Source organism: Ranitomeya imitator, chromosome 1 (assembly GCF_032444005.1).
Source record: "Ranitomeya imitator isolate aRanImi1 chromosome 1, aRanImi1.pri, whole genome shotgun sequence".
In the NCBI taxonomy this organism is placed as follows: domain Eukaryota; kingdom Metazoa; phylum Chordata; class Amphibia; order Anura; family Dendrobatidae; genus Ranitomeya; species Ranitomeya imitator.
In genome coordinates, this window is record NC_091282.1 from 721,946,198 (window position 1) to 722,018,286 (window position 72,089).

Sequence of the window (72,089 nt, forward strand, 5' to 3'; positions counted from 1 at the left end):
GAGCTCCATTTGGAATGAGGACTTAAATGGAATGGTCTGCAGGTGTCACATTGCATTTGCAGAGCCCCTAATGTACCTAAACAGTAGAAACCTCCCACAAGTGACACCATTTTGGAAACTAGACCCCCTAAGGAACTCATCTAGATGTGTTGTGATAGCTTTGAACCCCCAAGTGTTTCACTACAGTTTGTAACGCAGAGCCGTGAAAATTAAAAAAAAAAAATCTTTCCCCCCAAAATTATTTTTTAGCCCCCAGTTTTGTATTTTTCCGAGGGTAAGAGGAGAAATTCGACCTCAAAAGTTGTTGTCCAATTTGTCCTGAATACGCTGATACCCCGTATGTTGGGGGAAACCACCGTTTGAGCGCATGGCAGAGCTCGGAAGGGAAGGAGCGCCATTTGGAATGCAGACTTAGATGGAATGGTCTGCAGACGTCACATTGCGTTTGCAGAACCCCTAATGTACCTAAACAGTAGAAACCCCCCACAAGTGACCCCATATTGGAAACTAGACCCCCCAGGGAACTAATCTAGATGTGTTGTGAGAACTTTGAACCCCCAAGTGTTTCACTACAGTTTATAACGCAGAGCCGTGAAAATAAAAAATCTTTTTTTTTCCCACAAAAAATATGTTTTAGCCCCGAGTTTTGTATTTTCCCAAGGGTAACAGGAGAAATTGGACCCCAAAAGTTGTTGTCCTATTTGTCCTGAGTACGTTGATACCCCATATGTTGGGGTAAACCCCTGTTTGGGCACACGGGAGAGCTCGGAAGGGAAGAAGCACTGTTTTACTTTTTCAACGCAGAATTGGCAGGAATTGAGATCGGACGCCATGTCGCGTTTGGAGAGCCCCTGATGTGCCTAAACAGTGGAAACCCCACAATTATAACTGAAACCCTAATCCAAACACATCCCTAACCCTAATCCCAACAGTAACCCTAACCACACCTCTAACCCAGACACACCCCTAACCCTAATCCCAACCCTATTCCCAACCGTAAATGTAATCTAAACCCTAACTGTAACTTTAGCCCCAACCCAAACTGTAGCCCTAGCTCTAACCCTAATCCTAACCCTAGCCCTAACCCTAGCCCTAACCCTAGCCCTAACCCTAGCCCTAGCCCTAGCCCTAACCCTAACCCTAGCCCTAACCCTAGCTTTAACCCTAGCCCTAACCCTAGCCCTAACCCTAACCCTAGCCCTAACCCTAACCCTAGCCCTAACCCTAGCCCTAACCCTAGCCCTAACCCTAACCCTAACCCTAGCCCTAACTCTAACCCTAGCCCTAATGGGAAAATGGAAATAAATACATTTTTTAAATTTTTCCCTAACTAAGGGGGTGATGAAGGGGGGTTTGATTTACTTTTATAGCGGGTTTTTTAGCGGATTTTTATGATTGGCAGCCGTCACACACTGAAAGACGCTTTTTATTGCAAAAAATATTTTTTGCGTTACCACATTTTGAGAGCTATAATTTTTCTATATTTTGGTCCACAGAGTCATGTGAGGTCTTGTTTTTTGCGGGACGAGTTGAAGTTTTTATTGGTAACATTTTCGGGCACGTGACATTTTTTGATCGCTTTTTATTCCGATTTTTGTGAGGCAGAATGACCAAAAACCAGCTATTCATGAATTTCTTTTGGGGGAGGCGTTTATACCGTTCCGCGTTTGGTAAAATTGATAAAGCAGTTTTATTCTTCGGGTCAGTACGATTACAGCGACACCTCATTTATATTTTTTTTATTTTTTGGCGCTTTTATACGATAAAAACTATTTTATAGAAAAAATAATTATTTTGGCATCGCTTTATTCTCAGGACTATAACTTTTTTATTTTTTTGCTGATGATGCTGTATGGCGGCTCGTTTTTTGCGGGACAAGATGACGTTTTCAGCGGTACCATGGTTATTTATATCTGTCTTTTTGATCGCGTGTTATTCCACTTTTTGTTCGGCGGTATGATAATAAAGCGTTGTTTTTTGCCTCGTTTTTTTTTTTTTTCTTACGGTGTTTACTGAAGGGGTTAACTAGTGGGCCAGTTTTATAGGTCGGGCCGTTACGGACGCGGCGATACTAAATATGTGTACTTTTATTGTTTTTTTTTTTATTATTTAGATAAAGAAATGTATTTATGGGAATAATATTTTTTTGTTTTTTCATTATTTTGGAATATTTTTTTTTATTTTTTTTTACACATTTGAAAATTTTTTTTTTTACTTTTTTACTTTGTCCCAGGGGGGGACATCACAGATCAGTGATCTGACAGTTTGCACAGCACTCTGTCAGATCACTGATCTGACATGCAGCGCTGCAGCCTTCACAGTGCCTGCTCTGAGCAGGCTCTGTGAAGCCACCTCCCTCCCTGCAGGACCCGGATCCGCGGCCATCTTGGATCCGGGGCTCGAGCAGGGAGGGAGGGAGGTAAGACCCTCGCAGCAACGCGATCACATCGCGTTGCTGCGGGGGGCTCAGGGAAGCCCGCAGGGAGCCCCCTCCCTGCGCGGTGCTTCCCTGCACCGCCGGCACATCGCGATCATCTTTGATCGCGGTGTGCCAGGGGTTAATGTGCCGGGGGCGGTCCGTGACCGCTCCTGGCACATAGTGCCGGATGTCAGCTGCGATAGGCAGCTGACACCCGGCCGCGATCGGCGGCGCTCCCCCCGTGAGCGCCGCCGATCGCGCTGGACGTACTATCCCGTCCATGGTCATAGGGGCCCACCCCACATGGACGGGATAGTACGTCCGATGTCAGAAAGGGGTTAAAGGGGCCGAATAATATTGCACGCCCCACTTTTCAGTTTTTGATTTTCCACAAAAATGTAAAATAACCAATAAATTTTGTTCAACTTCACAATTGTGTTCCACTTGTTGTTGATTCTTCACCAAAAATTTACATTTGGTATCTTTATGTTTGAAGCATGATATGTGGGAAAAGGTTAAAAAGTTCCAGGGGGCCAAATACTTTTGCAAGGAACTGTATCTTCTCTCAACCGAAAAAATAGGGCCGATTATGCTAATCAACTCTGATGTGATGAAAGTGTGATCCAGTTGAAAAGCGGACTACACTCGGATGTCATCCGAGTGCAGTTCGATGTTTTTCATGCACTCACTTGCATAGCCGAGTTGGATCCGAATATCGGATCAAATTTGGACATGCTGCACTTTTTTCCTTGGACAGACTTGGTCTGAGGAAAAAAAATCGGATGTGTGCATGGCCCCATGGAATAAGATTGGCTGAGTACTATCTGATGTTTTGTCAATGTTCATTTGGATTGATAATACAATTGTCTACACAAGCCCTTACCGTGCAATTTTGTTCTATTTTTTGACATTACAAATTGTAATTGAGCATGCACCTTAATAACCGATGCTGATATATTTACAGGTGTTTTTTTAGGGTGCCAACAAAAACAAACCGAATAAAAGTGTGTGAGATTGAAGCCCATAGAAGGTTGTCTGTTTTGATCTTCCAGGAAAGGTATGACTGGTAAAAATAAAAATCATCGTAGATATATATAGGAACATACATATGCAATCAGAAGGCTCAATGCCACATACTGAATTTACTGCGCAGAATATTCTCTAGATCTGGAAACCATGTGGTGAAAATAGTGACATAGAATGCAGCAGAGTCTCTCCCTGTCTCCTTTTAAATCCCTTCACTCTTATCTTTCTCCCCTCCCTGGGAATGCAATTTGTGACTGGGATGCTTCTAAGTAGGGGGAAAGAATTCTGGTGGCTTGTATAAGAATCCACTCACACCCCCACTGCTGGGACAGCTGCGATAACACAATGAGTCCTGTACTAAAACACCCTACAATATTAACACCACAAGCGCCACACAGACCTGCTAGACACTGTCTTGTTTCCTGGCCATTTGAGGGTTAACTACCCATGTGGTCTTTGCCCCACTGACCATACTGTCAGAATTGCCATATATACTGTTACATAAGCACACATTTCATCCCTGTCACCAGGGTTTGCCACCTAATCTTACAGCAGCATGATGTAGAGAGAGAGACTCCGATTCCAGCGATGTGTCACTGGGATACTGCTGCCAGGTAGTCCAACTCCACCTTCACCACTGATTGGCAGTGTCCTGCCTATGCACAGTGTACATAGAAACCTGCCAATAAAGGGTGTGGGCGGGGTTAAACATAGATCAGCATTCAGAGAACTGCTAGATCTGTAGCAGAGAAAACAGGGATTGTATCAAAACTGCAGCTAGCAGCCCAGTAAATCACACATTGCTGGAATCAGGGACATGCTGTCTCAGTTGGGGTAGCAAAAAAATCTGGTGACAGACTGCTTTTAACCCACATCTTTGCCTGCAGATGATGGGTGTGATAATTGGCTATCATCTGCCTCTAACAGCTGTGGGCAGAGCGGACATTTAAAGTAACATTTAGGTCAGCGTCACACTCAGCGAAGTGAAATACGGTCCGTATTTTACAGGCGGAATACACAGAAATGATCCCAAAACAGTGTTCCGTACTTCATCCGTAGGCAGGGTGTGTCTGCGTATTTTGTGCATGTAAACCTCCGTATGTAATCCGTATGGCATCCGTACAGCGAGATTTTCTCGCCGGCCTGCAAAATGGACATAGAATGGATCCATGGGCTCAAATATTCGTGAAAACATATATACAGTCATATACACTGATATATATATATATCAGTGAGACACATATATATAAATTTATATTTCATACAGCGCTAGATAGCAGAAAAGCTGGTAATTCAATTGCCAGCTTTTGCTATCTCCTTCCCAAATCCAACAGGATATGAGACATGGCTTACATACAGTAAACCATTTCGTATCCCTTTTTTTTTTTGCTCATTCCTCACTACTAATGTTAGTAGTGTGTGTGTGCAAAATTTGGGGGCTCTAGCTGTTAAAATAAAGGGTTAATTCACGGAAAAAACTGGCATGGGCTCCCGCGCAATTTTCTCCGCCAGAGTGGGAAAGCCAGTGACTGAGGGCAGATATTAAAAGCCTAGAGAGGGACCATGGATATTGGCCCCCCAGCTAAAAACATCTGCCCCCAGCCACCCCAGAAAAGGCACATCTGTAAGATGTGCCTATTCTGGCACTTAGCCTCTCTCTCCCCACCTCCGAGTAGCAGTGGGATATGGGGTAATAAAGGGGTAATATCACCTCAATATTGTAAGGTGACATTAAGCCTGGTTAATTATGGAGAGGTGTCAATAAGACATCTATCCATTATTAATCCAATAGTAGTAAATGGTTAATAAACCACACACACATTAGGAACAATGGATTTTATTGAAATAAAGACACAGGGTGTTGTAATAGTTTATTATACTCTTAATCCAAATGACGACCCTCGTTCTGTAAAAGAAAAAAAGTAAAAAAGCAACAATATCCCATACCTTTCAGGCGCTCAGTCATGTCCCACGCTGTAAATCCATCTGAAGGGGTTAAATAATTTTACAAGCAGGAGCCTGTTAATGCAGCTGTGCTCCTGACTGTAAAATCTGGGGAATTAATTACAAGCAGGGGAACGTAGCATCGTAGAGTTGTGGTGCTGCGCCCCCTGCTGGTATAAACTCATATGAACTCTAGCGTGAGAAAATATTCATAAAAATTCCCACGCTAAAGTTCATATGAGTTTATGCCAGCAGGGGGCGCAGCATCGCAAGTCTACGATGCTACATTCCCCTGCTTTCAATTCATTCCCCATTCCCCACCCTGTGTCTTTATTTCAATAAAATACATTTTTCCTAATGTGTGTGTTTTATTAACCATTTACTACTATTGGATTAATAATGGATAGGTGTCTTATTGACATCTCTCCATTATTAACCAGACTTAATGTCACCTTACAATAGCAAGGTGGCGATAACCCTTTATTACCCCATATCCCACCGCTACACGGGAGTGGGAAGACAGTGGCCAAGCGCCAGAATAGGCGCATCTTCCAGATGTGCCTTTTCTGGGGTGGCTGGGGGCAGGTGTTTTTAGTGGGGGGGGGGGGGGCAATACCCATGGTCCCTCTCTAGGCTATTAATATCTGCCCTCAGTCACTGGCTTTCCTACTCTGGCGGAGAAAATTGCGTGGGAGCCCACGCCAGTTTTTTCCGTGAATTAACCCTTTATTTTAACAGCTAGAGCCCCCAAATTTTGCAGACAGACTCTACTAACATTATTAGTGAGTAATATGCAAAAAAAAAGGGATATGAAATGGTTTACTGTATGTCACACTGATGGTCCGTGTGTAATCCGTATTTTTCTCGCCCCCATAGACTTTCATTGGCGGATTTTTTGCGCAATACGCTGACAAATGCAGCATGCTGCGATTTTCTATGCCTGTAAAATACAGCTGAGAAATATACGGCAGATAGGAGCTGCCCCATAGAGAATCATTGATCCGTGTGCAATGCGTAGTTTTTGCGCCTCTCATACGTCTGTAAAACTCTCTAGTGTGACGCCAGCCTTACAACGAGAGGGTAGCGTGAGATTCTATGAGCCTATCGGCGCTCCCATCATGTGATTGTGGGGCACCAATGGGTTGGCACGTTGGCCAGGGGTCTGCTGAAGACCACCTTGCCTGTCATTACGGTACCTCTCTGAAAGCTAGCCAGTGGCTGGTATTCATAGGAGACTGATTTTTTTTATATATACAGCAACTCTATAGGGACTAATAAATACAGTGGAAAATATAAAAAAATGTGTAAAGATTATGAAACAAAATGAAAAAATAAAAAAGTTCAAATCATAGCATAACGGTACAATGAAAATCAAAAAGACAGAATTGTAGTTTTTCAGCCACTACGACAATCAAAACACCATGATCTTCTCTATGTTTATCTATGCCTATGGTTTCCTTCCATATCCAACAACGCTCCGATCTGAGTGCCGGCAGCAGTGCCGGGTATTGCCGTGCGAGACTCATCCGAGTTTCGCGCAAGTATGAGCCCTAACAGGTCAGCTCTCCCACTAACCTTGAAGGTTATAATTTCTTGTATCTTTAGAAAGTATCTTGAAGTGGTAGTTCACTACTTTGGATAATTCCTTTTTAAAAGTATTCCCGACTTCTAAAATAAAAACACCACATACTCACCTCATGCACAGACGTCAGGTCTCTCAGGGATGGCATAACTTTGTTATGCTATGTAAGCCCTGAAGCCAATCAGTGGCCACTAATGGGCTGCTGCTCTCACTTCCCACGCATAAATGGAAGAAGCTAGAACAAAACAGCCCACCAGCAGCCACATATTAGTTGTATGGCTCCTGTGGTATAACGTGTCCCATCAGACCCCGAGTTGACATTACTGGAAAGACCTCCGTGTGGGATGTATGTTATTTTTTATTATACAAGAGGGGCTACTTCATTTAAAAAGGGATTGTACAGGTAGTAGAGAACCCCTTTAACCCCTTCATGACCCAGCCTATTTTGACCTTAAAGACCTTGCCGTTTTTTGCAATTCTGACCAGTGTCCCTTTATGAGGTAATAACTCAGGAACGCTTCAACGGATCCTAGCGGTTCTGATATTGTTTTTTCATGACATATTGGGCTTCATGTTAGTGGTAAATTTAGGTCAATAAATTCTGCGTTTATTTGTGATAAAAACGGAAATTTGGCGAAAATTTTGAAAATTTCGCAATTTTCACATTTTGAATTTTTATTCTGTTAAACCAGAAAGTTATGTGACACAAAATAGTTAATAAATAACATTTCCCACATGTATACTTTACATCAGCACAACTTTGGAAACAAAATTTTTTTTTGCTAGGAAGTTATAAGGGTTAAAATTTGACCAGCGATTTCTCATTTTTACAACGAAATTTACAAAACCATTTTTTTTAAGGACCACCTCACATTTGAAGTCAGTTTGAGGGGTCTATATGGCTGAAAATACCCAAAAGTGACACCATTCTAAAAACTGAACCCCTCAAGGTACTCAAAAACACATTCAATAAGTTTATTAACCCTTCAGGTGCTTCACAGCAGCAGAAGCAACATGGAAGGAAAAAATGAACATTTAACTTTTTAGTCACAAAAATTATCTTTTAGCAACAATTTTTTTATTTTCCCAATGGTAAAAGGAGAAACTGAACCACGAAAGTTGTTGTCCAATTTGTCCTGAGTACGCTGATACCTCATGTGGGGGTAAACCACTGTTTGGGCGCACGGCAGGGCTTGGAAGGGAAGGAGCGCCATTTGACTTTTTGAATGAAAAATTGGCTCCACTCTTTAGCGGACGCCATGTCACGTTTAGGAGAGCCCCCGTGTGCCTAAAAATTGGAGCTCCCCCACAAGTGACCCCATTTTGGAAACTAGACGCCCCAAGGAACTTATCTAGATGCATAGTGAGCACTTTGAACCCCAGGTGCTTCACAAATTGATCCGTAAAAATGAAAAAGTACTTTTTTTCACAAAAAAAATTTTTTAGCCTCAATTTTTTCATTTTCACATGGGCAACAGGATAAAATGGATCCTAAAATTTGTTGGGCAATTTCTCCTGAGTACACCAATACCTCACATGTGGGGGTAAACCACTGTTTGGGCACATGGTAAGGCTCGGAAGGGAAGGAGCGCCATTTGACTTTTTGAATGAAAAATTATCTCCATCGTTAGCGGACACCATGTCGCGTTTGGAGAGCCCCTGTGTGCCTAAACATTGGTGCTCCCCCACAAGTGACCCCATTTTGGAAACTAGACCCCCCAAGGAACTTATCTAGATGCCTAATGAGCACTTTAAACCCTCAGGTGCTTCACAAATTGATCTGTAAAAATGAAAAAGTACTTTTTTTTCACAAAAAAATTATTTTCGCCTCAATTTTTTCATTTTCACATGGGCAATAGGATAAAATGGATCATAAAATTTGTTGGGCAATTTCTCCCGAGTACGCCGATACCTCATATGTGGGGGGTAAACCACTGTTTGGGCACACGGCAGGGCTCGGAAGGGAAGGCGCGCCATTTGACTTTTTGAATTGAAAATTAGCTCCAATTGTTAGCGGACACCATTTCGCGTTTGGAGAGCCCCTGTGTGCCTAAACATTGGAGCTCCCCCACAAGTGACCCCATTTTGGAAACTAGACCCCCCAAGGAACTTATCTAGATGCATAATGAGCACTTTAAACCCCCAGGTGCTTCACAGAAGTTTATAACACAGAGCCATGAAAATAAAAAATAATTTTTCTTTCCTCAAAAATGATTTTTTAGCCTGGAATTTCCTATTTTGCCAAGAGTAATAGGAGAAATTGGACCCCAAATGTTGTTGTCCAGTTTGTCCTGAGTACGCTGATGCCCCATATGTGGGGGTAAACCACTGTTTGGGCGCACGGCAGGGCTCGGAAGGGAAGGCATGCCATTTGGCTTTTTAAATGGAAAATTAGCTCCAATCATTAGCGGACACCATGTCACGTTTGGAGAGCCGCTGTGTGCCTAAAGATTGGAGATCCCCCAGAAATGACCCCATTTTGGAAACTAGACCCCCAAAGGAACTAATCTAGATGTGTGGTGAGGACTTTGAACCCCCAAGTGCTTCACAGAAGTTTATAACGCAGAGCCATGAAAAAAAAAATTATTTTCTCAAAAATGATATTTTAGCCTGCAATTTTTTATTTTCCCAAGGGTAACAGAAGAAATTTGACCCCAAAAGTTGTTGTCCAGTTTCTCCTGAGTACGCTGATACCCCATATGTGGGGGTAAACCACTGTTTGGGCACATGCCGGGGCTCGGAAGTGAAGTAGTGACGTTTTGAAATGCAGACTTTGATGGCATGCTCTGTGGGCGTCACGTTGCGTTTGCAGAGCCCCTCATGTGGCTAAACAGTAGAAACCCCCCACAAGTGACCCCATTTTGGAAACTAGACCCCGAAAGGAACTTATCTAGATGTGTGGTGAGCACTTTGAACCCCCAAGTGCTTCACAGAAATTTATAATGCAGAGCCGTGAAAATAATAAATACGTTTTCTTTCCTCAAAAATAATTATTTAGCCCAGAATTTTTTAATTTTCCCAAGGGTAACAGGAGAAAGTTGACCCCAATATTTGTTGTCCAGTTTCTCCTGAGTACGGTGATACCCCATATGTGGGGGTAAACTACTGTTTGGGCACATGCCGGGGCTCGGAATTGAAGTAGTGACGTTTTGAAATGCAGACTTTGATGGAATGCTCTGCGGGCATCACGTTGCGTTTGCAGAGCCCCTGATGTGGCTAAACAGTAGAAACCCCCCACAAGTGACCCCATTTTGGAAACTAGGCCCCGAAAGCAACTTATCTAGATGTGTGGTGAGCACTTTGAACCCCCAAGTGCTTCATAGAAGTTTATAATGCAGAGCCGTGAAAATAATAAATACGTTTTCTTTCCTCAAAAATAATTATTTTGCCCAGAATTTTTTATTTCCCCAAGGGTTACAGGAGAAATTGGACCCCAAAAGTTGTTGTCCAGTTTCTCCTGAGTACGCTGATACCCCATGTGTGGAGGTAAACCACTGTTTGGGCACACGTCGGGGCTCAGAAGGGAAGTAGTGACTTTTGAAATGCAGACTTTGATGGAATGGTCTGCGGACGTCACGTTGCGTTTGCAGAGCCCCTGGTGTGCCTAAACAGTAGAAACCCCCCACAAGTGACCCCATTTTAGAAACTAGACCCCCCAAGGAACTTATCTAGATATGTGGTGAGCACTTTGAACCCCCAAGTGCTTCACAGACGTTTACAACGCAGAGCCGTGAAAATAAAAAATCATTTTTCTTTCCTCAAAAATGATGTTTTAGCAAGCATTTTTTTATTTTCACAAGGGTAACAGGAGAAATTGGACCCCAGTAATTGTTGCGCAGTTTATCCTGAGTATGCTGGTAGCCCATATGTGGGGGTAAACCACTGTTTGGGCTCACGTCGGGGCTCGGAACTGAGGGAGCACCATTTGACTTTTTGAATACGAGATTGGCTAGAATCAATGGTGGCGCCATGTTGCGTTTGGAGACCCCTGATGTGCCTAAACAGTGGTAACCCCTCAATTCTACCTCCAACACTAACCCCAACACACCCCTAACTCTAATCCCAACTGTAGCCATAACCCTAATCACAACCCTAACCACAACCCTAATTCCAACCCTAACCCTAAGGCTATCCACGTTGCGGATTCGTGTGAGATTTTTCAGCATCATTTTTGAAAAATCCGCGGGTAAAAGGCACTGCGTTTTACCTGTGGATTTTCCGCGGATTTCCAGTGTTTTTTGTGCGGATTTCACCTGCGGATTCCTATTGAGGAACAGGTGTACAACGCTGCGGAATCCGCACAAAGAGTTGACATGCTGCGGAAAATACAACGCAGCGTTTCCGCGCGGTATTTTCCGCACCATGGGCACAGCGGATTTGGTTTTCCATAGGTTTACATGGTACTGTAAACCTGATGGAACACTGCTGCGAATCCGCAGCGGCCAATTCGCTGCGGATCCGCAGCCAAATCCGCACCGTGTGCACATAGCCTAATTCTAAAGGTATGTGCACACGCTGCGGAAAACGCTGCGGATCCGCAGCAGTTTCCCATGAGTTTACAGTTCAATGTAAACCTATGGGAAACAAAAATCGCTGTACACATGCTGCGGAAAAACTGCACGGAAACGCAGCGGTTTACATTCCGCAGCATGTCACTTCTTTGTGCGGATTCCGCAGCGGTTTTACAACTGCTCAAATAGAAAATCGCAGTTGTAAAACCGCAGTGAAATGCGCAGAAAAACCGCGGTAAATCCGCCATAAATCCACAGCGGTTTAGCACTGAGTATTTATCAAATCCGCTGCGGAAAAATCCGCAGAGGACCAGAATACGTGTGCACATACCGAAACCCTAACCCTAGCCCTAACCCTAGCCCTAACCCTAACCCTAGCCCTAGCCCTAACCCTACCCCTAACCCTACCCCTAACCCTAACCCTAACCCTACCCCTAACCCTACCCCTAACCCTAACCCTAGCCCTAACCCTAACCCTAGCCCTAACCCTAACCCTAGCCCTAACCCTAACCCTATTCTAACATTAGTGGAAAAAAAAATTATTTATTTTTTTATTGTCCCTACCTATGGGGGTGACAAGGGGGGGGGGGGTCATTTATTATTTTTTTTATTTTGATCACTGTGATAGATTATATCTCAGTGATCAAAATGCACTTTGGAACGAATCTGCCGGTCGGCAGATTCGGCGGGCGCACTGCGCATGCGCCCGCCATTTTGGAAGATGGCGGCGCCCAGGGAGAAGACGGACGGACCCCGGCAGGATCGGTAAGTATGATGGGGTGGGGGGGAGCACGGGGGGGGGGATCGGAGCGCGGGAGGGGTGGAACGGAGCACGGGGGGGTGGAACGGAGCACGGGGGTGATGTAACGGAGCACGGGGGGGTGGAACGGAGCACGGGGGGGGTGGATCGGAGTGCAGGGGGGGTGATTGGAGCACGGGGAGGGGTGATTGGAGCACGGGGGGAGCGGACAAGAGCACGGGGGGAGCGGAGCACAGGACGGAGGGGAGCCGGAGCAGTGTACCGGACAGATCAGAGGGCTGGGGGGGGCGATCGGTGGGGTGGGGTGGGGGCACATTATTGTTTCCAGCCATGGCCGATGATATTGCATCATCGGCCATGGCTGGATTGTAATATTTCACCAGTTATAATAGGTGAAATATTACAAATCGCTCTGATTGGCAGTTTCACTTTCAACAGCCAATCAGAGCGATCGTAGCCACGGGGGGGTGAAGCCACCCCCCCTGGGCTAAACTACCACTCCCCCTGTCCCTGCAGATCGGGTGAAATTGGAGTTAACCCTTTCACCCGATCTGCAGGGACGCGATCTTTCCATGACGCCACATAGGCGTCATGGGTCGGATTGGCACCGACTTTCATTACGCCTACATGGCGTCAAAGGTCGGGAAGGGGTTAAAAAGGACGTATCACTTGCCAGATGTGTGCAGTTTTTTTCTACCTGGTGTACATGCCACATATCACCTAAATCTTGCATCATTTTTCATTTGTTCAGGTGTCTTTCAATTCCTGTTATGGAATCTCTATCTTGTAAGTAAATCAAGTCTCTTAAGCCAAGTGGGTGTGGTCCACTATCATCTTATGATCCCTCCTACTTAAAAAGACTAGACAACTATACAGGGAAGAGGGGCTTAATTCTCAGGAATGGAGAGGAGCAAGAACAAAAACTAATCTATGCCAGATTCAGGAGAACGGTGGCATTTACAACAGAAAAAAAGGATATTTGTGGCAAGTGACCGGTTCTGGTTTAAACAATATAACAGAAATATTTACCAAGTTCCAAATAGTAAATTAAAATTTTATGCAGTAAGTGAGCAGATAAGAGGAGTCTGAAAAAACTGGATGATTATTCTCCTGGGAGCTGTAATGGTGCCCATTGTGGCAGAGCAAACTTAGAAAGACAAGTCAAGGACTTTATCAATTTTTCCTTATATTAGGTGACACCTTTCACGTTTCCTCTTATAGCATATGTCCCTTATTATTGTCACATTTGTATATACAATAACACCTGATACTATGAGAGGTCCAAAAAGACTTCTGTGACCCATGCAGTGCTCCAGACCTGCTCAAGGGCAAGATGGAGGAGGGATTTAGTCAGAACTCAACATTCCCCTACCTTCGTCTTCTACCTCCGAGAAAAGAATTCTCTTTCCTGCAGGGATTTAGCTGACAATCTGTACCTAGATATAGCCAAACACCCTGCTAGGAATGCTGCCTCAACAAATGCTATTAATAGCAAAAAAATAACTTCAGATAAATGGATCTTTAAGGCCTCGCTACTGATAAAGGGTAGGTGATATCCAGCCACCCAAAGCCATAGCCGTCAGCTGTCCACAGCGTCGGACTGGAGCACCTTGGGCCCACCAGAGAAAATCATTCTTGGGGCCCACTATGTAGCTACATAGAAATAGATACAAGACCACCAATTGTGCAGTAAAAAGCGCTAATATCAGGGTATAATATAAGGTAGTTCACGTCTTAATAATGTAGCAAGGGTTGGGGTAGCCCCCTCACAGAATATAATGTAGTCCCCTCATAAAATATAATGCGGTCCCCTCTCATAGAATATAATGCAGCACCCCACAAAATATAATGCAACCCCCTCAGGTATGACACAGTCCCCACCATAGAATATAATGTAGCACCCCCATAGGGTATAATGCAGCCCCCCTCATATAGTATAATGCAACCCACCACAGAATATAATGTAGTCCCCTGAGAGAATGCAGCTCCACCACAGAATATAATGGCAGTGACTTTGGCAAGAATCACTGATGTGAAAGTCGCCTTTTACAGCAGATCGGGCAGTTTTTCTGCATCTGCCACGTAACGGATCACTTACAGCAGCACTGCATTCGGCCTCATTCATTCCCTATGGGATTTGCGGCACTTGCTGTGATCTGGCAAATGCGGTACCATACCTCCCAACTTTTGAAGGGAAGGAGGTATAAAGTTTTAGGCCACGCCTCTGACCACATCCATTTCACAACTAGTCACACCCATATCCACGTCCCAACCACAGCCATTTAGCACTGCTGATCACACTGTTTTATATACAATAATTAAAAACAAGAAAAAATATGGCCACACATAATAGCCACACATGATGCTCAATACTGTATAATGGCCACCACACATGATGCTCCATACTGTATAATGGCCACACACAGTTCTCCATACTGTATAATGGCCACACATTATGCTCAATACTGTATAATGGCAACCACACATGATGCTCCATACTGTATAATGGCCACACACAGTTCTCCATACTGTATAATGGCCACACATTATGCTCAATACTGTATAATGGCCACACATGATGCTCCATAGTGTATAATGGCCACACATGATGCTCCATACTGTATAATGGCCACACACAGTTCTCCATACTGTATAATGATACCACATGATGCTTAATACTGTATAATGGCCACACATGATGCTCCATAGTGTATAATGGCTATACATGATGCTCCATAATGTATAATGGCCACACAGTGCTCCATACTGTATAATGGACACACATAGCGCTCCATACTGTATAATAGCCACACATAGTGCTCCATACTGTATAACGGCCACACACAGTTCTCCATACTGTATAATGATCCCACATGATGCTCAATACTGTATAATGGCCACAAATGATGTTCCATACTGTATAACGGCCACACATGATGCTCCATACTGTATAACGGCCACACATGATGCTCAATACTGTATAATGTCCATTGGCCACACATGATGCTCCATACTGTATAACAGCCACACATGATGCTCAATACTGTATAATGGCCACACACAGTTCTCCATACTGTATAATGATCCCACATGATGCTCAGTACTGTATAATGACCCCCCCTCCTGTATGCATGGCTCATATCCCCCTCCTGTATGCATGGCTCATATTCCCCCCCCCGAATGCATGGCTCATATTCCCCCCTCCTGTATGCATGGCTTATCTCTCCACCCCCCTGCTCCCGCTCCCATCTTGCATGGCGCGCTGGCTTATGTCCTCCTTCAGACCCCCCATGTGTGTGACAGCACCCCTCCTTCCCCACAGACCCACCATGTGTGACAGCACCCCCTCCTTCCCCACAGACCCCCACGTGACAGCACCCCCTCCTTCCCCACAGACCCCCACGTGACAGCACCCCCTCCTTCCCCACAGACCCCCACGTGACCGCACCCCCTCTTTCCCCACAGATCCCCACGTGACAGTACCCTCTCCTTCCCCACAGACCCCCACGTGACAGCACCCCCTCCTTCCCCAAAGACCCCGACTTGACAGCACCCCCTCCTTCCCCACAGACCCCCATGTGACAGCACCCCCTCCCCTCCCCCACATTCAAAAGTCACGCTGCACTCTGTACAGCCCCCATGTAGGAACGTCTGCTTATCTGTGCCCCCACAACCCTCAGATCATGAGCCCCATGGAGTCCTGTGTACAGAGCCCCCGCCATTGCGCCGCTCCTCAGCCTCTCTCCACAGCACAGGTGGTCTCCGACTCCTGCAATCAGCGCTGCACTGGAGGACGCCCCGCTTCTTCCCGTGACATCATCTCACACGGTCATGAGGTTGGCAAAGTCAATAAGGAAATACCACAGTGTGGAGAACACCGCCATGCTTCATCCCCCCATCCCTCATACTCACCTGACCTGTCCCATACGCCGACATCCCTCTGGCTCTGTCCCAACTCCCAGCGCAGCACCTTCTTCCTGCGTGAGCGGTCATGTGATACCGCTCATTAAGGTCATGAATATGCGAATATTCATGACTTTAATGAGCGGTACCACGTGACCGCTCATTCAGGAGGAGCTGCAGATGCCGAGACCAGGCATCGCTGGAGCTGGGTCAGGTGAGTATCGTCTTCAAGGAGGGTGGGAGGGAGGCCCTGGAGCAGTGGGGGCCCTGTGTCGGTGCCTGGGCCCACCGGAGAATCCTCCGGTTCTCCAGTGGGCCAGTCCGAGCCTGGCTGTCCACTAGGCTATATTACACCACTTTCAACTCACATGCTCTGAATTTCTCATTGCTGAAGGGCTGAATAAGACCATTCAATATCTAGGCCGTATTCACAGGCCGGCTTCACACTTGCGAGTTTTACGGACGTAAGAGCGCAGAAACTACGTCCGTAAAACTCGCAAAAAATACGGCACAATTATTCTCTATGCCCCTGCTCCTATCTGCCGTATTTTACTGATCAGTATTATACGGCTTTCTACGGCCGTACAAAATCGCAGCATGCTGCGTTTGTCACCGTACTGCGCAAGAAATACGCCAATGAAAGTCTATGGAAGCGTGAAAAATACGGATTACACACGGACAAGCAGTGTGACTTGCGAGAAATACGCAGCGCTGTTAGAGAGAAAAGCCGGTAATTCAGTGCGGTGTACAGTAAAATCACACTGACAGCTTACAGTCCAATAGGTAGAATAAATGTGTACACATAGAATAGGTATATATATATATATATATATATATATATATGTCAGTGAGACACATATATGTATATATATTAATATTTTTTCCAGCGCTATACAGCTTGAAAGCCGGTAATTCAATTACCGGCTTTTTCTTTCTCCTTCCTAAACCCGACATGATTTGAGACATGGTTTACATACAGTAAACCATGTCTTCTCTCCATTTTTTTTGCAGATTCCACACTACTAATGTCAGTAGTGTGTATCTGCAAAATTTGGCCGTTCTAGCTCTTAAAATAAAGGGTTAAATGGCGGAAAAAATTGGCGTGGGCTCCCGCGCAATTTTCTCCGCCAGAGTAGTAAAGCCAGTGACTGAGGGCAGATATTAATAGCCTGGAGAGGGTCCACGGTTATTGGCCCCCCCCTGGCTAAAAATATCTGCCCCCAGCCACCCCAGAAAAGGCACATCTGTAAGATGCGCCTATTCTGGCACTTGGCCACTCTCTTCCCATTCCCGTGTAGCGGTGGGATATGGGGTAATGAAGGGTTAATGCCACCTTGCTATTGTAAGGTGACATTAAGCCTAATTAATAATGGAGAGGCGTCAATTATGACACCTATCCATTATTAATCCAATTGTAGTAAAGGGTTAAATAAAACACAAACACATTATTTAAAATTATTTTAATGAAATAAAAACAATGGTTGTTGGAGTATTTTATTCTACGCCCAATCCAGTCACTGAAGACCCTCGTTCTGTAAGTAAAAAAACATAATAAACCAACAATATACTTACCCTCCGCAGATCTGTAACGTCCAACGATGTAAATCCTTCTGAAGGGGTTAAAACATTTTGCAGCAAGGAGTTCCGCTAATGCAGGCTGCTCCTTGCTGCAAAACCCCGGGGAATGAGGCTAAATATAGATCAATGATCTATATTTAGCTTCATTTGCAGTGAGGCGCCCTCTGCTGGATGTTCATAGATCGTGGGAACTTACCTAGAAAGCTCCCAGGCTCCCAGGGGGTAATGAAGGGTTAATGCCACCTTGCTATTGTAAGGTGACATTAAGCCTAATTAATAATGGAGAGGCGTCAATTATGACACCTATCCATTATTAATCCAATTGTAGTAAAGGGTTAAATAAAACACAAACACATTATTTAAAATTATTTTAATGAAATAAAAACAATGGTTGTTGGAGTATTTTATTCTACGCCCAATCCAGTCACTGAAGACCCTCGTTCTGTAAGTAAAAAAACATAATAAACCAACAATATACTTACCCTCCGCAGATCTGTAACGTCCAACGATGTAAATCCTTCTGAAGGGGTTAAAACATTTTGCAGCAAGGAGTTCCGCTAATGCAGGCTGCTCCTTGCTGCAAAACCCCGGGGAATGAGGCTAAATATAGATCAATGATCTATATTTAGCTTCATTTGCGGTGAGGCGCCCTCTGCTGGATGTTCATAGATCGTGGGAACTTACCTAGAAAGCTCCCAGGCTTTCTAGGAAAGTTCCCACGATCTATGAACATCCAGCAGAGGGCGCCTCACCGCAAATGAAGCTAAATATAGATCATTGATCTATATTTAGCCTCATTCCCCGGGGTTTTGCAGCAAGGAGCAGCCTGCATTAGCGGAACTCCTTGCTGCAAAATGTTGTAACCCCTTCAGAAGGATTTACATCGTTGGACGTTACAGATCTGTGGAGGGTAAGTATATTGTTGGTTTATTATGTTTTTTTACTTACAGAACGAGGGTCTTCAGTGACTGGATTGGGCGTAGAATAAAATACTCCAACAACCATTGTTTTTATTTCATTAAAATAATTTTAAATAATGTGTTTGTGTTTTATTTAACCCTTTACTACAATTGGATTAATAATGGATAGGTGTCATAATTGACGCCTCTCCATTATTAATTAGGCTTAATGTCACCTTACAATAGCAAGGTGGCATTAACCCTTCATTACCCCATATCCCACCGCTACACGGGAATGGGAAGAGAGTGGCCAAGTGCCAGAATAGGCGCATCTTACAGATGTGCCTTTTCTGGGGTGGCTGGGGGCAGATATTTTTAGCCAGGGGGGGCCAATAACCGTGGACCCTCTCCAGGCTATTAATATCTGCCCTCAGTCACTGGCTTTACTACTCTGGCGGAGAAAATTGCGCGGGAGCCCACGCCAATTTTTTCCGCCATTTAACCCTTTATTTTAAGAGCTAGAACGGCCAAATTTTGCAGATACACACTACTGACATTAGTAGTGTGGAATCTGCAAAAAAAATGGAGAGAAGACATGGTTTACTGTATGTAAACCATGTCTCAAATCATGTCGGGTTTTAGGAAGGAGAAAGAAAAAGCCGGTAATTGAATTACCGACTTTCAAGCTGTATAGCGCTGGAAAAAATATTAATATATATACATATATGTGTCTACTGACATATATATATATATATATATATATATATATATATATATATATATATATAGACAGTATATATATATTTTTTTTCTTTTTGGGACACATGGATCACTTCTATAGCGGTATGTTGGTTTTGCAAGCCTGCGAGAAAACCACGCAGTACGGATGCCATACGGATTACATACGGAGGATGCCATGCACAAAAAAAACGCTGACACACCCTGCCTACGGAGGAGCTATGGACCACTATTTTCGGGACATTTCAGCGTATTACGGCCGTAATATACGGACCGTATTTTCATACGCTGAGTGTGAAGCCGGCCACATAGGACTACAATGCCACAACCAAACGAAAAGGAATAGTAAAATAGGTCTTTCTACTCAATGTCCATTTTCGTTAAATGACAGCACGCTGATGGCTTAGTGTTTTTTTTTTTATACATCCAATTACATTTTAACCCCTTCATGACCTTGGGATTTTCTGTTTTTCCGTGTTCGTTTTTCACTCCCCTCCTTCCCAGAGCCTTAACTTTTTTATTTTTCCGTCAATTTGGCCATGTGAGGGCTTATTTTTTGCGGGACGAGTTGTACTTTTGAACAACATCATTGGTTTTAGCATGTCGTGTACTAGAAAACGGGAAAAAAATTCCAAGTGCGGTGAAATTGCAAAAAAAGTGCAATCCCACACTTGTTTTTTGTTTGGCTTTTTTGCTAGGTTCACTAAATGCTAAAACTGACCTGACATTATGATTCTCCAGCTCAGTACAAGTTCATAGACACCTAACATGACTAGGTTATTTTTTATCTAAGTGGTGAAAAAAAATTCCAAACTTTGCTAAAAAAAAAAAATAAATTGCGCCATTTTCCGATACTCGTAGCATCTCTATTTTTCATGATCTGGGGTCGGTTGAGGGCTTATTTTTTGCATGCCGAGATGACGTTTTTAATGATTCCATTTTGGTGCAGATATGTTCTTTTGATCGCCCGTTATTGCATTTTAATGCAATGTCGCGGCGACCAAAAAAATGTAATTCTGGCATTTCGAATTTTTTTCTCGCTACGCCGTTTAGCGATCAGGTTAATGCTTTTTTTTTATTGATAGATCGGGCGATTCTGAACACGGCAATACCAAATATGTGTAGATTTGATTTTTTTTAATTGATTTATTTTGATTGGGGTGAAAGGGGGGTGATTTAAACTTTTATATTTTTTTTATTTTTTTCACTTTTTTTTTACTTTTTTTTTTTACTTTTTGCCATGCTTCAATAGCCTCCATGGGAGGCTAGAAGCAGGCACAGCACGATTGGCTCTGCCTATGAATCCCAGCTCCGCACCGCATAACACACTGCAGGGCTGGGATTACCAAGGTGGGTGGTCGCACAGGCGCAGTCTGCAAGCCTGGCTGTGACATCAGATGGCCAGAGCTCACTGCGCCTGCACCAGACACTACTACACAGCGCAGGCGCCGGATTTCATGCAAAAACAGCGCGGAGGGGGCGGCGCACGGAGCCCCTGAAGATTTGAGTGACGGCAGTGTGGCGTTTCAAGCAGGAGGGTTAAGACCTGCCTCCAGGTCTAAAGAAAGGTATTTTGGAGAAGTTATAAAACACTTTATTTTGGGAATACATGCACCAAAACTAAAAGAGCCACCTTATTAGAAAGCAGCATTACTGCTGCACAAGGTGGCTCTTTTAGTTTATAACGGCTGGAGGGGGTGACAGTGGCCCTTTAAACATTATTGTTATTGGGGCACTCAGACCATCAAAATTTCATATGTGGTATTATTACTTTTTAGGGACAAAATGTGGAGGGCACTAGCACAGGGCATTAATGTTTTCTAGGGGTGAATTTTATTATCTAGAGAGCACAAATGAGTCATTATTACTATGTAAGGGGCTCAGTGGTGGCATTATTATGTGTGGCGGCACTATTATTGTACTACACAGCAGGTGCAGTAATAGGGACACATAAGGCAGAAGCGGCTCAGTATTGGGGTATCAGCAGAATGATTAGCTTCTGCAGGTTGGGAATAGATATGGACAGTGCTGGAAATGTGAGACGTATGATGTGTCTTTGTTGTACTCTCTGCAGACAAGTCCTGGCTGGAGAACTTCAGATGGAAAAGATGGGAAAAGTGAACAACTCCATAAGAAAGACCATCAGCTAAGTCACCATCTAAAACTGTCCAGTGATCTCTTATATGGTCTGCAGGACTGATATCTACCACTATATGGTCTCCATATAGTAATATCAGTGTTCGTTTTTGTCTATAGATGTATTTTCAGTCAGAGTGCGGTCATCTGCTGATGTTCCTCTATGCTCACAATTAGGGTGCACCACGTAACTGTAGTCAGGGGTACTTGGTTAGGGGCCCACTCAGATTTTTCGCCCCCCTAAGCTAAAACCCTAGCTATGCCTCTGCTTGTGTCTATCCATTTTCCATTTGATTACATTCCAGAGGTTTTCAATTGTGTTCAGGTCTGGAGATTGGGCTGGCCACGACAGGAATTTGATGTAGTGGTCCTTCATCCACACCTTGATTGACGTAGCTGTGTGGCATGGCGCATTGTCTTGCTGGAAAAAACAGTCTTTTGTAGCATTTTGTATCCTATAAAGACATGTGTGTTCGCCCCCAATGTAATCATGCCTCCCATCCTGGCTGCTTCCTGCAATAATCTTCACTATACTGGCCCCTTCTAGTAATAATGCCCCCCTGTCCTGGACCCTTCACGTAATAATGGCCACCATCCTCTGCCCCATACTATAACAATGTCCCTCACTCAGGTATAATGTCTCCTCGTCCTGGACCACTTATAATAATGTCTTCCATCCTGGGCAATCTTCAATAATTATGTCCCCCATCCTGCTCCCTTCCAGTAATAATGTCCCCCATCCTTGGACTCTTTTGTCCTTTTCTAGAACATTTGAAAAAGTAAGAAACCATTATTCTTACCTTCCCCCCACTTCCAGGAGATGCAGTTTTCTCCTCTACAACCAGCACAGAAGCCGTCAGCTAACTTCAGCATGCTGGTACGAGTAGCGTATGAAGCTGCTGCCATGCAGCTCCCATCATGGGCAAGCCAATGTCTGCTGTCAACCTCTGATTGGTTGGTAGCATGGATTGCAGTTCAAGGAGCCATTTGGTGCAATGTGCTGGCGTTAGCGGGTCCCCCTCCCACATGGATCCAGTTGCGGTCTCTCCTTCTGCAACTGCGATCATTACACCCTAAAATCGTTACACTACTATAAATGATAAAAATATTAGAGTTCTAGGAAAATGTTGCACGAGAGAAAGTTGCTTTCTCTGCAGCTATGGTGTATGTGTGAGGAGAAATGAGAAATGCTAGCCTTGTGTGCTTACCATATAGAATGTCAGATAAAATAGCCAACATACAGCGCCAGACTGAAAGTGCCACCCCTGTGTTAGCCTTTGTGCGTTCTTTTATCAACCATGGCCGCCTAGTGTCAGAATGATTCCCAGATGCCACATAAACTCCCCACTATCATCACCGTCTTCCACTGTAAAAAAAACAAACATGGCCCCCAGTATCATGTTCCCCCAACTATATCTTCTCTGTTAAGCCCCCATAAATTTTTGCTAAAAGTTAACCAAACCAGCCTATTTTGGGCAGGACTGGCCAACCATCTGACGTGTATGCATGCCTTTTGCTGCTCCCTCGAGAGCGAAGTGTTGGGAAATAAGGATCGGGAAGCTGGAAAATAAATGCGCAATCCCTTTGTTTTAAGAGGAGATGGACAGCAGTCAGGGATGTCTGGCAGCATCTTTCTCCCCATTGAAAACATATCAATGCTACGACAAGCCGATTGTGCATGTGTGAAGAGGAGTTGGGAGGGATAGCCGTCTGCCTAAGGAACATTTGGCCAACAGCTATCTCATGTTTATGGTCTGCATTGATGCTGCGGTTCTTCTTTTCTTTCCTCTCCATTATATGTAAAATGTACACAGGAGGCCATAGTGTTCTACATACTCATATTTGTAGATGCACAAGCCCTTTATATTCTTCCTGTTAGCACTATCTTCTTGTCAAAAAAATACCAAAATCATGATGGAACCACTATAGTCAGAAGTCAACAGAACTAATTTAAAAAGGGATTTGGCATTGCGGTCATGGTTGTGTTATTAACAGAACCATGATTCTAATATTAGCAGAGCCTTGACAGGGTTCAAATGGGAGGATCCCCTACTAATAAACAAAACCTAAAATAAGAGCTAAATACAAAAATGTACATACAGATAGGGAATATAGATTTTGAGCCCCAATGTGGCCAGAGACGATGACAATGTGCAGAATATGACGGCTTTTACAAACAAAACATCGGATCGGTCCAGACCAATTTTGGTCTATGGGACCGAGGAAAAAAATTGCTTCATGCCCGAGTTGGATACGATTATTGGATCGCACTCGGCCATTGAGTTTGTGGAAGCCATCGAACTGCACTCTGAAGACATTGCAGTGTAGTTCGATTTCCATGGACTGACAGAATGGAGAAGACATTTTTTTTCCATCTTCTCATCCGAGAAGATCGGATCACACTATGACCACACTCTGATAAGAATTTGATCGGAGTGCGTGTAGGGTAATCGTCCCAATTCTATCGGTTGAGAGAATTTAAACTGGTGCGACCCTGGAGTAAGCGAAAGAAAAAATAAGCCAATAAATATGTTACACATTTCATTTTTTTGCTGTTGTTGCTAAAACTTAGGGTGTTTTAAGAGACATAAGAAGAAATGTTCCTGGAAGTTCTTCTCAATATTATACCCATTTGTTTCAGGTAGTATCCCATACAAGGAAAGAATAAACATTTGCTAAAAACAAGAACCTCAACCTAAAAGAATTGTGCATCTCTCTTGGTCATGTAAGGCTTTCGCCAATCAGGGGAGAAAATATATGATAATGTATGGAGGCAATCTTGACTTTTTGTCAATAATAAAAAATGATCTTGAGGACTCATACATTCCTTGACACGAATATTTACTTCAGCTGCTTACTGCGCTTTCCTTGAATAAATTATTGGATCTGTGATTAGAAAGAAGACATTTTTCTTCTATTCAATTTCCAGTCAACATGTTATTTTGGGGTACATGCCACTCCTATAACTTTTTTTTCCCTAAGGTTTAGCCATATTCTTAGAAAAGAGTAGAAACAGCCCTTCCATGTTATTGGTATCCACTTACATGTATCATAAAAGATCATGCTTCCTTAGGATTGCCAATACATATACATGATCTATATGTAATTTAGTCAATGCCAACCCCTCACAACGAACAACCTCCATGCTTCACCATTATATTACACTATGGAGTATCCACCAAAATAACAAATCCGCCTTGGCACAATTGTGTTCCGTGTAATGTTTTATTTAAAAAAAAACAACAAATAATTAGAAGTCCAGCACGCTAAAACTAATACTGCAGTGATGGTATATATGGATACACACAGCAACGTGACATAAAGAAACAGTGGTGAGAAGCAGAAACGTAACAAATAAGCTGTTGTGTGTTGTCAGTTTTATGTCTGATCTGCCACATGACTTTACTGGAGGCAATAAACTGGAATAAAAGAGCCAAAATAACAAAATCAATGCAAAACATATCTCCCTCCTCCTGTAAGCACTAAGCTGACAAAATGTTGAAAACTTACATGAAGATTTTGCTGTGATTGCATTAATACTTTTTTGATAAAGAAATGTATTTTTTTAAATGTTTCTTGAAAACACTTTGCAGCAATGCAGTTTTCACTGACATAATTTTCCTTATTAAAAGGTAATGAGCTTTATCGTGGATTCTTCTGTCAGGACAACCCCCGCCCATAGGACCAAATTAGGGCATGTAGACCTCACGGATGGGTGTCCAGTAACAAGCAGGCGCAGATTTAGGCTGCCCCTATATGATATGGTTGGTTATTCATTAAAGTGATGGTCTGTTAAGCTTAATTTGTTGGGAGCCCATGCTGCGTGAATCATCTTCTGGTTCTCATATTAAAAGAGTTTCATAGTTTTAAGGTTGAAAGAAAACACAAATTGAGTTCAACATATAGCCTAAAGTTGATCCAGAAGAAAACAAAACCCATAAGGCAGATGCCAATTGACCCATATTATGCTAACCATAAGCTTTTACACTCTACAGTTGAGATAGAGAATACCCCACTGACCATAAGAACTTACATTTTTTAAAAATCTTTATTTACCATTCTACAAGAGAGAGAAAGAACCTCACTAACCATGAAAGCTTACACTCTACTGGTGAGAGAGGGGACCTTACTGTCCATAAGAGCTTACACTCTGCAAGAGAGAGAGAGAGAGAGAGAGAACCCTGATGATCATAAAAGCTTACACTCTGCAAGAGAGAGAGAGAGAGAACCCTGATGATCATAAGAGCTTACACTTTACAGGAGAGAGAGAGGACCGCACTGACCATAGGAATTTACAATCTACAGAAGAGAGAGGACCTTGCTGACTATAAGAGCTTAAACTCTACAGGAGAGAGAGAGGACCTCGCTGATCTTAAGCGCTTACACTCTACAGGTGAAAGAAAGAGAGAACTTCACTGATCATAAAAGTTTACACTATACAGGAGAGAAAGGACCCCGCTAACCATAACGCTTACACTCTACAGGTGAAAGAAAGAGAGAACTTCACTGATCATAAAAGTTTACACTATACAGGAGAGAAAGGACCCTGCTAACCATAAAAGGTTATGCTCTACACAAGAGAAAGAGAACCATGCTGACCATAAGAGCTTACACTCCACAGGAGAGAGAGCACCCCACTGACCATAAGAGTTTACACTCTACAGGAGATTGAGAGGACCCCGCTGATCATAAGAGCTTACACGCTACAGGAGAGAGTACCCCACTAATCATAAGAGATTATGTTCTAGAGGAGAGAGAGCCACACTAACCATAAAAGTTTACACTCTATAGGAGAGAGAGAGGACCCAACTTATCATAAGAGCTTACACTCTACAGGAGAGAAAGGACCCCGCTAACCATAAAAGTTCATGCTCTACAGGAGAGAGAGAGAGCCATGCTAATCATAAGAGCTTACACTTTACAGGAGAGAGAGAAGACCCTGTTCACTATAAGAGCTTACACTCTACAGGAGAGAGAGAGAGAAGACCCTGCTGACCATAAGAGTTTACACTCTACAGGAGAGAGAGAGGACCCTGTTAACCATAAAAGTTTATGCTCTACAGGAGAGAGAGCGAACCATGCTGATCATAAGAACTTACACTTTACAGGAGAGTGAGAGGACCCTGCTGACCATAAGAGCTTACACTCTACAGTAGATTGAGAGGACCCCGCTGATCATAGTGCAGCGCCCCAGGGTCCTGGTCGTTGCTCTGCCACTAAGGGGAGTAATGTTATGTCTGATTGCACTAAAGGAGTTCACCTGACCAGGTATCACAAGCACACATTACACTTCACACTCCGGCCACCAGGGGCAGCAAAAGGCACTATGTATTAGGCCACTCCTCACACTGGTAAAACTGGGGGTCGGATAGGAAATTAGAACAGAACGCAGCCTGGGAGAGCTCCAGGGAGGACCTGACAGGAGTGGGTTCCTGATAGGGGCCTAGCAGAATGAATAGAAAGCAACGGAACCGTGCCTGCACTACCTTGCGGCGGTATTCTAAGAAAGGACAAGAAGAGAAGGATATTGTGGAAAGTGAGAAACAAGATCAAGCACAAAGGAGAGCCATTAGGAGTCGTGCCTCGAGAACGGCAACTTCCTACTGAGGCGCGTAGCCGGTGACCGGAACACCGAGGAAGTAACTGACTCTATGCCTTACTTCCAATATCGCAGGACAGTTAATTATAGGTTGAGAGAAGAGAGAGAGAGAGAAAGAGAAAGAACGAGAACAGAAGTTGTGAGGACAGTTAATTATAGGTTGAGAGAAGAGAGAGAGAGAAAGAGAAAGAACGAGAACAGAAGTTGTGAGGACTATCCCGAATGCTCAGCAGGGAAGAACTACAACACACAGGCGCTAGTGGTAGGCACTGATTTCCACTTGCAAAGGGAACTCTGGATGTGCCTTCGGACCGGCCAGTCTCAGACAGCCAAGTTAACAGTGCTCTGGATTGAGGATCCCGAAGTTTTCAGTAAAAGGTAAAGAGACTGCAACCCTGTGTTCTCGTTATTAACTGCGCCTCACACCATCGCCACCTACACTACTGGGAAGCCCTGGGGACACACTTCGCCTGTGGGAAGGTATACCATCTAGCTGCCATTCCATCACCCCAGCGGACCCCTAAGCAGCGTCGGTCACCCTGACCGAATACCACAGGTGGCGTCACGAACCCTTGACAAACTACCATCACTCCTTTTATTGGACGCCCCTTAGCAGGGTCACGGACCGGGTCCAGCCACCGTGACAACGCCAGAATTGAGACAGAGAGGACCGGTACCGCGTAACCTGTGGCGCTGTGTCTGGGGGCGCTCCAACTTGGCGTCACAAACAGGATGTACTTAAGCCTGAAGAATCAGGTCATGTGTGCCTTGGAACTGTGAATGAATTGTGCTTGAACTGTGATTTATTGCAAAGACTGTGTATTGCTTTTTGCCGCCAAGATTCCCGCCAAAACCGCCGCCATTGCCGCGCCACGAGGAGCGCAGGAGAAGAAGAAGGGCGTGGAGTTGTGGGCGTGAGTGAACTGAGAAGCGCGAAAAGTAATGGCCGCCCAGTCTAAATATTTCTGTACCTTGAGGACGTGTCTGTCAGCAGCCAAGATCTGCCTCCTGATCCTCAATGGGGGGCGGAGACCAAAGAAATGAAACCACCCACGGAGGAGAGAGCGGGAAAAGGACAAGGAGGGAGAAGAAGTGAGCCACGTGGGAGACGCCATGGCCAGCCGCCTGGGATCGGAGTGTGGGGTTGGAGCCGAGGACTCCCCCAGCTACCCAGAAAGATACCGCAGCCAGGCATCACCTGTTGGCCCCGACTTCCTGCAGTCCGGAGTGGACGAGCTCAGCGATCAACTCCGGCGGACGCAGCTGAGCACTGAGGCCGGGTGGAAGGAGACCGTCATCGGGGACCTCACCAGACGTCTGTCGGCAGCCTCATCTGGTCCAGAGCAAGAAAGAAGTTCCAGCGCTCCGAAGCCAGAAAGCAAGGCCCTGCCGGAAAGCGGGATACTGCAAACAGAGATGACAACGCCACAGCGCAAGGATCCGCAGTCAGCATTCCAGATCCCAGCGGAGAAGGAGCAGGCCAGCTCCGGAAGGACCGCATCTGAAGCAGGTATGAAGAACGACCCTGCCCCAGTGACAGAGGATCTACTGGTAGGCCCCGTAGCAGCGCCACCTGCTGCCATGACTAAGACGAACTCTGAACTGACAAATCCTAATACTACTACCACAGTAGGCATTATTGCCGCTACTGAACCTACTACCAAAATTGACATTCGAACCCAAATTATACCTGAAAAACCGATTAGTGACATTGATACCGCATCGGATGAGAAGTCGAACACAGATCTTCCCACGACCGAAACTAGTGCCGATACTCCGCCGACCCCCGAACCTACGGAACCCAGTACTACTACTTCTGTGTGTGGCGTTCTACTTACGGAGTCTGCCACTAGCACTGCCGACCGTGCCCAGACTATTAATGACTTGATTATGCCTGAAAGACAATCCAGAGATGTCAATGCAGTAACGGATGAGAGCACAGAGCCAAATCTTCCCCGGCCACGAAGTGTTCACTACCGGCTGCTGTCTTGTCGCTTACTATGAGAATAAACCTCGAAACCCCGACAACTGTACATAGTTAACTGTTTCCTGCTCTTTTGCTGCTAAACCCGTCTAGGGTTATTTCTTAAGGGGATCCCTTTGTTGACCCGGGATCCCTATTGTTTTACAACAGACAGCCCAGTTAACAGTGCTCTGGATTGAGGATCCCGAAGTCTTCAGTAAATGGTAAAGAGACTGCAACCCTGTGTCCTCGTTATTAACTGCGCCTCACACCATCGCCACCTACACTACTGGGAAGCTCTGGGGACACACTTCGCCTGTGGGAAGGTATACCATCTAGCTGCCATTCCATCACCCCAGCGGACCCCTAAGCAGCGTCGGTCACCCTGACCGAATACCACAGGTGGCGTCACGAACCCTTGACAAACTACCATCACCCCTTTTATTGGACGCCCCTTAGCAGGGTCACGGACCGGGTCCAGCCACCGTGACAACCCCAGAATTGAGACAGAGAGGACCGATACCGAGTAACCTGTGGCCCTGTGTCTGGGGGCGCTCCAACTAGAGCTTACACTCCACAGGAGAGAGGACTGTGTTGACCATAAGAGCTTACACTGTACAGGAAAGAGAGGACCCAGCTGACCATAAGAGCTTACAAACTACAGGAGATAGAAGACCCCACTGACTCTAATAGATTACACTCTACAGGAGAGAGAGCCCCGCTAACCGTAAGAGTTTACACTCTACAGGAAAGAGAGAGGATCCTGCTGACCATAAGAGCTTACACTCTACAGAAGAGATGACCCCACTAACCATAAGGACTTACACTGTACAGGAGAGTTAGGACCCCGTTGATCTTAGGAGCGTACACTCTACAGGACAGAGGACTCCACTGATCATAAGAGCTTACACTATACAGGAGACAGAGAGGAATCCATTGACCATAAGAGCTTACATTCTACAGGAGAAAGGATCTTGATAACCATGAGAGTGTACACTCTACAGGAGAGAAAGAGAGGACCCTGCTGACCATCAGAGCTTATACTCTACAGGAGAGAGTACCCCACTAATCATAAGAGATTATGTTCTACAGGAGAGAGAGCCACACTAACCATAAAATTTTACATTCTATAGGAGAGAGAGAGGACCCAGCTTATCATAAGAGCTTACACTCTACAGGAGAGAAAGGACCCCGCTAACCATAAAAGTTCATGCTCTACAGGAGAGAGAGCCATGCTGATCATAAGAGCTTACACTTTACAGGAGAGAGAGAAGACCCTGTTCACCATAAGAGCTTACACTCTACAGGAGAGAGAGAGAAGACCCTGCTGACCATAAGAGTTTACACTCTACAGGAGAGAGAGAGGACCCCGTTAACCATAAAAGTTTATGCTCTACAGGAGAGAGAGCAAACCATGCTGATCATAAGAGCTTACACTTTACAGGAGAGTGAGAGGACCCTGCTGACCATAAGAGCTTACACTCTACAGGAGAGAGAGGACCCCGCTGACTATAAGAGATTACGCTCTACAAGAGAGACCTGCTAACCATAAGATTTTACACTCTACAGGAGAGATAGCGGATACTGCTGACCATACCATATGAGGATATACTCTATAGGAAAGAGAGGACCCCGCTGGCCAATAAGAGGTTACACAATACAGGAGAGAGAGAACCATGCTGGCCAAAAGAGCTTACACTCTACAGGAGAGAGAGAAGATCCTGCTGACCATAAGAGCTTACATTCTACAGGAGAGAGAGGGAGGACCTTACTTACCATAAGAGCTTACACTCTAAAGGTGAGAGAAAAGAGCTTACACTCTACAGGTGAGAGAAAAGAGAACTTCACTGATAATAAGAGTTTACACTTTACAGCAGAGAGAGAGAGGGCCACGCTGACCATAAGAGCTTCCACTCTACAGGAGAGAGAGAGAGGACCCCGCAGATCATAAGAGCTTACACTGTACAGGAGAGAGAGGACTCCGCTTAACATAACAGCTTACACTCTACAGGAGAGGGAGGACCCCACTGACCATAAGAGCTTACACTCTACAGGAGAGAGAGAAAGAGGACCACGCTGACCATAAGAGCTTACACTCTAGAGGAGAGAGAGGACTCTGTTGACTATAAGAGACTACACTATGAAGGACAGAGAGCTCTGCTAACCATCAGAGTTTACACTCTACAGGAGAGAGAGAGAGAGGACCCCGCAGATCATAAGAGCTTACACACTACAGGAGAGAGAGAGGACTCTGCTTACCATAACAGCTTACACTCTACAGGAGAGAGAGGACCCCGCTGACCATAAGAGCTTACACTCTACAGGAGAGAGAGGACCCTTCTGACTGTAAGAAATTACACTCTAGAGGAGAGAGAGAGAGGACCCCGCTGACTATAAGAGATTACACTATGCAGGACAGAGAGCTCTGCTGACCATAAGAGTTTACACTCTGCAGGAGAGAGAGAGGACCCCGCTGACCATAAGAGTTTATACTCTACAGAAGAGAGGACCTCGCTGACTATAAGAGCTTAAACTCTACAGGAGAGAGAGAGAGGACCTCGCTGATCTTAAGCACTTACACTCTACAAGTGAAAGAAAGAGAACTTCACTGATCATAAAAGTTTACACTCTACAGGAGAGAGAGATAGCCTCACTGACCATTGGAGTTTACACTCTACAGGAGAGAAAGGACGCCGCTAACCATAAAATTTTACGCTCTACAGGAGAGCGAGAACCATGCTGATCATAAGAGCTTACACTTTACAGGAGAGAGAGAAGACCCTGCTGACCATAAGAGCTTACACTCTACAGGAGAGAGAGAGGACCTCACTGACCATAAGAGTTTACACTCTACAGGAGAGAGAGAGGACCCTGCTAACCATAAAAGTTTATGCTCTACAGAAGAGAAAGAGAACCATGCTGACCATAAGAGCTTACACTCTACATCAAAGACAGCACCCCACTAACCATAAGAGTTTACACTTCACAGGAGAGAGGACTGTGTTGACCATAAGAGCTTACATTGTACAGGAAAGAGAGGACCCCGCTGACCATAAGAGCTTACAATCTACAGGAGAGAGAGGACCCCACTGACTATAATAGATTACGCTCTACAGGAGAGAGAGCCCTGCTAGCTGTATGAGTTTACACTCTACAGGAGAGAGAGGACCCAGCTGACCATAAGAGCTTACACTCTACAGAAGAGATGACCCCACTGACCATAAGAGCTTACACTGTACAGGAGAGTTAGGGCCCCGTTGATCTTAGGAGCTTACACTCTACAGGAGAAAGGACTCCACTAATCATAAGAGCTTACACTATACAGGAGACAGAGAGGAATCCACTGACCATAAGAGCTTACATTCTACAGGAGAAAGGATCTTGATAACCATGAGAGTGTACACTCTACAGGAGAGAAAGAGAGGACCCTGCTGACCATCAGAGCTTATACTCTACAGGAGAGAGTACCCCACTAATCATAAGAGATTACCACATTAACCATAAAAATTTACACTCTATAGGAGAGAGAGAGGACCCGGCGTATCATAAGAACTTACACTCTACAGGAGAGAAAGGACCCTGCTGACCATAACAGCTTACACTCTACAGGAGAGAGAGGACCCCGCGTAGCATAAGAGCTTACACTCTACAGGAGAGAGAGCCCTGCAAACTGTAAGAGCTTAGCTTTTTTTCTCTTTTGAGAAACTTGAATCGACTCTCAAACTATTTAAATTCCAGAGAACCCACAAATTTCAGGAAATTTAACTGAAACTCAGTCCTCTGTGGATCAATCTGGTCATCTCCATCACTGCTTAGTAGTGTAATTGGGGAAAGATGCGGTGCAGACAAAGCTAAAGGTACCAACAGTTATATTGTGGCATACTTTGCTATAAAATGTATTCTGCATTAAATGGAACTTTATGCTTATTTATTTGACTTCATTCTAGTTTATTTATGCTACCCAAAATCATGGACAGCAGGAATCGGAGCCTGGCTGCCAGACTGCAGTACTTTGAAACACTTCGGCGTCAGACATAATAACTTGAAAGACCATAGCGAGAGATGAGTCTAGTGTGGTGCCACCCCGAAACAGTTTTCTTGCTGCACCATTCCAGCTGTTTATCCGGTCACACTTAGCTTAGGCTACTTTCACACTAGCGTCGGAATCTCCCCGTCGCAATGCGTCGGGCAGAGATTCCGACGCTACCGTTTGACGCACTGCACAACGGGTGCAGTGGATGCATTTCTCCGGCGCATCCGCTGCCCCATTGTGAGGTGCGGGGAGGTGGGGGCGGAGTTCCGGCCGCGCATGCGCGGTCGGAAAAAGCGGTCCGTCAGGAGCAAAAAACGTTACATGTAATGTTTTTTGCTCCCGGCGGTCCGCCACAACATGGCGCAACCGTCGCACGACGGTTGCGACGTGTGGCAAAGCGTCGCAATGCGTCGCTAATGTTAATCTATGGGGCAAAAACGCATCCTGCAAACAACTTTGCAGGATGCGTTTTTTTGCCATAAACGACGCATTGCGACGTCTGGCAAAAAACGCCAGTGTGAAAGTAGCCTTAGATCCTGGGGGCCGCAGCTTTTCTGCAGCATTTTATAAGTGTTGTCATCATAGCGACCTACGTGAATGTGCAGTAATGTACTGTATGCAACACATTTTATTCCAGTCTGTGTTGCAAACTGAATGCTCACACCTCCCCTTTAATACAAGAAGCCCCTTTAAGAAGTGGAAAACAAAACACTGTATTAATGCACTAAAGTACTGTAGTAATAACTGCAAACAATGTATCGCACATAAACCAGTACATTATTCTCTGCCATCCTCCTTTGTGATGGCAGGAATGTTGTATCAATGAAGCCATGTACCCCCGAAAGAGAAGAGGAGGGGGATTTCCACTCTGAATGCTGGCACGACTTCTTGTCCCAGGGCAAAACTTTAACCTTGCTCTGCCAAAGAACAACTATTTCCATATATGATATCTTCTGAAAGGTTGAAATTCACTTTACACCGTAAGGGAATTCATGTTGAGCGTCGGATCTCATGAAATTCTACGGATGGAGCAGCACTGGGTTGGTAAAATACAGCAGAGCAGAGTTGTTATGTATTTATGGAGGAAAGTACTATATTACTATAATTGATTTCTCCTAGGAAAATACTCATGGCTTCCTCCTAAGAATTCCCAGTGTGAAGGGAGAGATGACTGCGTGTTCGGAGGTTTCCATATCTGCCTGGGTCACACATGCATATTTGCTATCATCTGAGAAATTCGGATCAATCATACTAAGCACACTTATCAGACTTTGATCAGAGTGTGATCCAATTTTTTCGGATGTGGAGAAGATAGAGAAAAAATGTCTAGATATTATTCTTATACATTTTTATAGCGCCATTTATTCCATGGCGCTTTACACGTGAACGGGCCATATTTTCCACTTCTGCACTCAGATGTCATCCGAATGCAGTCCAGTGTTTTCCACAGGCTCATTGACTTGCGGATGACTGCGATCCGAATATTGAATCAAACCTGGACATACAGTGATTTTTTTTTCTTTGAACAGACTCTGTCCTATGAAAAAAATAAGCCATAGGCAAAAATTGGGCCGGGTGTGATTTGATGTTTTGTCGATAATACAGGGTCCTGTATGGCCTCCTCTGGCCGAATGCCATAAAAGTGATGTCCAAGGAAAGCAAAAGGTGCAACATAAAGTTCATTGTCCTGTAGTGGTTACATTTGCCCCCATTCCCATTTGTCCTGCTATCCAGTGGTGGAAACATCTGCAGAATGTAACTGTAGCAGGTATCTCTAAAGTGATGAGCGCAGACCCCCAAGATATTAGTGGGACTAGGAAGACGATAGTAATATGACGACCCGGGCTCACAAGGAACATGTACAGCACCAGGCGAGCGCAGTCTGCCATTCCACGGAGCTTTCTTAGTTCATTATTAATGTACAAATTAGATCTGTTGCCCAACGCTCCCCGGTCTGGGGCTCGGTAGTGACTTGCCTCCTCCTTCCTTCCAATTGTGTTGCACCTGTCTGCCCCTTAGCAGTATGCCATTTCTTTCATTGTGCCGTTATTTATTTATTTTTTGTCACCCAGCATTGCAGACATGCTTTTTCGGGAAACCCTATTTGGCCATCCCTCGTAGTGCTCTCCCCACCTCCACACCATCCATACATGGGCTAAGGGGTCCATGGACCCTGCCCTCCCCCCTCACCTACTCCATTAATGGCCTCTTTGCTACTCAATGGCCCAGAAGCTACCAAATAAGGCTAGACCGTCTGCCTTTCCCTGTGGAGCTCCCCACTGCCTCCACATCTTCAGGCAGGGTATAAATGGACAGCTCAGTCCCCTAGGCAGTACCCAGCCAATTTCAATCACAGCAGCCAGCTCTCTTGTGCTGACCAGGTGAGTACCAGCAGGGACCTGTAGGAGGCTTGTTGCTCCTTCCTTGGATTTCGGCACTTAGACTATGGGGATAAAGACTTGCTTCAGTTTCTTTGGAGACATTGGAAAGGCTTTTTTTTTTAACTCTTCAGATATACAACACTCGGCCGACTCTACAAGCTTCAACACAACAGGATTATCACACAGGGAAGGCTGAATGATTGGACCCAAGGCTTTTTTTTTTTTTCGGCTTTACAAACTGGAAACTTTCATCTTTTTTAGTGATTTTTTTTTAAATTTTTTTTTTTACAGTGGTTACAGCAATTTCTGCAGTTTTTACCACTTCTATGGATATACATACAGATAGTTATGATGCCATATATCTTACTCGGTTAATTTGGCATTACGAGTTTCCAATGAGTTATTCCCTACTTTTACGCCCCGGTTTTTATAGTCTATTAATTCGTTCAGTATGTATGTGTCCGTCGTAGCTGTAATATCCACAACTGTATTACTTTTCTTTAGGCAGAAGCTATAACTCCAAATGCACAAGCTTAACCCTCTCATGCCAAATCCGTACTCGCTGTAGTGGGCCATTAAACTCTTTTGGCACCGTGCCGTGTTTCCGCAAGTACTTTGCAGCGTCAGGTGGCGAAACATGAAACTCCATTTTTCACTGGTGCGAGGGTAGAGAGGAGATGGGCACAGTGCAGGCTTGTGTCTGAGAAACAGCTGTTGTGAAGACGGCTGTTGAAGGCTGAAGAGGGGGGTGGAGGTCTCTTTTAGGAGTCGCTATTAAATGCAGTAGAACATTGGGCTCCTACCTGTGGCTCCATAGTTTCATAGAGTCACAAGTTAGAGATCAACTTTTTTTTTTTTTTTAGATAATAAATGAGAACAAAATCTAAAACCATACAGCAGTACGCGCTTTTCTTTATAATCGGACTCAGAATTTTGAATTGATGTTTGCTAAGAATCCAATCATAAACATAGAAATTACTAACTGTTAGTGTACCTTCTGCTCCAAAATCCACATAAATCAGCTTCAAATATTGTTTAATGTGGATTCGCTTAGAAATCCTTGTAAAAAAAAAAAACTTTATGTGAACATACTCGGAGTTTATGTTCACATGAGGCGGATATGCTGCAGAGTTTTCAGTGCTTAATTTATGTTCCTTGTGGATGTTCACGTAATGGGAAAAAGTTTCAAAAGTGATCTTTAACTTAGAGTAAAAAAAAAAGTATCATAGTACATGCTATTTTGCCAATTGATTCTATTTAATTTTTGTGGATTTTTTAAATTATTTTCAGAGGATAACAATAGTATGATCAACACAGTGAAAAGTAAACGACTGAGGTCTATGTAATGCCCAATCTACATAGTGCCCCAGTACCATGGGTGGCAGAAGAAATATTGCCTTGCCATTTCAAATCCAATGATGCGTTTTATTCTTATTACTATCTTTTCCAGAACCTAACCTGCCAACATGTGTGACGATGAGGAGACTACCGCCTTGGTGTGCGACAACGGCTCAGGGCTGGTAAAGGCTGGGTTCGCTGGGGATGATGCCCCTCGTGCTGTGTTCCCCTCAATCGTTGGTCGCCCTCGTCACCAGGTATACATCTTTTTCTAAGTATTAATATTATTTTGTGTATTAGGTAATGATGTAGTATGTGTTTTTCTTTCTATAGTGGATTATAAAATGGTTCAAGTATCAGTTAATGCTCGACCCTGTAAGAGGCGTTTCTAGTCGTCCATACAGTAACAGTGACAGGCGACAGCTATATTATTCAGTGGTTATTTATAACAGATATTACATCTCTAAATCTTTCCTTGTTTTCCGACTACAGGGAGATAATAATAGAAATAGCACAGACCGTGTGCCACAAGGTCCAGTGATAAGATAAGCCAGTTATTAATAGGCAGCTTTGAGCCTCCTCATTTTCTCCCGTGGTATTGCGAGCTGGGTGATATTGGCCTTGTTATACAGTCAATGCTGGCACACACTGAATGGCTTTGCCATAGCTGAAATATCAGCAGAAGCATTGCTAACATCCCAATACTCATGAGGGGAAGCTCAGCATATTACAATTAAGCTTTGCCAACAGCCTATTAGTGTCACTAACTGTTAGGTCCTGCCAAGTCCTCAACTGGGAATATACTGGAACCAGTGGCGCGCTAAGGCCATAGCGAAGAAGAGCTGAACAGTTTATGGGGCCAAAATATATTAATGCCAACTGAGTCATGAGTTTGTCACCTTCAGTTGTAGGTCAGAGTAACTTAGATCCGGGGTTATAAACACCATATAAAAAGAACTGGCTGATACAATTATATGTATCCTCCATATTTACTCAAGCTCATATTTTATGCTGTAAAGATATGTTCACACTTGACAGATATGCTGCAGATTTTCCTAAGCAGATTACAGTCTAGGAGGCCAAAAAAGTCTTTTTGACCCATATTTAATACTATTAAAAACCTGTGATAATTGGGAGTACGATTGGAAATTTTGTATTGGGGCCCAAGAGGTTCAAGTGGCGCCACTGCCCAAGCCATAAGGGGAAATGTGTGGATTTTTCTAAATATGCAACAGACTATGACCTGTCAATCAATTTTAACAAATATAACATCAATTTTCAATCTTTTATTTTTATACAGGGTGTCATGGTGGGTATGGGTCAGAAGGACTCCTACGTAGGTGATGAAGCTCAGAGCAAGAGAGGTATCCTAACCCTGAAGTACCCCATTGAGCACGGTATCATCACCAACTGGGATGATATGGAGAAGATCTGGCACCACACCTTCTACAATGAGCTCCGCGTAGCTCCTGAGGAACACCCCACCCTGCTCACTGAAGCCCCACTGAACCCCAAGGCTAACCGTGAAAAGATGACCCAGATCATGTTTGAGACCTTCAACGTCCCAGCCATGTACGTCGCCATCCAGGCTGTGCTGTCTCTGTACGCTTCTGGTCGTACCACAGGTGAGAACACTCATCATAAGAAATCTTTACACATCTTATTTTTTCACTGCAGTCCCAATGGTGATTTCTAATAATTCGGCTAGGGCCACCCAACAGTATTTTCTCTCATCTAAGTGAATGGGGTTGATTATGATATTCACACTCTGATCAATGTAATCCAATTTTTTAGGATGAGAAGAAGATGGGGAAAAAAAATGTCTCCATCTCCTCCATCCTTTCAGTCCGTAGAAATTGCAGCACTCTAAGATGTCATTCGAATGCAGTCCGTTTTTTTTTCAATTGACTAGCATAGTCAGGTGCCATCGGAATATCGGTTGAAAATCTAGAATCTTGTTATTTATTTTTTTTTATTTTTTTATTTTTTTTATTTATTTTATTTTTTTTCCTGGCACGGACTCTTTCTGATGAAAGAATTGGACATGTGCTTGGTCCTATAGTCTAATATTGGTCCGAGCGTGATTCGATGTTTTGTTGGATCACTGTCGGACAGAAAATACCATAGTCTACCCCTGCCCTTACTCTAAGTGGTACCACAATGGGTTAACATATCTCAATCACTCTGAGCAAAACCCAAAAATGTTGCAGAAAGAAAAGGGTCAACAAATTGGCTGTAAATTATTATTTTTATTTCCACCCTGCCCTTAATAATACATCAAAGTCAAATTAATTCATTGCGAGTTTAAACACAAAATGCGCTGGGAGCCTTAATCTTCTTATTCTGGTGACACGGGCATCTTGTCTCTGAATCTAGCCTATTTAGTGCTCCTGAAATACTGGCTTATACTTACAGGAATAGAATGTCACATAGGAGGGTAATGGAGGGTTATGACCCCACTCTGGCTTTCGCAGTACACGGGGCACAAACATCTGTCTAGTATATAAATAGCATGGGGAGAAATGACACTGAATGCCTAGCACCTCCATCACCCTATCATTTTTGTAAAAATTAAAATCCCTTAAGCTTTCATGCTGATAAGAGTAGAGAAAGTAGTGCAAGTATAATAATCTCTTGTATGCCGTCTGTAGGCTGACAGTTTCTGCGTTCTGATGGCAGCTGACATGGTCCCATTTAGTTTTTTTTTTTTTTTTTTGTATTTTCATACCACACATATTTATCACCCGCAAAATCAAGTATCACAGTGTACAACCTTGCATTGTCTAAATCCGCCTTCCATTGCTAATCTATTGATTGTGTCTGTGCTTTGCAGGTATTGTTCTTGACTCCGGTGATGGTGTCACACACAATGTCCCCATCTATGAAGGGTATGCTCTGCCCCATGCCATCATGCGTCTCGATCTGGCTGGCAGAGACCTCACAGATTACCTCATGAAGATCCTGACTGAGCGTGGCTACTCTTTCGTGACCACAGGCAAGTTTTTCTGGTTTCCTAGAATTTTCGAACAGTAGGTTCCAGATCTGAAAAAGTGCCATGTCAAGGTTTGTGCAAAAATTTCAGGAGCCACAGCACAAGGACATAGCGGCTCCCGTGTGTGCAATTTGGTATGCCTGAGGCTCACTAGGAGTCAGTGGCAGTCTTAAGACTCTGACAGTGCTCTCGGAGGCACACGCTACATATTCCATGTGATTTGTGGATACGGTATTTGTAACTCCTGCACAATCCTTACATCGCACATACTGTACAAATCAAATTCATGTCAGCCAAGGGCTGAATCACAGCTCTCTCCTCTCTGGAGACATCTAATATACGTTCTCCTTGTTGCATTACCTTGCGATAACTGGAAATTATGTGTTTTCTATGACATCTAGAGATATATTTAACCTTTTGTTATATGTGTAGTTAAAGACAGACATAAAAAGTAATTTGGGTGTCTGTACACATATATTAACAGTTAGTTAAATGTGTCACGACATCATATTTTTTTTTTTAAACGTTATCCTGGTTAAAAGAAGGTTTAGTTCAACATTTTCGTCTTTACAGCTGAGCGTGAAATTGTCCGTGACATCAAGGAGAAGCTGTGCTATGTGGCTCTGGACTTTGAGAATGAGATGGCAACTGCTGCCTCCTCATCTTCCCTGGAGAAGAGCTATGAATTGCCCGACGGTCAGGTCATCACCATTGGCAATGAACGTTTCCGTTGCCCCGAGACCCTCTTCCAGCCATCCTTCATTGGTGAGCCTCTATGCTCCTAGCCATTCACATCATGTAGCAGAAAGATGTATGAACACAACACACCGCAAGCTTCCCGAATCCCTGACCATTACTGTGCTTCACAAAGTCTGATAACTGATGATTTATAATGGGTACTCACAAACTACCCCAAACACTGGCATCATAGCAGACATGCCAAACACATACCTACTACTGAATGCTGCTCCATTATTGGCAGCGATCTAATAAGTCCCTATGAATGCATCAGACTTGTTACGGTATTACGCCACTTCATATCCAGTCTACTTAATATAGATTTATTCTACAGAGCGTACAAAGGGCCCCCATGCCATGTCTCCTGGCCAACACAAGCTGCTACTCCAACAAAGACCCTTTTATCATGTTAAAGCTCTGACACCTGCTTAGTGCTTTGGACAGTTGCTTACCAGTTGGCAGGGCATGTTATATACAGCCTCTGGCACCAATAACTCCTGTTCAGTATTCACTCTGCCAACAAATCATTATTTCACTCTTCTAAATCTCAGGTATGGAATCTGCCGGTATTCATGAAACAACCTACAACAGCATCATGAAGTGCGACATTGACATCCGCAAGGACCTGTACGCCAACAACGTCCTGTCTGGTGGTACCACCATGTACCCAGGTATTGCTGACAGAATGCAGAAGGAAATCACCGCCCTGGCTCCCAGCACCATGAAGATCAAGGTGAGAACTGAGAATCATCCTGTCTTTATATTCAAAAAGGCAGCACAAAGCTTTCTTTTTAAAATGCTTTCCTTTTTGGTCTTGCGACATTCATTGCCGCTTTTGGGCCAAATGAAAGTTTCTCGTTATATTTGCCTCATACTTTTTTTTTTTTTTTTGCCAATTTTTTAAAAATTTTGATCAATCCTTTAAAATGTTTTTTAATAGCGCAAATATAAAATTAGACAGGTTTTGTTCTTCAGTAGGGTACTGGAGCACAATTGCTCAAAAAGTTGGCAACTGATTGAAAAGTTAACTAAAACATCTGAGTAAGGAAAACTATGACCACTTTGGGGCAACAAAAAAAAAAAACAAAACAAAGCAGAGGAAGCCAAGTAAAGTTCAATTAAAAATAGGTGCAAATTAAATAATGAATACGGGGCAAATTTCAAAGTCATTATTAGGTCACACGTTCAGTATTTTATATAAGTATTTGTACGAGTGGAATAATTAAGAAAAGTGTAATAAAAATAAGTCACCACTTCTGCATTTTTCACCCACTACTGGTTTTTAGCTTACTGATGTAAAATTCTGAACATGGCTTTAGAACCAAGAAAAAGGAGCAAAGGCTATGAAAAATTAGGCCAAAAATACAATACAAGCCTACAACATTCCCAGATTCTAATTGTAAATCCTTTTTGGCCACAATACTTCGAGCCAGGATCTATGTTTTTACATTTCTTTTCTTTTTCTCGCAGATCATTGCCCCACCTGAACGTAAATACTCTGTATGGATCGGTGGCTCCATCCTGGCTTCTCTATCCACCTTCCAACAGATGTGGATCAGCAAGCAGGAATACGATGAGGCTGGACCCTCCATTGTGCACAGGAAGTGCTTCTAAAAAGTTCATCCTTTCCTTCGTCACCTTATACACAGTACCTCCAACTCAGAGCAACAAGACATTGGGCAGCCATTGTACAGTTTGTTTACACTCCATCATATTTATTACTTTATAAATAAAACCAATGCCGTTATTAAGTCCACCCGTTCGCCTGTCTTATTTTCTACGCCTGGGATCTTACTTTAACAATAAGATAGGAGCCATCTGATCTATGTAAAAGAACACACAAATTGAAGCCTAAAAGGCTTCTTTCCAATCTGCCCTTGGGTCATAAATGCAGATTATGGCTCTTTCAGATGTCCGTGATCATCTGTCTCATCTTGGATCACAATGCACAGACTGGCTGAGTCTCCTGACCTAAGCATGACAGCTTCATATATTTCTCACTTCAGAAGATGCGCGGTCAGTCCATGCATTGTGGTCCGAGATGGGACCAATGATAGCGGACATCTGAAATAGTAGCTTAACGGGATTTAAAATCTGAATGAAGGCATTGGAAGTCGGAATTTCATTTTATTACAATATGCTAAAATAAAAAATATACAGTATAAGTCATTTTTGGCCTAAATACTCACTACTGTAGAAAACGAAATAACAGTAAAATGCCATCCATCGGTCTCCACGAGTCAGATGTCCACAAGTTGCCCAAACCTGCAAATCATGAAAGGTTGGAGATCAACATAACACAAGCCTAATAAGACACTTCTAAATGTCAATATATTCAAAAATATATCATCGTGTCTGTAATCTAGAACGTAGACATACAAAGTTATTTATTATTCACCATTGCATCATCCCTATGTTAGCATAGATCAATTTCCTAGCGGATAGCTCATTGCCCTCCGAACACTGCTTGTACAATATCCCTGCTAACAGAGTAGGCCCACAATTGTCCGCCTCCCTTCTTAGGGTGTGTGCACACGGTGCTAATAAAAATGCCAAAAAGAATGAAAATATGCACAGCAACATCAAATGTTCCATCCATTGTCACTTCTTTTAACCACTTCATGCTTAAAAAGTCACATAGCTGCTAGAAGAAGTAAATGGTCCTTTCTTCTAGCAGCTTTTGCTTGTTATATATGGAATTTAGAAAAAAAAAACTTCTGCAGCAAAGTCACATGTAAAAACACATCAAAGAAGATACACTGAGGGTATTTTCCTGAAGCATCTTCTGCTTCGCAAGTTATGCAGGTACGCCTGCGTCTATAGATGCTGTGTGTACATACCCTTAGGCTGGTTTCATATGTTCATGAAACACACACTGTGCTCAAATCGCAACACCAGGAGCAACTACAGTCTCCTGAGCTGTCTGCTTCAGACGTATATAAGCTTAGGTCAGGAGACTCCACATTAGAGCTGGTTATTCCGATTCCAATCTGAGTCCAGTCCATTTTTTTTTTTTTTTTATGAACTTGTAAAACTGGACATATGGAAAGTCTTAGGATATGTTTCCACGTTCCGCCCCCTGTTGTACGCGTGGTGATTCCGGATGTGCTCATTGAACCATGCGGAATCACCGCATCGTAGTCATAGACTGGGTTATGTATCTTGCGGAGAGGGAGCATCTCCGCAAGATAAATAGACATGCTGCGGTCTGTAAAGACGCGCCGCATGTTCGGATATGCAAGGCCTCCAGATGCGGCCGTGCTTACATAATGGAGACGGGATTTCATAAAATCCCCTCCAATATGCTGTAACATATGGATGCTGCAGATTGTACGCTGCGGCTGTATGCAACGTCCAATCCGCAGCAAATCATGATGTAATCCGGCATGTGGAAACATACCCTTAGAGCTTTCTGGGATTTATAGTGCACATTCAAGGTATACAACGTGATAAGTTTCCCTTGTTTGCACTGAATTAATCTATAAACTATGTCCTGACTAAACAAGGGTCCATATAACACCCATGAGGGAGGTGTTGGCATACCCGTTTCTGGTATTTTTAATTTACTGCATTGAAAATCTTTCAGGGAATCTGGAACCAGGTTTTTGCTATGGATGCAGACAGCACCCTGATGCAGGGGCAGAGATCCTGATTCCAGCAATGTATCATATGCAGGGCTGTTTGCTGTAATTTGCTATTTTCTCTGCTGCATATTATTATTATTCATTTTTATAGCGCCATTTATTCCATGGCGCTTTACATGTGAGGAGGGGTATGCATAATAAAAACAGGTACAATAATCTTGAACAATACAAGTCACAACTGGTACAGGAGGAGAGAGGACCCTGCCCGCGAAGGCTCACAATCTACAAGGGATGGGTGAGAATACAGTAGACAGAGCTGGTCGTGCAGTGGTTTGGTCGATCGGTGATTACTGCAGGTTGTAAGCTTGCCGGAAGAGGTGGGACTTCAGGTTCTTTTTGAAGGTTTTGATGGTAGGCGAGAGTCTGATATGTTGTGGTAGAGAGTTCCAGAGTAGGGGTGATGCGCGGGGGAAATCTTGTATGCGATTGTGGGAAGAGGAGATAAGAGGGGAGTAGAGAAGAAGATCTTGTGAGGATCGGAGGTTGCGTGCAGGAAAGTACCGGGAGACGAGGTCACAGATGTAGCAAATCTAGCAGTTCTCTGAATGCCGAACTCTGTAACCCCGCTCACACCACTGATTGTCAGTATTCTGTTTACACTGTGCATACGCAGAAAGCTGCCAATCAGTGTTCGGGGTGGGGTTAAGCAGAGCAGTTGACTAGGAGGAACAAGACATCTAGTCTTCTGTGATAATGGATCGCCCCCATAGGGCAGTGGGGTACTCAGTGCGGGGTCCTTTGGTTCTCAAGGGGGATGTCACGGTAGCTGAACCGGTCAGTGGCCCTAAGGACGTCTGTATTAAAATGGGGGAAGGTCTTTAAAGGCATAATGTTCGTGATGCCACCTGTGGTTCGGTAAGGGTGACTGATGCTGCTTTAAGGGGTCCACTGGGGTGATGTTATGGCAGCTAGATCGTATACCTTCCCACAGGTGAAGTGTATCCCCAGGGCTTCCCAGTGTGTAGATGGTGGAAGGTGAGAGGCACAGTGAAGAACGAGGACACAAGGTTGCAGAGTCCGGCTGGTTTGGAGGTAAATTCAGAGTCCCCTTAACCAGGTGGAAATCAGTAGCCTTCCTCTAGTGCCTGGGTGTTGTAGTACCTTACTGCTGAGCCTCTCATAAGGTCCTCACAACTGTTGTAGATGTTATGTCTCTTTCTCTCTGTTCCCAGATGGATAGGACAAACCCGTATGACTGGTGGCCTGAGGCTTTTTAAAGGGACTCTAGCACGCCCCGGCCCCCACAAGTTGCCACCGTGCCTCCTGGGTATAGGGCGGATCAGTAACTTGAAATTAGCTGTCCTGCCAGTTTATGGAGCAAGGCATAAAGGACTGTTGCTCCCTCGGTGTTCCGGCTACCGGATCCTGCGCCTCAGAAGGAGGCAGCCTATGCTATGACTTCGTTTCTCACCCTCTACAATACAGTTCTCTGTTCGTGTCCTTTCTTAGGGGCTGCCACACGTGGGGCAGGCGCAGCTCCATGTTCTTCCGTCTAGGCCTCTGACAGGATCCCACACCTGTCAGGGACCCACTACCTGAACGGAGCTCATATAACAACTGCCTGAGCAAAGCTGTCAGCGTCTGCCTAACTTTCTATCCAGACCACCAGTTTAACCTAATTGTGAAAAGTGCCCTAATAAATAGGAGCATAGCTCCCCCTGGTGGACTGGAGTATGAAGTGTGTTACCTGGTAGTGAGATCTCCTTTATTGTCTCCAAACGTAACATCACTCCCCCCCAGAGGAGAGCGATATTACTGCAACGACCAGGACCCTGGGGAGCTGCACTCCCCCTTGTTAAATCCAGTACTCCGGGACTGGGAAAAGAAAACAATAATACATTAGCAAAAAGACATGCAAAGTTAATACATGCTAAGCTTCCCTTTATGGGAGGTGAGGACACTTGAAAGTTACATAACAATAAGCATATTTGCATTGCCAGCCTACTTTTAGAAATAGAACATTTTAATAACAGATGTATTAACTATGAAATGTAATTACCCATACGGCTATACTATCTATTCAGTGCAAAGGCAAACATTTTATTTTTATTCAAGTGCAAAGCAATTATTCTTTTCTAAGTGCAAAACTTCTAACTAACCCCCATGGGTCCACTTTATTTAATTGCAGATCAGTCTATCAACCCCATGGGCTCACTGCATTTTCTGTCAATTTATTCAAAGTACATCATATTAGACTATCTAACTTTAACTCTATATTTGTTAACTACATTCTATAGACTATGTAAAACACAATTCTACCTAACTACTCAATACTTTCAAAAATTATCACTTTTAGGTAAAGTGCAACAAGTAAACATTCCCTTTAAGGGTAAACTCAAATCTTTTCTGAGGTAGTGCAACATATTAATCACATCATCAATATTCAAGTCAGTTTAGCAACAAAGGTGATGTGATGCAATGGACCCGTAACGAACCCCCAACGTTGGTCTTGGGTGGGCTACAAGGCGTGTATCCTGTCCCGGAATTCTGCCACACCAACGGGTTTTTCTTCAGGTCTGAAAGGCAAAGTAATTCTTACAATAAGATTAGTAGTAGTCTCCAATGGAGGCAGTCTGTGTAAAAGCCTCCTTTGTAAAACCATTAGGAAGCAACCTTAAGAAGGTGCCAACTATATACAAGGACAGTTTGTGAATAATTCACCGTCCATGATTCAAAATATCTTTGATGCAAAATGAAACTTGTGCAAACTGAGGATCCTTTAAGCATGGGACCCCTTTAAGAGATAACCCTAAATGGGTTCAGTACTTGAAAGTAGCAGCAAAGGATGAACCGTTAACTATTTACCTTTACTTCAGATCTCTTCTAATCAGACGTCTTCCAGGGCTTCACTTGGCACTGAATCCTTCCTGGCCTGGGAAGGGTTGGATCCAGGGTCACACCTGTTGCCAGGTAAACACCGTTAGTCTGTCTTTCGTGAATTGTTAGATCATGGAAAGCGATGGAGGTCTGTGTAGCTTTGGTGTGGGCATTTGCTACAACAGGGGCTGCAGCTGCTGTCTCATTGATGAGTTCGTTTTCATGGGCCCTAGTTGACGCTAAAAGGGCTGCGCAATTCTGGATATCCCGAGCCCACCAATTGTTTCCTTTTTGGTGCCGGGTGTAGGTCACAGCATCCCCGGGGTAAAGGTCCGAGTCTGGGTGTCCCCCCCTAAGACAGGGTTCCACTTCATCCCTGGTGACATGCACCCTCACTTGCAATCCAATCTCCTGGATGAAACCCTTCCCCTTCTGGAGATGGAAGAACACCATGACACCCCATTTTAGTGAAAGGTTGTTCTGCAGGTCACCCCGGGCCTCTTGTTCCGCTTCCTCCCTCCACTGTGATATTAAATGTTGTTGGTACTCTCCCCAGGGGAGGACTCTAATGTCATGCCCCTGTAGTCCGGAGCCTGGAAGAGGGGCTGTCGGGTTCAAGCAGCCATAGCAGGGGAAGGAGCAGTCACGGGGGGCAAGCAGATCCCCGGGATGTGGCCGTTTCGGATACCTGCACAGGATGCAACTCCACCGATGCCGTTCCACTCCTCCAAGGAAGGCGCTAGGATCAGCGGTGGCATGGACTGCGACTCCTCCATGGACAGCTCTGAGAGGCGGCATGCCTCGGTACTCCTCCGGTGACGGAGGTCTGCGCTGGGCCAGATCATTTCCTCTCAGGTGCCCGGGGGTCACCATGTCTGCTTCTTCCTCGTCCTTTTCCTGCTCTCTTCTCCAGGGGTGGTTTCTGTTTCTCTGTCTCCACCCACCATTGAGGATCAGGAGGCGGATCTCGGCTGCTGACGGGCACGTCCTCAAGGTACAGAGATATTTAGACTGGGTGGCCATTATTTTTCGCGCTTCTCAGTTCGTTCACGCCTACAACGACATGCCCTTCTTCTTCTCCTGCGCTCCTCGTGGCGCTGTAATGGCGGCAGTTTTGGTGAGAATTTTGGCGGTCTTTTGCAATACACAGTCCTTTATCACAAAACAGTTCAAGTACAATTCTGGCACAGTTCTTAGGCGCACATGACCCGATTTTCAGGCTTAAGTAGATCCTGTTCGTGACGCCAAAGTTGGTTGGAGCTCTCCAAGGGCTAGGGGAACTCAGTACCAGGTCCTTCGGTTCTCAAGGGGGATGCTGACCCGGTCCGTGGCCCTAGGGACATCCGTATTAAATGGGGGGAGGTCTTTAAAGGGATAATGTTCGTGACGCCACCTGTGGTATTCGGTCAGGGTAACCGACGCTGCTTTAAGGGGTCCGCTGGGGTGATGTTATGGCAGCTAGATGGTATACCTTCCAACAGGTGAAGTGTATCCCCAGGGCTTCCCAGTGTGTAGATGGTGGATGGTGAGAGGCGCAGTGAAGAACGAGGACACAAGGTTGCAGAGTCCGGCCGGTTTGGAGGCAAATCCAGAGTCCCCTTAACCAGGTGGAAATCAGTAGCCTTCCTCTAGCACCTGGGTGTTGTAGTACCTTACTGCTGAGCCTCTCATAAGGTCCTCACAACTGTTGTAGATGTTGTAGATGTTATGTCTCTTTCTCTCTGTCCCCCAGATGGATAGGACAAACCGGTAAGACTGGTGGCAGGAAGCTTTTTACAGGGACTCTAGCACGCCCCGGCCCCCACAAGTTGCGACCGTGCCTCCTGGGTATAGGGCAGATCAGTAACTTGAAACTAGCTGTCCTGCCGGTTTCTGGAGCAAGGCATAAAGGACTGTTGCTCCCTCGGTGTTCCGGCTACCAGATCCTGCGCCTCAGAAGGAGGCAGCCTATGCAGGGCAGAACTCCTCCTGGTTTCCTCTCCTTTTGCTATGACTTCGTTTCTCACCCTCTACAATACAGTTCTCTGTTCGTGTCCTTTCTTAGGGGCTGCCGCACGTGGGGCAGGCTCAGCTCCGTGTCCTTCCGTCTAGGCCTCTGACAGGATCCCACACCTGTCAGGGACCCACTACCTGAGCGGAGCTCAGATAGCAACTGCCTGAGCAAAGCTCAGTCAGCATCTGCCTAACTTTCTATCCAGACCACCAGTTTTACCTAATTGTGAAGATTGCCCTAATAAATAGGAGCATAGCTCCCCCTGGTGGACTGGAGTATGAAGTGTGTTGTGTGTTGGTGTTACCTGGTAGTGAGATCTCCTTTATTGTCTCCAAACGTAACATCACTTCCTCCCAGAGGAGAACAATATTACTGCAATGACCAGGACCCTGGGGCGCTGCACTAATATCTTGCTGATAAAACACTGATTTTATCAAAACAACACACAGCCTAGTAAGTGACACATCAATGTAATCAGGCTCTTAGCCCCTAAATATAGAGACTGACGTAAACCTGCTGATGATTTCCCTTTAATCTAGAAAACATTATGAAATCTCTGCACTTTATAGTACACATAATTTGTAAAGCGCTGTGGAATATGTTGGCGCTATATAAATAAAATTATTATTATTATATTACACATTGAAGACAAGACTTTTCTGCCATGAACCATATGCATTACATGAATCAAGCCTATACTCTACTGTAACACCCCAGGTAACCGATTGTTACAGTGATGTTGCCTTCCCTTCGGGGAGGGTGGTGTCATGCCTGGAAGCAAGGAAGATCCCTTTAACAGGTAGTACACCTACGTGCAACACTTTCTGATTCCAGAAGGGGGAGCTCTGAACCCTGTTTCAGGGGAGCTTCACATATATATATATATATACAGTATATATATATATATATATATATATATATATATATATATATATATATATTCTGGTCTGGAGGAGGAGTTAATTAGTTGAGTAGAGATTGTGAGAGACAGTGGAGGAGAGGGGAGTGTGAGCAGATCTGGGGTCGTTCAGCCACGTGTGGTACTGCAGCTCCAGGCCAGAGAGGAAAAGCAGGAATGTTGCATTGATAGCAAGAGCCTGAGGGGAGAAGCACAGGAGAACAAAGGAGCTGGAAGGGAGCTGCGGTTGTGCTCCTTCCAAGCTGAAGCGCAGGAACTGGGCACCAGGAGCCCAAGGCTGTGTAGTACTTTATGTCCCACAGCAGAACCGGAGGACAGTAGATTTTAAGTCGACTGTCCGTACCCCAACCTGAAGGCACAGCAATACACAGAGCCCGAGTAGTGATAAAGACTCTCTAAAAAGGCTTGAGTCGCCTACCATGCAGGTACTATCCTAGGACAGGAGAGAGAGGACATTGACAGAAGACACAGGCAGCAAGGAACTCGCTTAAAAGCGCAAGACGGAAGGCCTATGAACATCACCTAGGAAAGGGATCTGTAATTGCTTCCAGGCCGACCGGACCTCACTAACACCTGTTGCTGTCTACCATCAGTAAACCAGGTAAAGAGACTGCAACCCTGTGTCCTCCATTTATTTTCTGGCACCACACCATCCTTGACAAACACACCGGGAGCCCTGGGACCCAGTTTCACATGTGAGAAGCCATACTATCCCTGCTGCCATAACATCACCCCAGAGGACCCCTTTAAGCAGTGTCGGTCACCCCTGACCAAGTACCACAGGTGGCGTCACAAACATTTATTATTTCACAAACCCCTTTAAAGACCATGCCCTTTTACTTGGGAGCCCAGGGCCACGGACCAGGTCACCGCCACCGTGACACATCCCTTTAAGTACCAGGCCCAGTACTGAGTACCTCACGGCCTTGGTGGGCTTTCCAATACCATTAGCTATTCCAGGCAGAATAGAAAGAAGTTTGAATATACAGTTTAACGATCAGGGGTCAGCACTAATCTTGACCAATAAGTCTATTTATTGATATACGTAATTTTGCTAAACATAACTACCGTAGTAATACTCGTATATACAGGATCAAAGGGTTATCCCAATTTATAGATTTGTGGTAGACCCAAAGGTTATTCTGGGATCACATGCCCCTTACCAAGCTAAATAACCTAAATAATAGTTTCACCCATTTTGGCCTTTCTGTTGGAAAACTATGGGAAAGTGACAACCAATATCTGCAATAAAAGACATGTGATGCATTAAAGCATCTTCGGAGATTGTCATGTGCTTTTATTTATGCAGAACGGAAATCCAATGTTATGTGTGTGCTTTACACACCACTAGAAGTCACACAGGAGGACATACTGTAACCTTCACTTTGCAGCTGGCTGGCCTTCTGTTCTGATACAGCTAAGACTTTAAGCCAATGCATATGAATTAAGAGGATATTACAATCACTCTCTTGATATGATGGACTGTGAAGGTCCTTTGTGGGCTGCTGATTCACATCTGCCAGGTTCCTGGTGACCTCTTGTTGTGGCTAGAGGACTGTATCACATGTCCTGTGAGCACTGAGTAATCCACTTACTGAGACATAAACATTCAGTAGAAAACATTGCTCTGTGTCTCAGCTATCCATGTGTTGGCAATCTTGAAAGCTAACCATAGTTTTTCTGTGTTAGGCTGGTTTCACATTTGCGTTTTTTGCCGCTGCGTTATAGCGCTAAAAAACGCATACATTTTTTCCCCTATACTTAACATTAAAAACGCATGCGTTTTTTTGCATACGTTTTGCCGCCGCATGTGTCTTTTCTATGCATGCGTTCTGTTTCAGAAATGCAACATGTAGTAATTTCTAAAGACACAAAAGAGAATAGTAAAACCAAAAACACTCAGTTTGAAAAAATGTTGCAGTAATCCGCAAGTGCTAGTAAAAGATGTAAAAAACAGGGTATTTGGTTGATACGTTTTTTGCAAAAAATGTATACTAAGCTGCTCTACCAATCTTCACGGTATACCCATATCAGAGCAGTCCTAACTAATGTATGCAATCCCTATCTGATGTATTTAAAAACCTGATCATCTGTATATAACCTGTGTGAACAGGGTTCAGCGAGGAAAAATCCATGTGTGCATACAGGGTAGAACAGCTTTTGTGCAGATAGCCCAAGAGGAGTGGTGGAACTCCCCAGTCTTGTAGACACAAGAGAACAATTATGGAAACAGGAACACATGGGCTACTTGCACAGTGAACAAGTCTGTATGATCATGTTCACACACCATCAAACCAGGGATTCAAGCTTCAGGAGGCTAATTTGCATATTCCAGGTGCCTTCTGGGAGAAGCGAAGTCTCCCTAAGCTAGAAGATCGTTGGGTACAGCCGGGACCAGCTGCTTCGAAAGCATCACCAAACCACGGATTCAAGCTTCAGGAGGCTAATTTGCATATTCCAGGTGCCTTCTGGGAGAAGCGAAGTCTCCCTAAGCTAGAAGATCGTTGGGTACAGCCGGGACCAGCTGCTTCGAAAGCATCACCAAACCAGGGATTCAAGCTTCAGGAGGCTAATTTGCATATTCCAGGTGCCTTCTGGGAGAAGCGAAGTCTCCCTAAGCTAGAAGATCGTTGGGTACAGCCGGGACCAGCTGCTTCGAAAGCATCACCAAATTTTTGCCTGTAGGACATTATTGCAAGAGAGCTTGGCTGAGTAGATTACACAAGAAGGAAAACACACAGCAAGTCAGCAGGATCCAGGAGCAACATGGCAGATGTGACAACCTACATGGTGAGCTGCAGCATGTGCTACATGTTCACAGATCGACCAGAAGAAGAATCCAATTTCACCTGTCAGAAGTGTAGACTAGTGGCCCTTTTAGAAGAAAAGGTGCGGGGTCTGGAAGAAAGAATAGCAACTTTGAAACTCATCAAAGAGAATGAAGACTTTCTAGACAGAACAGAAGCATCTCTACTGGTCACAGAAGGTGCAAAAAGTGTCAGAGAACCTCCAAAAGCAGATGAGTGGAAGCATGTGACCAAAAGAAGCAAGAAGACCATGGAGAAATCACCAACCACACAACTGAAGAACCGATATCAAATCTTTGTAGAGGATGAAGATGGCACACCCAAGAATGAAGCAATACCAGCAAGCAAAAAAGAAAAGGGCACACAGCAACAAGTGACAGCAAAAAGTACAGCCAAGAAGCAACAAAGAGTGGTGGTGGTGGGAGACTCACTACTGAGAGGCACAGAAGCAGCCATCTGCAGACCGGACATAACTGCAAGAGAAGTATGCTGCCTTCCAGGTGCGATGATCAAGGATGTGACCGATAGGATACCAAAGCTCTTCAGCTCCAAGGACGTCCACCCATTTCTTCTGATACATGTTGGCACCAATGACACGGCAAGGAAGGACCTACCGACAATCTGCAAGGACTTTGAAGAGTTGGGGAAGAAAGTAAAGGAACTGGATGCACAGGTAGTTTTTTCTTCTATCCTTCCAGTAGACGGGCATGGCACCAGGAGATGGAACAGGATCCTTGATGCAAACAACTGGCTAAGACGATGGTGCAGACAACAAGGATTCGGATTCCTGGACCACGGTGTGAATTACTTGTACGATAGACTCCTCGCCAGAGACGGACTACACCTCAACAAACCTGGGAAACACACATTCACCAGAAGACTCGCTACACTCATCAGGAGGGCGTTAAACTAGAAGAAGAGGGGACGGGAAGAAAAACATTAGACTCGAACAAAGACGACCCAGGAAAACATACTCAGAAGGGAGGTAAGAACATTTCTAAAACAATCCACAGTGAGGAGATTGGAACAAAACAAAATCCTCTGAACTGCATGCTCGCAAACGCCAGAAGCCTGACAAACAAGATGGAAGAACTAGAAGCAGAAATATCTACAGGTAACTTTGACATAGTGGGAAATAACCGAGACATGGTTAGATGAAAGCTATGACTGGGCAGTTAACTTACAGGGTTACAGTCTGTTTAGAAAGGATCGTAAAAATCGGAGAGGAGGAGGGGTTTGTCTCTATGTAAAGTCTTGTCTAAAGTCCACTTTAAGGGAGGATATTAGCGAAGGGAATGAGGATGTCGAGTCCATATGGGTTGAAATTCATGGAGGGAAAAATGGTAACAAAATTCTCATTGGGGTCTGTTACAAACCCCCAAATATAACAGAAACCATGGAAAGTCTACTTCTAAAGCAGATAGATGAAGCTGCAACCCATAATGAGGTCCTGGTTATGGGGGACTTTAACTACCCGGATATTAACTGGGAAACAGAAACCTGTGAAACCCATAAAGGCAACAGGTTTCTGCTAATAACCAAGAAAAATTATCTTTCACAATTGGTGCAGAATCCAACCAGAGGAGCAGCACTTTTAGACCTAATACTATCTAATAGACCTGACAGAATAACAAATCTGCAGGTGGTTGGGCATTTAGGAAATAGCGACCACAATATTGTGCAGTTTCACCTGTCTTTCACTAGGGGGACTTGTCAGGGAGTCACAAAAACATTGAACTTTAGGAAGGCAAAGTTTGAACAGCTTAGAGATGCCCTTAATCTGGTAGACTGGGACAATATCCTCAGAAATGAGAATACAGATAATAAATGGGAAATGTTTAAGAACATCCTAAATAGGCAGTGTAAGCGGTTTATACCTTGTGGGAATAAAAGGACTAGAAATAGGAAAAACCCAATGTGGCTAAACAAAGAAGTAAGACAGGCAATTAACAGTAAAAAGAAAGCATTTGCACTACTAAAGCAGGATGGCACCATTGAAGCTCTAAAAAACTATAGGGAGAAAAATACTTTATCTAAAAAACTAATTAAAGCTGCCAAAAAGGAAACAGAAAAGCACATTGCTAAGGAGAGTAAAACTAATCCCAAACTGTTCTTCAACTATATCAATAGTAAAAGAATAAAAACTGAAAATGTAGGCCCCTTAAAAAATAGTGAGGAAAGAATGGTTGTAGATGACGAGGAAAAAGCTAACATATTAAACACCTTCTTCTCCACGGTATTCACAGTGGAAAATGAAATGCTAGGTGAAATCCCAAGAAACAATGAAAACCCTATATTAAGGGTCACCAATCTAACCCAAGAAGAGGTGCGAAACCGGCTAAATAAGATTAAAATAGATAAATCTCCGGGTCCGGATGGCATACACCCACGAGTACTAAGAGAACTAAGTAATGTAATAGATAAACCATTATTTCTTATTTTTAGTGACTCTATAGCGACAGGGTCTGTTCCGCAGGACTGGCGCATAGCAAATGTGGTGCCAATATTCAAAAAGGGCTCTAAAAGTGAACCTGGAAATTATAGGCCAGTAAGTCTAACCTCTATTGTTGGTAAAATATTTGAAGGGTTTCTGAGGGATGTTATTCTGGATTATCTCAATGAGAATAACTGTTTAACTCCATATCAGCATGGGTTTATGAGAAATCGCTCCTGTCAAACCAATCTAATCAGTTTTTATGAAGAGGTAAGCTATAGGCTGGACCACGGTGAGTCATTGGACGTGGTATATCTCGATTTTTCCAAAGCGTTTGATACCGTGCCGCACAAGAGGTTGGTACACAAAATGAGAATGCTTGGTCTGGGGGAAAATGTGTGTAAATGGGTTAGTAACTGGCTTAGTGATAGAAAGCAGAGGGTGGTTATAAATGGTATAGTCTCTAACTGGGTCGCTGTGACCAGTGGGGTACCGCAGGGGTCAGTATTGGGACCTGTTCTCTTCAACATATTCATTAATGATCTGGTAGAAGGTTTACACAGTAAAATATCGATATTTGCAGATGATACAAAACTATGTAAAGCAGTTAATACAAGAGAAGATAGTATTCTGCTACAGATGGATCTGGATAAGTTGGAAACTTGGGCTGAAAGGTGGCAGATGAGGTTTAACAATGATAAATGTAAGGTTATACACATGGGAAGAGGGAATCAATATCACCATTACACACTGAACGGGAAACCACTGGGTAAATCTGACAGGGAGAAGGACTTGGGGATCCTAGTTAATAATAAACTTACCTGGAGCAGCCAGTGCCAGGCAGCAGCTGCCAAGGCAAACAGGATCATGGGGTGCATTAAAAGAGGTCTGGATACACATGATGAGAGCATTATACTGCCTCTGTACAAATCCCTAGTTAGACCGCACATGGAGTACTGTGTCCAGTTTTGGGCACCGGTGCTCAGGAAGGATATAATGGAACTAGAGAGAGTACAAAGGAGGGCAACAAAATTAATAAAGGGGATGGGAGAACTACAATACCCAGATAGATTAGCGAAATTAGGATTATTTAGTCTAGAAAAAAGACGACTGAGGGGCGATCTAATAACCATGTATAAGTATATAAGGGGACAATACAAATATCTCGCTGAGGATCTGTTTATACCAAGGAAGGTGACGGGCACAAGGGGGCATTCTTTGCGTCTGGAGGAGAGAAGGTTTTTCCACCAACATAGAAGAGGATTCTTTACTGTTAGGGCAGTGAGAATCTGAAATTGCTTGCCTGAGGAGGTGGTGATGGCGAACTCAGTCGAGGGGTTCAAGAGAGGCCTGGATGTCTTCCTGGAGCAGAACAATATTGTATCATACAATTATTAGGTTCTGTAGAAGGACGTAGATCTGGGTATTTATTATAATGGAATATAGGCTGAACTGGATGGACAAATGTCTTTTTTCGGCCTTACTAACTATGTTACTATGTTACCAAGAAACCTGAAGACACAAAAGAGAATAGTAAAACCAAAAACACTCAGTTTGAAAAAATGTTGCAGTAATCCGCAAGTGCTAGTAAAAGATGTAAAAAACAGGGTATTTGGTTGATACGTTTTTTGCAAAAAATGTATACTAAGCTGCTCTACCAATCTTCACGGTATACCCTTATCAGAGCAGTCCTAACTAATGTATGCAATCCCTATCTGATGTATTTAAAAACCTGATCATCTGTATATAACCTGTGTGAACAGGGTTCAGAGAGGAAAAATCCATGTGTGCATACAGGGTAGAACAGCTTTTGTGCAGATAGCCCAAGAGGAGTGGTGGAACTCCCCAGTCTTGTAGACACAAGAGAACAATTATGGAAACAGGAACACATGGGCTACTTGCACAGTGAACAAGTCTGTATGATCATGTTCACACACCACCAAGAAACCTGAAGACACAAAAGAGAATAGTAAAACCAAAAACACTCAGTTTGAAAAAATGTTGCAGTAATCCGCAAGTGCTAGTAAAAGATGTAAAAAACAGGGTATTTGGTTGATACGTTTTTTGCAAAAAATGTATACTAAGCTGCTCTACCAATCTTCACGGTATACCCTTATCAGAGCAGTCCTAACTAATGTATGCAATCCCTATCTGATGTATTTAAAAACCTGATCATCTGTATATAACCTGTGTGAACAGGGTTCAGAGAGGAAAAATCCATGTGTGCATACAGGGTAGAACAGCTTTTGTGCAGATAGCCCAAGAGGAGTGGTGGAACTCCCCAGTCTTGTAGACACAAGAGAACAATTATGGAAACAGGAACACATGGGCTACTTGCACAGTGAACAAGTCTGTATGATCATGTTCACACACCACCAAGAAACCTGAAGACACAAAAGAGAATAGTAAAACCAAAAACACTCAGTTTGAAAAAATGTTGCAGTAATCCGCAAGTGCTAGTAAAAGATGTAAAAAACAGGGTATTTGGTTGATACGTTTTTTGCAAAAAATGTATACTAAGCTGCTCTACCAATCTTCACGGTATACCCTTATCAGAGCAGTCCTAACTAATGTATGCAATCCCTATCTGATGTATTTAAAAACCTGATCATCTGTATATAACCTGTGTGAACAGGGTTCAGAGAGGAAAAATCCATGTGTGCATACAGGGTAGAACAGCTTTTGTGCAGATAGCCTAAGAGGAGTGGTGGAACTCCCCAGTAATTTCTAGCGGCGTTTTTTTGCCGCAAAAAAACATGCTTTTTTTGCGGCAAAAAACCTATTGCTGTCTATGTAAACGCATGCGTTTTTAAGCACATGCGTTTGCATGCGTTTTTAAGCGCATGCGTTTTAATAGAAAAACACAAGAATGCACACTGATAAGCCAACCCCAAACCCTAACCCTAACCCTAAGGGATCCTAACCCTAACCCTAAGGGATCCTAACCCTAACCCTAAGGGATCCTGTTGTGAATTCTGTGTCAGAGCTCCCTCCTGTGGTCACAAGTGGTACTTCGGCTGATTCTCTCTGTGAGCTTCTGTTGGTGGAGGGAAGTGGTACTGCGGCTTCTGAGTTTCCTCCCTCAGGTGATCTGGTGAGGTCGTTAGGTGCTTCTCTACTTAACTCCACCTAATGCTTTGATCCTGGCTTCCTGTCAATGTTCCAGTGTTGGACTTGCTTTTCCCTGGATCATTCCTGTGGCCTGCTGCTCTGCATAGCTAAGTTCTTCTTTGCTATTTGTTTGCTATTTTTTCTGTCCAGCTTGTCTAATTTGTTGCTGGAAGCTCTGGGACGCAAAGGGTGTACCTCCGTGCCGTTAGTTCGGTACGGAGGGTCTTTTTGCCCCCTTTGCGTGGTTTTCTTTAGGGTTTTGTGTAGACAGCAAAGTTACCTTTTCTATCCTCGATCTGTTAAGAAAGTCGGGCCTCACTTTGCTGAATCTATTTCATCTCTACGTTTGTCTTTTCATCTTAACTCACAGTCATTATATGTGGGGGGCTGCCTTTTCCTTTGGGGTATTTCTCTGAGGCAACGTAGGCTTATTTTCTATCTTCAGGCTAGTTAGTTTCTCAGGCTGTGCCGAGTTGCATAGGCAGAGTTAGGCGCAATCCACGGCTGCCTCTAGTGTTGTTTGAAGAGGATTAGGGATTGCGGTCTGCAGAGTTCCCACGTCTCAGAGCTCGTTCTATGATTTTGGGTTATTGTCAGATCACTGTATGTGCTCTGACCGCTATGTCCATTGTGGTACTGAATTGCCTTTCATAACAGGATCCTAACCCTAACCCTAAGGGATCCTAACCCTAACCCTAAGGGATCCTAACCCTAACCCTAACTCTAACCCTAACCCTAAGGGATCCTAACCCTAACCCTAAAAAAGTCAGACGCACAATCAGCTCCGACACACCTGTGCTCCACCTCCAGATAGCTGAGCGTTGTATTTGCCACCACAGACTTGGGTGCTCGTAGAAAACAGAAAAAGATATCTCCAATAGTGCAATAAACAAGAAAACGAGCACTCACCATCTGTGCAAAAAGTCTGTCCTTTATTGAGGCTTCATGTTAAAAAAGCAGGATACAGCAGGGAGGGTTAGGGTTAGGATCCCTTAGGGTTAGGGTTAGGATCCCTTAGGGTTAGGGTTAGGATCCCTTAGGGTTAGGGTTAGGATCCCTTAGGGTTAAGGTTAGGGTTAGGATCCCTAGGGTTACTAGGGATCCTAACCCTAACCCTAGCTATTTCTGTTTAAAGTGGGTTTTCTTGTTGATTTTGATGATTGGCAGCTGTCAGACACTTCTCATCATGCGTCTTAAAAATGCAAACGCAGGAAAAAACGCATGTAAACGCGTCAAAATGCCGCGTTTGTATTAAAACATGCAAAAACGCATGCGTCTAAAAAACACGGCATTTTAACGCGTTTACATGCGTTTTTTTCACCACATTCGTTTGCGTTTAAAACGCTGCGTTTTTAAGCGCAAATGTAAAACCAGCCTTAAAAAAACAAGCAAGAATTATCAATGTCATCCCGTGACTTACAAAGTCTAAAGGTACCTTCACACTCAGCAACTTTACAATGAAAACAACAACGATCTGTGACGTTGCAGCGTCCTGGATAGCGATCTCGTTATGTTTGACACGCAGCAGCAATCTGGATCCTGCTGTGATATCGCTGGTCGGAGCTAGAAGTCCAGAACTTTATTTGGTCATCAGGTCGGTGTGTATCGTCGTGTTTGACAGCAAAAGCAACGATGCCAGCAATGTTTTACATGGAGCTAACAACCAGCGAGAACGACAAGTGAGTCGCCGTTACGTCACTGGATCGCTCCTGCATCGTTCTGGAGCTGCTGTGTTTGACGTCTCTACAGCGACCTAAACAGCAACGCTGCAGCGATCGGCTCGTTGTCTATATCGCTGCAGCGTCGCTGAGTGTGACGGTACCTTAAGAGTGACTACCTGTCTAATATTGCATAGATCCCCTTCATGCTGGCAAAATAGCTCCAATGCCCCCATTAACATTAGATAGCAGCCAGGCAAACGATTCAACTGGCAGCTATTTCGCCCAACGGTCCCAACTTGTCCTGGATGTGAGAGCCATTGTCAAGCACCTCTGACGACTTATCTCAAAAAACCCAAAATGATCATCAGTCCAAAATCAGACAAGCTGGATTTATATCTGTTGGGGGCCCCAAAGACATTAGACTAATGTCTATTATCAGCGGTTTTGGTTAACATTAATATGTATCGAGGCTTTAATTCATGGTCTTCAGAAAACCTAAGAAGGTTTATTCAGGTAACTAATATCCAAGAGATAGTATCAAAAAAAGAAAAGCAGCACAAAAAAATGATAAAAAATGTGGACTTAATTGCCTGAACGGCGTGGCAAATCATTTTTCAAGCTTGAAAAAGGATTTGCCACGCCGTTCAGGCAATTAAGTCCACATTTTTTATCATTTTTTTTGTGCTGCTTTTCTTTTTTTGATACTATAACTGGAGGCTTTTTGGACTGCTGGTTGGGAAAGCTTTGCACGCTATTGAGGTAGTATTGGATGCTGTTCCAATTTTTTCTTTAATATCCAAGAGATTAAAAGGAGGTAAGTTGCATGGTGAAGCACCATGGATTCGACTTGATTTTTTTTTAGCAGATCCCACCAAATGTTGATTGTACTGAGAACTTTACAGGTCAAGACAAACCATGAAATACCTGTCATTGTATTCGACCCATTTGGGAAGTTTATTTTAACCCCTTTACCCCCAAGGGTGGTTTGCACGTTATGGACCGGGCCAATTTTTACAATTCTGACCACTGTCCCTTTATGAGGTTATAACTCTGGAATGCTTCATAGTTATATAGTTACATAGTTACATAGTTATTAAGGTTGAAGGAAGACTATATGTCCATCTAGTTCAACCCATAGCCTAACCTAACATGCCCTAACATGTTGATCCAGAGGAAGGCAAAAAAAACCCATGTGGCAAAGAGTAAGCTCCACATTGGGGAAAAAAATTCCTTCCCGAATCCACATATGGCAATCAGACTAATTCCCTGGATCAACGCCCTATCAAGGAATCTAGTGTATATACCCTGTAACATTATACTTTTCCAGAAAGGTATCCAGTCCCCTCTTAAATTTAAGTAATGAATCACTCATTACAACATCATATGGCAGAGAGTTCCATAGTCTCACTGCTCTTACAGTAAAGAATCCGCGTCTGTTATTATGCTTAAACCTTTTTTCCTCCAAACACAGAGGATCCCCCATTGTCCCTGTTTCAGGTCTATGATTAAAAAGATCATCAGAAAGGTCTTTGTACTGTCCCCTCATATATTTATACATTAAAATAAGATAACCCCTTAGTCTTCGTTTTTCCAAACTAAATAGCCCCAAGTGTAATAACCTATCTTGGTATTGCAGACCCCCCAGTCCTCTAATAACCTTGGTCGCTCTTCTCTGCACCCGCTCTAGTTCAGCTATGTCTTTCTTATACACCGGAGACCAGAACTGTGCACAGTATTCTAAGTGTGGTCGAACTAGTGACTTGTATAGAGGTAAAATTATGTTCTCCTCATGAGCATCTATGCCTCTTTTAATGCATCCCATTATTTTATTTGCCTTTGTAGCAGCTGCCTGACACTGGCCACTGAATATGAGTTTGTCATCCACCCATACACCCAGGTCTTTTTCATTGACGGTTTTGCCCAGAGTTTTAGAATTAAGCACATAATTATACATCTTATTACTTCTACCCAAGTGCATGACCTTACATTTATCCCCATTAAAGCTCATTTGCCATTTATCAGCCCAAGCTTCTAGTTTACATAAATCATCCTGTAATATAAAATTGTCCTCCTCTGTATTGATTACCCTGCAGAGTTTAGTGTCATCTGCAAATATTGAAATTCTACTCTGAATGTCCCCTACAAGGTCATTAATAAATATGTTAAAAAGAAGAGGGCCCAATACTGACCCCTGTGGTACCCCACTGCTAACCGCTACCCAGTCCGAGTGTGCTCCATTAATAACCACCCTTTGTTTCCTATCCCTGAGCCAGCTCTCAACCCACTTGCACATATTTTCCCCTATCCCCATTATTCTCATTTTATGTATCAACCTTTTGTGTGGCACCGTATCAAAAGCTTTTGAAAAGTCCATATACACTACATTCACTGGGTTCCCTTGGTCCAATCCGGAACTTACCTCTTCATAGAAACTGATCAAATTAGTCTGACATGAACGGTCCCTAGTAAACCCGTGCTGATACTGGGTAATGAGGTTATTCCTCTTCAGATACTCCAGTATAGCGTCCCTTAGAATGCCCTCCAGGATTTTACCCACAGTAGAGGTTAAGCTTACTGGCCTATAATTTCCGAGTTCAGTTTTTGTTCCCTTTTTGAATATTGGCACCACATTTGCTATACGCCAGTCCTGTGGCACAGACCCTGTTATTATGGAGTCTTTAAAGATTAAAAATAATGGTCTATCAATGACTGTACTTAATTCCTGCAGTACTCGAGGGTGTATCAATTTTAGTGATTTTTAGACGCCGCTGCACTTCCTGCTGGGTTAAGCAGGTGACATTTAATTGGGAATTTTTATCACTAGACATTTTGTCTGCCATGGGATTTTCTTGTGTGAATACTGATGAAAAAAAGTCATTTAGCATATTGGCTTTTTCCTCATCCTCATCCACCATCTCACCCAGACTATTTTTAAGGGGGCCAACACTATCATTTTTTAGTTTCTTGCTATTTATGTAGTTAAAGAATATTTTAGGATTATTTTTACTCTCTCTGGCAATGAGTCTCTCTGTCTCAATCTTTGCTGCCTTGATTTGCTTTTTACAGAATTTATTTAATTTTCTGTATTTATTTAATGCCTCCTCACTACCTACTTCCTTTAATTCTCTAAATGCTTTCTTTTTGTCACTTATTGCACCCCTCACAGCTCTATTTAGCCATATTGGTTTCCTCCTATTTCTAGTATGTTTATTCCCATACGGTATATACTGTGCACATGTCCTATCCAGGATGCTAATAAACGTCTCCCATTTTCTTTGTGTATTTTTGTGTCTCAGGATATCGTCCCAGTTAATTGCACCAAGATCCTCTCTCATCCGTTGGAAATTTGCCCTCCTGAAGTTTAGTGTCCTTGTAACCCCTCTACTACACATCCTTTTAAAGGATACATGAAAACCTATTATTTTGTGATCGCTATTGCCCAAGTGACCCCCAACCCTTATATTTGATATGCGGTCTAGCCTGTTGGTTAATATTAGGTCTAGCAGTGCCCCCCTTCTTGTTGGGTCCTGAACCAGTTGTGAAAGGTAATTGTCTCTCATAGTTGTCAAAAACTGATTACCTTTGCTGGAACTGCAGATTTCTGTTCCCCAATCTATTCCAGGGTAGTTGAAGTCCCCCATAATAATGACTTCTCCTTGAGTCGCAGCTTCATCTATTTGCTTTACGAGGATATTCTCCATTGCTTCCATTATTTTTGGAGATTTATAGCAAACCCCTATCAGTAATTTATTATTTTTTCCCCCTCCCCTTATCTCCACCCCACCCACAGGGATTCTACATTTTCATTAAATTCACCTATATTATCGCGCAGGATGGGTTTTAAGGACGATTTTACATACAGACACACCCCTCCCCCTCGCTTATATGTACGGTCATTTCTGAACAGGCTATAGCCCTGCAAGTTAACAATCCAGTCATGGCTCTCATCCAGCCACGTTTCAGATATCCCCACCATGTCATAATTATGCTCCAACAACATTAGTTCTAATTCGTCCATTTTGTTGGCGAGGCTTCTGGCATTAGTATACATGCACTTTATGTTCCTCTCTGTACTTCTGTTTCTTAAATTATTAACTGTTCTGACCCCACCCCCCATGCCACCGCCACCCCCAACTTCCTTATTTGTGCCCAGGTCTCTGTCTGCACTATCTTCCCCTCCTATAAAATGAATACCCTCCCCCCCAATTCCTAGTTTAAACACTCCTCCAACCTTCTAGCCATTCTCTCCCCCAGCACAGCTGCACCCTCCGCATTGAGGTGCAGCCCGTCCCTAGCGTAGAGCCTGTAGCCAACTGAGAAGTCGGCCCAGTTCTGCAGGAACCCAAACCCCTCTTTCCTACACCAATTCTTGAGCCACTTATTAACCTCCCTAATCTCCCGTTGCCTCTCTGACGTGGCACGTGGTACCGGCAGTATTTCAGCCTAATTCCCTGAAATCATCTTTAAGGACCTTCCACCTACCTCTAACTTTGTCATTAGTGCCAATGTGCACCATGACCGCTGGGTCCTCACCAGCCCCTCCCAATAATCTGCTTCAACGGATCCCGGTGATTCTGACAATGTTTTCTCGTGACATATTGTACTTCATGATAGTGGTAAAATTTCTTTGATATTACCTGCGTTTATTTGTGAAAAAAATGGAAATTTGGCGAAAATTTTGAAAATTTGACAATTTTTCAACTTTGAATTTTTATGCAATTAAATCACAGAGATATGTCACACAAAATACTTAATAAGTAACATTTCCCACATGTCTACTTTACATCAGCACAATTTTGGAACCAAAATTTTTTTTTGTTAGGGAGTTATAAGGGTTAAAAGTTGACCAGCAATTTCTCATTTTTCCAACACCATTTTATTTTAGGGACCACATCTCATTTGAAGTCATTTTGAGGGGTCTATATGATAGAAAATACCCAAGTTTGACACTATTCTAAAAACTGCACCCCTCAAGGTGTTCAAAACCACATTCAAGAAGTTTGTTAACCCTTCAGGTTTTTCACAGGAATTTTTGGAATGTTTAAATAAAAATGAACATTTAACTTTTTTTCACAAAAAATTTACTTCAGCTCCAATTTGTTTTATTTTACCAAGGGTAACAGGAAAAAATGGACCCCAAACGTTGTTGTACAATTTGTCCTGAGTACGCCCATACCCCATATGTGGAGGTAAACCACTGTTTGGGCGCATGACAGAGCTTGGAAGCGAAGGAGCGCCATTTGACTTTTCAATGCAAAATTGACTGGAATTGAGATGGGACGCCATGTTGCGTTTGGAGAGCCACTGATGTGCCTAAACACTGAAACCCCCCACAAGTGACACCATTTTAGAAAGTAGACCCCTTAAGGAACTTATCTAGACATGTGGTGAGCACTTTGACCCACCAAGTGCTACACAGAAGTTTATAATGCAGAAGCGAAAAAATAAAAAATCATTTTTTTTCACAAAAATTATTTTTTGCCCCAATTTTTTATTTTCCCAATGGTAAGAGAAGAAATTGAACCACAAAAGTTGTTGTACAATTTGTCCTGAGTACGGTGATACCCCATATGTGGGGGTAAACCACTGTTTGGGCGCATGGGAGAGCTCGGAAGGGAAGGAGCGCCGTTTGACTTTTCAATGCAAAATTGACAGGAATTGAGATGGGACGCCATGTTGCGTTTGGAGAGCCACTGATGTGCCTAAACATTGAAACCTCCTACAAGTGACACCATTTTGGAAAGTAGACCCCCTAAGGAACGTATCTAGATGTGTGGTGAGCACTTTGACCCACCAAGGGCTTCACAGAAGTTTATAATGCAGAGCCGTAAAAATAAAACAAAAAAATTTTCCCACAAAAATTATTTTTTAGCCCCCAGTTTTGTATTTTTCTGAGAGTAACAGGAGAAATTGGACCCCAAAAGTTGTTGTCCAATTTGTCCTGAGTGCGCTGATACCCTATATGTGGGGGGGAACCACCCTTTGGGCGCATGGGAGGGCTCGGAAGGGAAGGAGCGCCATTTGGAATGCAGACTTAGATGGAATGGTCTGCAGGCGTCACATTGCGTTTGCAGAGCCCCTAATGTACCTAAACAGTAGAAACCCCCCACAAGTCACCCCATATTGGAAACTAGACCCCCCAAGGAACTTATCTAGATGTGTTGTGAGAACTTTGAGCCCCCAAGTGTTTCACTACAGTTTATAACGCAGAGCCGTGAAAATAAAAAAAAAATTCCCCCCAAAATTATTTTTTAGCCCCCAGTTTTGTATTTTCCCAAGGGTAACAGGAGAAATTGGACCCTAAAAGTTGTTGTCCAATTTGTCCTGAGTACTCTGATACACCATATGTTGGGGTAAACCCCTGTTTGGGTGCACGGGAGAGCTCGGAAGGGAAGGAGCACTGTTTTACTTTTTCAACGCAGAATTGGCTGGAATTGAGATCGGACGCCATGTCGCGTTTGGAGAGCCCCTGATGTGCCTAAACAGTGGAAACCCCCCAATTATAACTGAAACCCTAATCCAAACACTCCCCTAACCCTAATCCCAACGGTAACCCTAACCACACCTCTAACCCAGACACACCACTAACCCTAATCCCAACCCTATTCCCAACCGTAAATGTAATCCAAACCCTAACTGTAACTTTAGCCCCAACCCTAACCCTAACTTTAGCCCCAACCCTAACTGTAGCCTTAACCCTAGTCCCAACCCTAACCCTAGCCCTAGCCCTAGCCCTAACCCTAGCCCTAACCCTAGCTCTAACCCTAACCCTAGCCCTAACCCTAGCCTTAGCCCTAACCCTAGCCCTAACCCTAGCCCTAACCATAACCCTAATGGGAAAATGGAGATAAATACATTTTTTTTAATTTTTTAATTTTTCCCTAACTATGGGGGTGATGAAGGGGGGTTTGATTTACTTTTATAGCGGGTTTTTTAGCGGATTTTTATGATTGGCAGCCGTCACACACTGAAAGACGCTTTTTATTGCAAAAATATTTTTTGCGTTACCACATTTTGAGAGCTATAATTTTTCCACATTTGAGTCCACAGAGTCATGTGAGGTCTTGTTTTTTGCGGGGGGGCGAGTTGGCGTTTTTATTGGTAACATTTTCGGGCATGTGACATTTTTTGATCGCTTTTTATTCTGATTTTTGTGAGGCAGAATGACCAAAAACCAGCTATTCATGAATTTCTTTTTGGGAAGGCGTTTATACCGTTCCGCGTTTGGTAAAATTGATAAAGCAGTTTTATTCTTCGGGTCAGTATGATTACAGTGATACCTCATTTATATCATTTTTTTATGTTTGGGCGCTTTTATACGATAAAAACTATTTTCTAGAAAAAATAATTATTTTTGCATTGCTTTATTCTGAGGACTATAACTTTTTTAATTTTTTTCTGATGATGCTGTGTGGCAACACATTTTTTGCGGGACAAGATGACGCTTTCAGCGGTGCCATGGTTATTTATATCTGTCTTTTTGATCGCGTGTTATTCCACTTTTTGTTCAGCAGTATGATAATAAAGCGTTGTTTTTTGCCTCGTTTTTTTTTTCTTACAGTGTTTACTGAAGGGGTTAACTAGTGGGACAGTTTGATAGGTTGGGTCGTTACGGACGCGGCGATACTAAATATGTGTACTTTTATTGTTTGGTTTTTTATTTAGATAAAGAAATGTATTTATGGGAATAATATTTTTTTTTCTTTTCATTATTTAGGAATTTTTTAAAAAATTTTTTTTACACATGTGGAAATTTTTTTTTTTTACTTTTTTACTTTGCCCCGGGGGGGACATCACAGATCGTTGATCTGACAGTTTGCACAGCACTCAGTCAGATCACCGATCTGTCTGAGAGCTATGCAGGCTTACCAAGCGCCTGCTCTGAGCAGGCACTTGGTAAGCCACCTCCCTCCCTGCAGGACCCGGATGCCGCGGCCATCTTGGATCCGGGCCTGCTACAGGGAGGGAGGTAAGGAGACCCTCGCAGCAACGCGATCACATTGCGTTGCTGCGGGGGTCTCAGGGAAGCCCGCAGGGAGCCCCCTCCCTGCGCGATGTTTCCCTGTACCGCCGGCATACCGCGATCATGTTTGATCGCGGTTTGCCGGGGGTTAATGTGCCGGGGGCGGCTGATCGCCCTGGACGTACTATTCCGTCCATGGGAATTAAGGCCCACCCCACATGGACGGAATAGTACGTCGGATGGCAGAAAGGGGTTAATGAAGGACAACCTTGCCATTAGGGAATACCATTGCCATAGGTGTACTTGGTCTATACAATATTTAGGTAGGTAAAAAGTGTCAACAAACAATGCACACAAAATGTAAGGACTCCATTTTCCCATCAAAACATTACTTAGAGCAGTGGTCTCCAACCTTTCTGACCTTGAGAGCCACATTCAGCTCTGCAAGAGGGTCGCAAGCCACATTCAGCTCCTGTCCCCCCTCACAGTTGTGGCAACCAAAGCCACCATTACGGGTACAATGATAACTAAAGCTTTTCCACACAAATCACCCTGAAGCAATATACCAAGATCCAGGGGTTCCCACCACATTCAGCATTTTCCCATCATGCACTCCCAACACAGTCACATCCATCTTCAAGCACCTCCTCTGACTGGTAGTATCATCCTGTCTCCAGTGTATCATACTTACCGTAAATTATCTCTAAACCCCCAAGACCAGTAGAAGTGTACCCAAATCTGCCCTTCTGTGCACGGCTACTCACAAAGTTCACCATTTTGAGATGTGCTCTTCATACCAGTTTACCAAGTCTGGAGCTAATGCACCAAGATGGCAGACAGCCGCGAGCCACAATTCATGGGACCGTGAGCCACATGTGGCTCCCACGCTACAGGTTGGGGACCCCTGACTTAGAGTATCTCACTGCCTCCAGAAGCTCTCCCTTCTTCTCATAGTTCATACTGGTGCCGTCTCTTCCCAAGGTAAGCATCACACACCCACATGTATACATAATGTAGAAGAAAACATGATGGATCTTTCCAGGCCCCTGTTTCCAACTGCTCCAAGTTTCAATTCTAATGCCCATTGTCGTTGCTTTCAGCGGGGAACTGGAGTAAGCATGGGCACTCTCACTTTGCAGCAAGATGCGGACCACTATATATTTTGACACCAATCAACAATTTCATCTTGTAGACTTAGAATACAGTATATTACCAGGACATGCTATAAAATGTATAATAGATGTGGATCCCATCAATTGGATCCACATTTGGCGCTGATGCACACTGACATCAGTGACTCCATTGAAATCAACACACAACAGGTCCCCCATTTTTAGATAGATGCGGGTCCCATTGATGGATTCCGGAATTGACATCTACTGTACATTTATGGCATATCTAAACCCTTAATACATTTGTGCTATAGTTGGTCTTCTTTGGCAACAAGCTTTGAGCATTCATGAGTGTACATAATCTTACAAAAAAAAATCCTGCACCTCTATAACAAATTGATTATTTTAGGAGACAAATAAAAATAAAAATCTCATGTCACCTCCCACACTGGTGGCGTTTCTGTGATGTCGGCGCTGCTGTGCCCAGAGAGGAACATGACTTGTATCACGTACCACTGCAGCTAATCAAAATTCCTGCAGGGTGGACATCCACACAGACAAAAAAGTAAATGGCTGCAGCTGATGAGCAGCCTATAACTAGCTGCAGGGGCATGTGGCACAACAAGTCACATCACTCTCTGGGGATAGCAGCGCCGACAATGCAGAAACTGTATTCCCACCTTCTGCAGTGGTGCAATGTTTTAATTGAGGTTCTAAAATAATTAAGCTGGGGTGGTCCAGTAGCGGACAAATCCCACGCGATATAGCAGAAAGCCGGTAATTCAATTACCGGCTTTTGCTATCTCCTTCCTAAACCCGACATGATATGAGTCATGGGTTACATACAGTAAACCATCTCATATCACCATTTTTTTTGCATATTCCACACTACTAATGTTAGTAGTGTGTCTATGCAAAATTTGGCCGTTCTAGCTAGTAAATTAAGGGGTTAAATGTCAGAAAAAATTGGCGTGGGTTCCCGCGCAATTTTCTCCGCCACAGTAGTAAAGCCAGTGACTGAGGGCAGATATTAATAGCCTGGAGAGGGTCCATGGTTATTGGCCCCCCCCTGGCTAAAAACATCTGCCCCCAGCCACCCCAGAAAAGGCACATCTGGAAGATGCGCCTATTCTGGCACTTGGCCACTCTCTTCCCATTCCCGTGTAGCGGTGGGATATGGGGTAATGAAGGGTTAATGCCACCTTGCTATTGTAAGGTGACATTAAGCCAAATTAATAATGGAGAGGCGTCAATTATGACACCTATCCATTATTAATCCAATAGTAGTAAAGGGTTAAAAAAATACACAAACACATTATTAAAATTTATTTTAATAAAATAAAAACAAAGGTTGTTTTAATATTTTATTGAACGCCCAATCCAATCACTGAAGACCCTCGTTCTGTAACAAAAAAAACATAATAAACCAACAATATCCTTACCTTCCGCAGATCTGTAAAGTCCAATGATGTAAATCCATCTGAAGGGGTTAAAATATTTTGCAGGCACGAGCTTTGCTAATGCAACGTTGCTCATGTCTGCAAAATCCCGGAGAATGTAGGTAAAGTAGGTCAATGACCTATATTTACCTTTATTTGCGGTGAGGCGCCCTCTGCTGGTTGTCCCTAGATCATGGGAACTTTCCTAGAAAGCTCCCAGGCTCGAGATCATAAGAGGGCGCCCTCTGCTGGTTGTCCTCAGCAGAACAGAGCTACCCCTTCAATTACTTCAGTACCGGAGTTTTAGCCTACTACTGTGACACTAAGTCACATCTCACAGCCAAAGCACGAATCAGGATAGTCAAGGAGTCCAAGGTCAGAAGCCAGGAAAGTACGTCCTAAACAGAAGGAAAACACAAAGAAGTAGTCAGGTAACTTTCCAAGGCCAGAATACCAGGAGGATAGTGGATCAGAGCAGAAGGGGTTAAACAGACAGATGGTCAGAATGAGGTCCAAGGTCAGACAACGAAAGACCAACATACAGAACACAAGGCTCAGAGCGACAAACCACGCAGTAGCTGAATGTATGTATGGCAAAGTTCAGTGAGAAACAGCCCAGTTAAGTAGCCTGGCAATCACCTGGGACAAGGAACACCTGGAAACAGCCAGTCTCAGATTAGACAGCCGAGCTGTCAATCAAAATACTGACAAGTTCAGCATACCCCTGTAACAGATTGGATGGCTGAGCTGTCAGTAACTGTATCCCAGACACACTGATGGGTGGAACTGTGACAACTACATTAGTTTACTTTTTGCTAATTAATGTGTATTTTTCAATTGCATTGTTTTGGCGTACATCTAATTTAGGAATAGGAATGTACTTTTAACCCCTTTCTGCCATTGGACGTAATATTCCGTCCATGTGGGGTGGGCCTTAATTCCCAAGGACGGAATATTACGTCCAGCGCGATCGGCCGCGCTCACGGGGGGAGCGTCGCCGATCGCGGCCGGGTGTCAGCTGCTTATCGCAGCTGACATCCGGCACTATGTGCCAGGAGCGGTCACGGACCGCCCCCGGCACATTAACCCCCGGCACACCGCGATCAAAGATGATCGCGATGTGCCGGCGGTGCAGGGAAGCATTGCGCAGGGAGGGGGCTCCCTGCGTGCTTCCCTGAGACCCCCGCAGCAACGCGATGTGATCGCGTTGCTCCGGGGGTCTCCTACCTCCCTCCCTGCAGTAAGTCCCGGATCCAAAATGGCCGCGGATCCGGGTCCTGCAGGGAGGGAGGTGGCTTACCAAGTGCCTGCTCAGAGCAGGCACTTGGTAACGCTGCACTGCTCTCAGACAGATCGGTGATCTGTCAGAGTGCTGTGCAAACTGGCAGATCACCGATCTGCATTGTCCCCCCCTGGGACAAAGTAAAAAAGTAAAAAAAAAAATTTCCAAGTGTGTAAAAAAAAAAAAAAAATCCTAAATAATGAAAAAAAAAAAAAAATATTATTCCCATAAATACATTTCTTTATCTAAATAAAAAAAAGCAAACAATAAAAGTACACATATTTAGTATCGCCGCGTCCGTAACGACCCGACCTATAAAACTGGCCCACTAGTTAACCCCTTCAGTAAAAATCGTAAGAAAAAAAAA

The 72,089-nt window shown here is 43.9% G+C and overlaps 1 protein-coding gene across 1 annotated transcript; it reads left to right on the top strand.

Annotated features, from left to right (window-relative positions):
• Nucleotides 1-35,186: 35,186 nt before the first annotated feature.
• On the top strand, nucleotides 35,187-42,296 carry ACTC1 (actin alpha cardiac muscle 1). Its single transcript, XM_069732515.1, has 7 exons — nucleotides 35,187-35,472; nucleotides 36,923-37,067; nucleotides 38,111-38,435; nucleotides 39,644-39,805; nucleotides 40,376-40,567; nucleotides 41,092-41,273; nucleotides 42,011-42,296. Exons 2-7 carry the CDS (start codon nucleotides 36,939-36,941, stop codon nucleotides 42,152-42,154), a joined length of 1,134 nt encoding a protein of 377 aa, XP_069588616.1. The 5' UTR covers nucleotides 35,187-35,472; nucleotides 36,923-36,938; the 3' UTR covers nucleotides 42,155-42,296.
• The last annotated feature ends 29,793 nt before the right edge of the window (nucleotides 42,297-72,089 follow it).

What these genes read in the sequence shown, in the direction of transcription:
- ACTC1 (XM_069732515.1), top strand. Translation starts at nt 36,939, where the DNA reads ATGTGTGACGATGAGGAGACTACCGCCTTGGTGTGCGACAACGGCTCA. An exon ending in TTGGTCGCCCTCGTCACCAG is followed by an intron (nt 37,068 to 38,110) that starts GTATACATCTTT and finishes ATTTTTATACAG; the next exon opens with GGTGTCATGGTGGGTATGGG. An exon ending in CTTCCAGCCATCCTTCATTG is followed by an intron (nt 40,568 to 41,091) that starts GTGAGCCTCTAT and finishes TCTAAATCTCAG; the next exon opens with GTATGGAATCTGCCGGTATT.